Below are 72,089 nucleotides of genomic sequence, written 5' to 3' on the forward strand. Positions count from 1 at the left end.
AAGAGAGAGACTGGGGGGGTGAGAGAGAGAGGCTGGGGAAGTGAAAGAGAGGCTGTAAGAGAGCGAGAGGCTGGGAGGAGAGAGAGGCTGGGGGGAAGAGAAAGGCTTGGGGAGAGAGAGAGGTTGGGGGAAAGAGAGACTCGGGGGAAGAGACACGGATGGGGGTGGGCGAGACATGGGTAAAGAGGGATTGGAGGGTAGAGAGGGAACTCAGGGAAGACAGATCACGTTCTTCCAACCCCCAATAAGGAACATCGTGGAGTAGAAGTCACGGCACTGTCACTATTCACTTCATCCCTGTTAAATAAACCTGTTAACAATCCATACGCAATGCCTGTCCCATCTATGGTCGGGGCGGGGTGGGGGGGGGGGATGGGTGGCGGGGGAAGACGCACTTGCACTGGGGTAAGGCACTTCGGCTGGGGGAGGCATGCATTTGGACTGGGGTAAGGCACTTTGGCTGGGGGGGGTGGAGGGGGAATGTACTTGGACTGGTGTAAGGCACTTTGGCTGGGGGGGTGGGGGGGGATGTACTTGGATTGGTGTAAGGCAGTTTGACTGGGGATACATGCATTTGAGGTGTTTGGGGTGTCTGGGAGGGGTAGCACCTCTGACAGTGGACTTGTCGTGCTCTTTGGAGTAGTGCCTCTGCCTTGGTCCCCACCGGGCAGCCAACTCTCATCTGTGGCTCCAAGTAGCTGTAGCTTGCGTAGCGGCCACACCCCGGTAAACTGTTTCGACAGGCAGGCTAAACCAGATAAGGGTAGCCGATGGTATTATCCCACAGTGACTTTCGCGACCTGCTCACCCCAGCATGTGAAGTCTGTTGCGGTGGATTGGGCGGAGGAGATCAAGTCTGATCCAACGGCCATGAAGGTGGAACAGCAATGCACTTTGGAGTGCATAGGGCATGGCAGAGCACGAAAGATGTCATGGCCATCCACTGCAGCCAACGAAGTCTTCAGTTGTACCAAATTTTGGGCCACTGAAACCCGACTTCTGCGGAGGAGAGAGTGGGATCGCCCCTGTGCTTTAAAAGCATCTATGCATAGGTTTGTACTAACCATCATCCAACACACCAAGTCCTGCGGCGATGGGTGAGGGGCGAAGCGACAGGTGGAGGTGATCACTGGGAGTCGTAGCCTCAAAGCTGCACGTAGGCGGCCTGTGGGCAAGTGGTCGCTCGACTCTGTATCCAGGACAGCAGAGGAACCCGGCCCTCTTTAGGACAGCACTGCTCACCCTTTATAAGGGAGGGGCCTAGAAAGGTGGCCCAAATATTGCCTGCCCTTCTATCAACTGGCCAGTATACCGTGGCTGGCAGTTCAACCCATTCTGCGGTCGAAAATACAGCAACAGTCGAAAACTTCATTACACAAGAAAACTTCTTCTCGGACAATGGAACATTCGCACACTCTTAGAGAGAGCTGACACTACAAGACCGGAAAGAAGGACTGCCCTTATTGCAAGAGAGCTGCAGCATTATAACATCGATATAGCGGCTCTGAGTGAGACAAAACTTGCAGAGGAGGGCTGCGTGAGTGAACTAGGTAGCGGCTACACCTTCTATTGGAAAGGCAAGGCAGAGAATGAGAACAGGATCCACAGAGTTGGCATAGCAGTGAAGACTTCTCTTATGCAACAGTTTCCGAATCTGCCTGAAGGGATTAACGAAAGACTTATGAAACTGCGTTTCCCCCTGAATGTCAAGCGCCATATCATCATTATAAATGCTTATGCACCCACCCTTCCAAGCCCCAATAAGATGAAAGAGAGGTTCTATGAAGATCTAGACAGACTGGTCAGGTCCACACCTGCTGGAGACAAGTACATCATCCTGGGTGATTTCAACGCACGAGTTGGAAAAGACAGCAAGCACTGGAAGGAAGTCATTGGACAGCACGGCACAGGAAAATTAAACGGTAATGGTCTCCTCCTCTTGAGTATGTGCGCGAAGAATGACTTGACTATCACAAATACTCTATTCAGGCAGGCTGACAAGTACAAAACAACTTGGATGCACCCCAGGTCGAAGCAATGGCACATGAAAAGAGTGACTAAAGTAAATGTTGGTCCCTTAGAAGATGAGAAGAGGGATTTAATAATGGGAAATGTGGAAATGGCTGAGACCTTAAACAATTATTTTGCTTCGGTCTTCACAGTGGAAGACACAAAAACCATGCCAAAAATTGCTGGTCACCGGAATGTGGGAAGGGAGGACCTTGAGACAATCACTATCACTAGGGGGGTAGTGCTGGACAGGCTAATGGGACTCAAGGTAGACAAATCCCCTGGTCCTGATGAAATGCATCCCATGGTACTAAAAGAGATGGCGGAAGTTATAGCAGATGCATTCTTTGTAATCTACCAAAATTCTCTGGACTCTGGGAAGGTACCAGCGGATTGGAAAGCAGCTAATGTAACGCCTCTATTTAAAAAAGGGGGCAGACAAAAGGCAGGTAACTATCGGCCGGTTAGTTTAACATCTGTAGTGGGGAAAATGCTTGAAACTATCATTAAGGAAGAAATAGCGGGACATCTAGATAGGAATAGTGCAATCAAGCAGACGCAGCATGGATTCATGAAGGGGAAATCATGTTTAACTAATTTACTGGAATTCTTTAAGGATATAACGAGCATGGTGGATAGAGGTGTACCGATGGATGTGGTATATTTAGATTTCCAAAAGGCATTCGATAAGGTGCCATACAAAATGTTACTGCAGAAGATAGAGGTACGCGGAGTCAGAGGAAATGTATTAGCATGGATAGAGAATTGACTGGCGAACAGAAAGCAGAGAGTCGGGATAAATGGGTCCTTTTCAGGTTGGAAATCGGTGCTTAGTGGTGTGCCACAGGGATCGGTGCTGGGACCACAGCTGTTTACAATATACATAGATGACCTGGAAGAGGGGACAGAGTGTAGTGTAACAAAATTTGCAGATGGCACTAAGATTAGTGGGAAAGTGGGTTGTGTAGAGGACACAGAGAGGCTGCAAAGAGATTTGGATAGGTTAAGCGAATGGGCTAAGGTTTGGCAGATGGAATACAATGTCGGAAAGTGTGAGGTCATCCATCTTGGGGGGAAAAACTGTAAAAGGGAATATTATTTGAATGGGGAGAAATTACAACATGCTAAGGTGCAGAGGGACCTGGGGCTCCTTTTGCATGAATCCCAAAAAGTTAGTTTGCAGGTGCAGCAGGTAATCAGGAAGGCAAATGGAATGTTGGCCTTCATTGCGAGAGGGATGGAGTACAAAAGCAGGGAGGTCCTGCTGCAACTGTATAGGTATTGGTAAGGCCGCACCTGGAGTACTGCTTGCAGTTTTGGTCACCTTACTTAAGGAAGGATATACTGGCTTTGGAGGGGGTACAGAGACGATTCACTAGGCTGATTCCGGAGATGAGGGGGTTACCTTATGATGATAGATTGAGTAGACTGGGTCTTTACTCGTTGGAGTTCAGAAGGATGAGGGGTGATCTTATAGAAACATTTAAAATCATGAAAGGGAGAGACAAGATAGAGGCAGAGAGGTCGTTTCCACTGGTCGGGGAGACTAGAACTAGGGGGAACAGCCTCAAAATACAGGCCACCAATTTAAAACCGAGTTGAGAAGGAATTTCTTCTCCCAGAGGGTTGTGAATCTGTGGAATTCTCTGCCCAAGGAAGCAGTTGAGGCTAGCTCATTGAATGTATTCAAGTCACAGATAGATAGATTTTTAACCAATAAGGGAATTGAGGGTTACGGGGAGTGGGCAGGTAAGTGGAGCTGAGTCCACGGCCAGATCAGCCATGATCTTGTTGAATGGTGGAGCAGGCTCGAGGGGCTAGATGGCCTACTCCTGTTCCTAATTCTTATGTTCTTATGTTCTTATAGACCATGTCATTGTAAGAAGGCGAGACATTAAGGATGTAATGATCACAAGAGCCATGTGGGGAGCAGAATACTGGAGAGATCACCATCTAGTTAGATCCACTCTCCAGCTGCACATTGCTCCACTTCAGCGCAAGCGTCCAAAACCGAGCACAAGTGCCTTTAACACAGCTAGGCTGAAACATCAGTGCTACTGTGAGCAGTTCCAGGATGACCTCGATAACAGGCTGATGTCTCACGGACCGCTCACTGGCAACACCACACAGAAGTGGACAAAGCTCAAACAGATGGTGACAGACTCAGCAAAGACAACTCTTGGACTTAAAAAGAAGGTACATCAAGACTGGTTCGATGAAAACAACATTGAGATCTGCAAGATGCTGGATGAAAAGAAAAAAGCATACCTAGAATGGCAAAATGACCTTTCCTCAATTTTCAAGAGGGACTGCTACAGACACATGCAGAGCAAAGCACAGAGAGACCTTCGCCAGATGCAAGATAAATGGTGGCAGACGAAAGCAGAGGAAGTGGAACATTATGCTGAAACTCACAATACAAAGATGTTCTTTAGCGCCATCAAGTTAGTCTATCAAAACCCAGCACCACTCCACTCCTTTCAGCAGATGGCAGCACTTTGATCAAAGACATGACTGGCATAAATGAGAGGTGGAGAGAACATTTCAGCAATCTTCTTAATAGACCTTCAATAGTGAATGAAGAAGCACTTGATTCCATACTCCAGTAACCTATCAAAGTAGATCTTGATCTTCCTCCCAGCATGGACGAAGTAAAGAAAGCCATCAACCAGATGAGTACAGGAAAGGCTCCAGGAAAGGATGGAATCCCTGCCGAAATCTACAAGGCAGTCGGCCCAGCAACTCTCGAGGCCTTTCTTGACATAATAACCAGCATCTGGGAAGAGGAAGACATGCCACAGGACTTTCGTGATGCTATGATAGTTTCCCTCTACAAGAACAAGGGCAACAAAGCAGACTGTGGCAGTTACAGAGGAATATCACTTCTGTCCATTGCTGGGAAGATCATCGCCCGCATAGTGCTGAACCGACTCATAGCTAGTGTCTCAGAAGCAAATCTTCCAGAAACACAATGTGGCTTTCGACCTGGTCAGATGGCACAACCACGGCCCTATTTGCCATCTCAAATGAAGTAAAACAAGGTTGTGTACTCGCTCCAGTTCTGTTCAACCTATTCTTTACTGCGTCTTGAACTATGCCATAAAAGACTTGGAGTTTGGTGTCTACCTGAAATATCGATTAGATGGTTCACTGTTCGACCTCCGCCGCCTTGCTGCAAAGACCAAAGTACGGAAACGACTCATCCTAGAGGCACTCTTTGCAGACGACTGCGCCCTCATGGCACACAAGGAGAGTGACCTACAATTCATACTCAGCAAATTTGCTGAGGCACCAGAACTGTTTGGCCTAACCATCAGCCTTAGTAAAACTGAGGTTCTCTATCAGCCTGCCCCTGGCACCACAGCAACCCATAGTCTCCATCGGCAGTATACAACTAAAGACAATGGACAGCTTCAAGTACCTTGGCAGCACCATATCAAGTGATGGGTCCTTGGACAAGGAGATGGATGCAAGGATCTGCAAAGCCAGCCAGGCACTTGGTCGCTTGCGCACTAAGGTGTTGAGTCACCACCACATCCGACTGTCAACTAAATTGTCGGTGTACAGAGCAGTCGTTCTCTCATCTCTCCTTTATGGATGTGAGACCTGGACACCCTACAGGCGACACACCAAAAAGCTGGAAGCTTTCCACATGCGCAGTCTCAGATCTATAATCCACATACGCTGGCAGACCGGGTGTCAAACCTTGAGGTTCTGGAGAGAGCACAATCAACTAGCATTGAGGTGATGATCATGCGAGCCCAGTTCCGGTGGGCTGGACATGTCATCTGCATGGATGAGTCAAGGATCCCTCATCAGCTTCTTCACGGCGAGCTCTGTGAAGGCCAAAGACACCAGGGGCGCCCCCGTAAGCGCTATAAAGATTTCATTAAGGCCAACCTCCAGTACTGTGGCATCCGACCAAAGGACCTCGAGAATACAGCAGCTAATAAAATCCAGTGGCGAACCCTCACAAGGACTGCCTGCCAGACCTTCGAAGGAAGCCGATGTCAACGCCTGCGGGACACTAGAGATAGACGACATCAGGTGGCAGTACTGTCAGTATCAGGCGCACTAAACTTCTCTTGTCCAATGTGCAAGAGACTATGTGCATCCAGAATTGGCCTATACAGCCACTTGAAGACACATGCCATTGATGATTAGCACATCAACGTCTTTGTTGGATACGACAGACTACCAAGAGAGACATGCATATGGACTGGGGAAAGGCACTTTGGCTGAGGGAGGGATGTACTTGGAATGGGGTACAGGACTTTGGCTGGCCCTTACGGTCTACTGGAGAGCTCTGTCCTCTGTTAATTCAGGAAGTCAAAGTGGATCGAGTTACAATTTGCAAAGTCAGTGAGATCTTGGGCTGGGCGGTTCCAGTTACACATTCCTGTGAAATTTAAGGGTGTGGCTTATCCTCCAAGGGGACCAATCATAGACAAAGGTAGCCATTTTTGCAGTACAAAACTAACAGATGTTAGAAGCCAGGTGTGTAATCCTTCAAAAATGCACATCTAGCTTCTATTATATAACATCTGTTAGTTTCATTTGCTGCAATTTTCCATTTTATTTTTATAAATAGAGATGGCTTCATCGAAGATGGTATGATCTTAGGGAGTGAAATTCGGGGGTGCTAAGTTTTAGATTTTTGGACAGTTAGTGCCTGGCAGCAATACAAAATTGGGCATTTTCTGCTCAGAAATGAAAGGAGGCGATATCTGAGGCGCTAATGGCCTTAGTGGAGTGCTGCTGTAATGCTATTACTAGAGCTGCTCCCAATTGCAGGTGACTTTCATTCAGCAATAATCAATCTCCTGCTCATTTCAGTTCTTAAAGGGGATGTCGTTTCAGGCAGCACCTGGTCATTTTCATTATTGCTGTTCACTAAGAGCCGGAAGGAAGCTCTGAGATGGCTGCTCCAAATCCTCTTAGAAGGGCCACTCGGTTCAATGACCTGGCATTGGAGACATTAGTGGGGGCAGTGGAGAGAAGGAGAGATACACTGTTCCCTCAATCTGGGAGAAGGCCATTGCCGCAGGTTTTTAGGGCCATGTGGGCAGAGGTAGCTGCAGAGGTGTCGGCCAGCACAACACAGTGCCGGAGGAAATTCAATGACCTCAGTCGGGTGGTCAAGGTGAGCACATGTTTCCACAACTCTTATGCACCAGTCTCCGAGCCTTTGTCTCTGCACACTCTGCAAACCAGCACTTAACCCAGCAGGCAACCACCAAGCATCTGTACCTACTCACAGTCACAGCCTCATTTCACGCCTTGCCTACATTCACAGATATTTATCCATGGCAGGCATATCTTCCACACACATAACTGGATTCTTACTCACACAGGTTCCTTTCTTTTACACGGCAAGATGGCACACAACAGAAGGGAGCAGCAGCGGACTGGAGGGGGGAAGCTGAACTGGTCTGGAGGAGCGAGTGCTGGGGCTCATTGGCCCGCAGGTGGTGGGCACCGTGGCTGGCGGAGACGTTGAGCCTGCTGGGGGCAACAATGGTATATTTATCCCTTCTCATCCCACTTCCCCGTTAAAGCAGAAGGTCTTATCACTTTCCAGCTCCTCAATCTGTCTGCCTTCTTTGCTCCATTCCTGCCCCCTGCCCTCACCTTAACGCGACTCTTGTGCCATTTATGCTTTCGGATAATCAGCCAGCAGATGAGCAACCTGTTCCTGATCCCCCCCCGCCCCCACCGAACTGAGTCACAAGTGAGAAGAGGGGGATGAGGAAGAGGAGGAGGAGGAGGAGCCTAGCACTGCGTCACTGCTTCTCTCACCCGCAGGCACCAGCTCAGATATTGGCACTACGCGGTCCTTAGAGGTTAGCTTAGGGCAAGGATCTGCACTGGGTGATGCACCAGGGCCTAGCGGGCTGCAGCACAGTCAAGGGGAAAGGGACCCTCAGGAGTCATCTCCCCAGAGGGTGAATTCGCACGCGAGTTCTGCTGCACAGGACTCTGATGACGAGCTCGATGAGGAGGCTTTCACACAAAGGATGATGACCATGCACTCCGACATGAGATAGGTGCAATGGCAAGCGTGCCCGAGAGCCTGTCACAAGTGGTAAGGAGCTTGGAGGAATCCGCCTCCGGCATTGCACAGAGCTCTGCACACACCATGGAGCTCATCATTGCCAGTGTGCAGATGATGGTGGACTCCCAGAGAGACCATGCGGGCCCAGATCTCATGACACGTGGCATGGGCAATGTGGCAGGTCACATTATGGCACAGGCAGAAGCGACGCAACATCTTGCCGCTGTCATGCAAACAATGGTTGGTGGCATCGAGTCTCAAACTGCTCCCATGCAGTTTCAGCTGCATGCCACACCAGCTCTGACTGCTGCCCTCACCGCTGGGTCCACCACAGTCGATCCTCTGTGCTCCAGCAGATTGGTAAGGATGTTGAGGTGCTGCCATGGGGGGAGTGGCACTGGGTCAGTGAAGCAGGAACCTGCTGTCCTCTCTCAGGATGACAGCATTCCTGATCCCACCACTGCCACTTTGCCATTGCACTTGTCACTGCCTGTCACCCAGCCAGCTCAGGCTGCCACCGCCCAGCCTGAGGTGGTGCAGTCTACAGCCGAGCCTGCCAGGAGCAGGACTGGTCCAGAGCATCCTGCAAGGCCATCTGCACTGTCTGGCCCTGACGCACAGCAGTCTTCAACCAGCCACGCTGCAGCCGCAAGAGACACACTGTGGAGGAGTATTAGAATAGGTCAACGAAAGAGGGGCATTTTATTGTTGTTTTATAAATGTTGATTGGAATGTTTCATGTTTGCTATTGTCTCTCATTTCAGTCTTGGGGCTTTGGTATGGAAGGGCAAATTGATATGGTGATGGGAACATCCACAGGAACCGGGAAGTAGGATGGAAATGAGTGGAAACGAACTTTGATGAGGCGGGTGCGAACTTCCCTTGCAGGATCGCGATGGAGTCATTGCTTCCTCCGTCGCAGATGTTGCTGCTCCTGCTCCTCCTCCTGGTCCTCTTCCTGGTCCTCCTCCTCCTGAGAATGCGGCTATGCCTGGTGGCAATGTCTGTGCCCTCATGGTGGCCAGGTTGTGCAGCATGCAGCAGACGATGACTAATAGGGACACCTGCTCAGGCGAGTACTGGAAGGCTCCTCCCGAGTGGTCAAAGCAGCTGAACCATTGCTTGTGCACGCCGATGGTCTGCTCAATGAGGTTCCTGGTGGTGGCATGGCTCTCATTGTATGAGAGAATGGTAGGAGAGTTGGGGTTGCAGAGGGGAGCTATGAGCCAGGTGGAGAGCGGATAGCCCTAGTCTTCGAGCAGCCACCCGCAGGCTTGATGTGGTGGCTGGAAGAGAGCTGGCACACCGATCTGGTGCATGATGAAGGCTTCGTGGCTGCTTCCAGGATAACAGGCATTGACGGTGAGGATGTGGCATGTATGGTTGCATACCAACTGCACATTTAGCGAGTGGTAGATTTTGCGGATACCGAAGATCACAGGATTGTGATGCGGTGCCCGCAAAGTGAAGTGGGTGCAGTCAATGGCGCCCTGTACCAGGGGGAAGCATGCTATCCTCATGAATCCATATGCAAACTTGTGCTGCTTCTCTCTGGTCTTGGGGATGGAAATGTAGTCCCTCCTCCTTCTTTAGAGAGCATATGTGACCTGGCGGATGGAGCAATGGATGGCAAACTGGAAGATGTTGGGGATGACTCATTTTACACACTGGAAGCATCCATTGATGCAGAAATTGAGAGCAATGGTGACCTTGGCTGCCACTGAGAGAGCCGTCTTCACCCTGGTCTGAGGCTCATGGTCCAGTTGCAGGAGATAGCAGAGCTCTATGACCATGTCCTTGCTGAAGCGCAATCTTCGAACACACTGCTCCTCACTGAAATTGATCTAGGAGAACTACTACCAGAATACCCTGGAAGGGTAAGGTCTGCTATTGCCAGCCCTATTGCTTCTTTTCCCTCTGGTCTCATCTTGCTGTCTGTGCACCTGTTTTACTCCCCCTCTCTCTCTTTCCCTTTCTACTTGTCTTTCTCCCTCTCTCTCTTTGCCTTTCTCCTTGTTTTTCTCCCTCTTCCTCTTGTAATCGGCTCCAGCCCTACAACACCCTGAGATATCTGCGCTCCTCTAATTATGCCCTCTTGAGCATCCCTGATTATAATTGCTCAACCATTGGTGGCCGTGCCTTCTGTTGCCAAGGCCCCAAGCTCTAGAATTCCTTGCCTAAACCGCTGTGTAATATATAGCTCCACTTAATGGACTACTGCTCCAACTAGTGGCCTACTATGGTAATATAGCCATTGCTGTAAATACAATAAAAAGGCGTCAGGTGACAGGTCATCTGACAAGTCGAAGCCATCTTGTGAAGTCCTGTATGTTTGTGATGTTGTGAAGAATATATCACATTGGCGATGAAGGATAGGATTTCTGGATTCCTTAGCTGAAATTTTTGTTGGTGGATGATTCCAGCCAAAAAACAGAGAGACGGGAGAAGTCCTTTGTTTGCAGAACAGCTAAAAATCCAAGTTAAATTACAAGAACACTTAGCTGAACAAAGGTTACAGATGGCTGCGCCTATGGGAATAATAGGGTGTTTGGGGGAATTCCATCACCACCGTGAGACTTTCGGAGCATATGTGGAGTGGCTGGAAATGGTTTTCGCCGCAAATAGTATCTTGATGATGACAAAAACATAACCGTGTGGTGTTGAAAAGAAAATGGGCTATTTTCCTGAATGAAGCAGGCCCCGAGGTGTATGAAACCCTGAAAAATGTGCTTGTTCCCATCAAGCCAAAGGACACATCACTTATGGAGATTCTAAGGTAGTTAGAACAGCACTACAGTCCTGAGTCCTTGGAATTTGCTGAAAGTTATTGGTCCTGAAATTCTGGTAGAGCTCTTCCTGCGTGCAAACGAAAGAAAAAAAGAAAGAAGATGTGCACTTACCTGTTGCTGCTGAGCCCGTTGGAACTTCCGAGCCCGAGGCCTCTCATGACTGCGCGTCGCAGCGCATGCATGTGGGGACGTGCGCAGGCCGGGATCTGGTGACAGCAGCCAATCAGGTGTAGTATAGATTCTCATTCATAGTAATAGGAGTTCCGTAAGTCCGGAACTCCTATTACTATGAATGAGAAACCCCCCTCAAACATCCAAAACACAATTACAAAATAGAAAATTAACTACATATTTAAAATTCATTTAAACTAAAGTTGTTATAAAAAAATATATTTTCATGACTTTTTAAAAAGTTTTTTTAATTAAGCCTTAAAATAAAATTACCACTGTGGGGAGGGTTTTTAACAATAATATGTGTTTTTATAACTTTATTTTAAATGTTTTTGTATATTTTTAAATACTTGTGCCTGTAAAAGTAGGCTATATGCCTGCTTTTTCAGGCGCAAGATTTTAAAGGACATTTGCTGGGCAAAATATTCGTAAATATCGGAAATCTTGCCCTGCAAGTGTCCTTGCTCCCGATATACGTTGGATCTGTCAAGCCAGAAACTTGACAGATCGGAAAAGCCAGCTTTCATCACATGCGCATTGCGCGCTGAAAACCGACTTTTCCGATGCCTTCCTGGATCCATAGAAACTTCATACGGACCCGTGACATCGGAATTTCAGGGCCATTGTTTTGGAACACAAGATCAATTTATTAATGAAAGTATCAATGAATATATTGTAGCATTAAAAAAGCTACCTATTTATTGTCATTTTGGAAACTTTCAAGACCAAGCAATACGTGACCGCTTTGTTTCTGGGATGAAAAATGAAGCAATCAGGAGGACGCTGTTGACAACCCCCAACTTGACTTTTGATTTAGCTTGTCAGACAGCTATGTCAATGGATATGGTCGAACAGTATTCCCGAGAATTTCATACTATTTCGAGTCATCAGTCAACTGAGGTAAATCACCTGCAGGTTAAAAGTAAAAGGCAGTTGGACCACAAGGTCTCAGCAACTGGCCACGGTAACAATATATTGAAGTCATGCTATCAGTGCCTGGGACAACACATTGCTCAAAGTTGGCCATATGTGAAGGCAGTGTGTTTCTTCTGCAGGAAAACTGGGCATCTTGTGAAACCATGCCGACTGAAGAGTAAACCAACTTTCAAGGCTATAAGTAGATATCTCCAGAGACTACATAGCATGGAAGAAAAGCAACATGACAATGAGGTTTTTGAGATACACATCATCAGGAGCACAAAGATTCGAAAAGTATCATCATCCTCTTCTCTTATCTCTTAGGCAGTCCCTCGGAGTCACGGATGACATGCTTCCACACTAAAAATTAGTTCCCAGGTGACTGAAGAGTCCAATGCGGGACCTACACACTCTGTCACAGGTGGGACAGATGGTGCTTGGAGGAACGGGAGATTGGGGTGCCTGGGTTGCCGCACTCTCCTTCTGCTGCCTGCGCTTGTTTTATGCATGCTTGGCTTCAGCTTGCTCTCAGCGAAGAGATTCAAGGTATTCAATGCTTTTCCGGATGCTTTTCCTCCACTTTGGGCGGTCTTAGGCCAGGATTTCCCAGGTGTCGATGGGGATGTTGCACCTTTTCAAGGAGGCTTTTGAGGGTGTCCTGAAGCATTTCCTCTACCAGGGGCTCGTTTGCTGTGTTGGAGCTCCAAGTAAAGTGCTTGTTTTGGGAGTCTCATGTCAGGCATGCGGACGATGTGGTCCGTCCAGCAGAGCTGATCGAGCGTGGTCAGTGCTTCGATGCTGGGGATATTGGCCTGAGCAAGAACACTGATGTTGGTGCACCTATCCTGTCAATGGATTTGCAGGATTTTACGGAGGCAACTTTGGTGGCACTTCTCCAGTGTTTTGCACTTCCTGCTGTACATGGTACATACCTCGGAGCCATATAGGAGGGCGGGTATCACTACTGCTTGATAAACCATAAGCTTGGTGCCGGGTTTGAGGTCCTTGTCTTCAAACACTCTCTTCCTCAGGTTACCGAATGCTGCACTGGCGCACTGAAGGCGATGTTGGACCTCATCGTCGATGTCTGCCCTTGTTGACAGTAGGCTCCCGAGGTATGGCAAATGGTCCACGTTGTCCAAGGCCTCATTATGAATTTTGATTACTGGGCGTCAGTGCTGTGTGACGGGGATGTTTAATGTAAAGCCAATGCTCTCGTATGCCTCGGTGAAGATGTTGACAATGGCTTGGAATTCGGCCTCCGCGTATGCGCAGACGCAAGTGTCATCTGCCTACTGTAGTTCAGTGATGGAGGATGGGACGACCTAGAATCTGGCATGGAGGCGGTGGAGATTGAACAGATTCCCATTTGTCCTGTAATTTATCTCCACTCCAGCAGGGAGCTTGCTGAGGGTGAGATGGAGCATTGCAGCAAGAAAGATCGAGAAGAGCATTGGTCAATGAAACAGCCTTGCTTGACCCCAGTCCGAACGTGAAATGGGTCTATAGTGGATCACTTGGTCAGGATCACGACTTGCATGTCATCGTAGAGCAGGTGGAAGATGGTGACAAACTTTTAAGGGCAGCCGAATCTGAGGAGGACGTTCCATAATCCCTCACAGTCACCTCACAAAAGCCTTCATCACTATCACCATCCATATAAATGTTGCAGGAACCAGGATACCCATGGAAATTGATACTGGCACATCCGTGAATGTGGTATCGTAATCGCTATATCTCAACAAATTTCATGATTTCCCATTGGAGAACTCCAAGCTAGAGCTGCGAGGCTACTCAGCAGCACAAATTCCTGTGGTAGGTCATATCACCGTACCGGTAAAATACAAGGATCAATTTCAGAGCTTGCCTCTCTTAGTGGTGGCAGGAGACAAACCTGCCTTACTAGGTAGAAATTGGTTGGGATCACTGAAGCTGGATTGGACTGAGATTTTTCGTGTTGAAATGAGATTTGCATTGAAGGATGATGTCATCAAGAAGTATCCAAATGTGTTCTGTGAAACAGGCAATCCGATCCAAGGCTTCAAGGCGAGTGTCAGGGTACAGAAGGTCGCTAGATCAGTTTACTGCAAGCCACGTCCCATACCATATGAACTCAAGGAGAACGTTGAGCAAGAATTCAAAAGACTAGAGACTGAGAACATTATTTCTAAGATAGATTTATGTAATTGGGCTACACCCATTGTGTTGTACCTAAGTCAGATGGTATGGTAAGATTGTGTGGTGATTATAAAGTAACCGTAAACTAGGTTCTAGAGGGTAATGTCCCCAATACATTGCCAAATGTAGAACATTTGTTCACGCTAACAGGTGATCAGATCTTCTCAAAGTTAGATCTTACAAATGCCTACTTACAACTGGAGCTAGATGAGGAGTCCAAGTCATGCTTGACTATAAATACTCATCTAGGCCTCTATCAATTTAATAGGCTACCATTTGGAGTGTCTTTCACCCCTGCCATATTCCAAGGGATGTTGAATCAGATTTGGCAAGGCATTGAATGTGTAATATGTTATTTAGATGACATACTAATTTCAGCACCAAACAGGCAAATCCATAATAACATATTGAATGAAGTGCTCAAATGGCTAGAGAAGCACAGAGTATGAATGACTGCTCGCAAGTGTGAGTTATTTCACAACTCAGTGGAATACTTAGGGTACAGAGTAGACAAAGCTGGTTTACATCCAACCGAGAGAAAGCTGGATGCAATTAGAAATGCACCCACTCCCAAGAAGATGAACTTCGATCATTTTTGACTCATTTGAACTATTGTACGGAAGTCCCTACCAAATTTGGCTGCAGTGTTATATCCACTGAATGAACTGTTGAAAAAACAGGTCCATTGGAAGTGGTCAGAAGAATGCGATACAGTATTCAAGGAGTGTAAAAGCCAGTTGGTAGAGAGCATCATGTTAGTTCATGATGACATATCTAAGGAGATCAAGCTAGCATGTGATGCCTCTCCGTATGGAGTTGGGATGATCTCTCATGTATTATATAGTGGGGAGGAAAGACCAATCGCTTTTGCTTCACGCACTCTCAGTGCCAGTGAGCATAATTATGCGCAAATCAAAAGAGAAGCTTTGGCATTCATTTTGGTAGTCAAGACGTTCCACAAATACTTGTATGGTCATAAGTTTACCATCGTTACGGATCATAAGCCCCTGACAGCAATCGTCCATCCAAAGTCCCCAGTTCCAACATTAGCTGCAGCCCGAATGCAGAGAGGGGCTTTGATTTTGTCAGCATATACATATAATATTGAATACAGATGATCAGCTGATCACAGTAATGCCGATGTAATGTCTAGATTGCCTTCCCCATCACAAGTTACACCCGATAGGGAAGAAGTGTTCTATTTTTCATACACTGATGAACTGCCAGGCACAGCTGAAGAGATTGGTAAAGCAACCAAACATGACCCAGTTATGTCAAAGGTGTACAATTACATAACAAATGGCTGGCCAAACCAGGTATCAGAGAAAGATATTGATCCATACTTCGTTCATAGGAATGAATTGTCTGTAGATAAAGATTGTATCACGTGGGGTGCAAGAGTGGTTATACCAAATAAATTCAGGTCAAAATTATTAGGAGACTTCCATGACCAGCACCTGGAAATGTGCTTGGCAAAGTGTTTTGCACGCAGTTACTTATTGTGGTCAGGTCTCGATAAAGGTCAAGAGTACATCATTAGTCAGTGTACATCATGTAAATCGGTAAGTAAGAAACCATCATCAGTATCGTTAAAGCCATGGAAATGGCCTCCCAAGGTGTGGCAAAGGTTACATATCGATTTTGCTGTGCTAGAAGGACAGCAATTCTTCATTGTGATTCATAGCCATTCAAAATGGGTAGAGGTGTTTCCAAATGGGGAAAATAACAACAATTAAAACATTAGACATTTTGCGAAGATTATTTTTTTCATATGACCTTGCAGAAGAAATTGTGTCTGATAATGGACCACAATTTTGTTCAGAGAACTTGCACAGTTCACATGCAAAAATGGTGTGAAACATATCAAGGTTCCACCATACCACCCTGCTTCAAATGGTGCAGCCGAGCGCAAAGTACAAGTTGTAAAACATGACCTCATCTAATAGATGTTGGATTCAAATTCAAAGAAATAACAGTTGTCATTGGAACACAAATTGATTAATTTTCTGATTACTTATCATAATACTTCTCATACTACTACTGGTAGAACACCAGCAGAGTTGTTTCTCAAACAACAGCCACGAACAAGATTCTCGTTGTTAAAACCAAACTTGGCACAGTCAGAAGAGAAACAATTAAGACAGAAAAAGAATCATGTTAGAGGTAGAGTAAGAGAGGAATATGTGATCCTCGCACATATTTTGTCCAGATGTTTGATCATGGACAGGTTAGGTTTGTTCACACTGATCATACTTTACCTACAGATGTGGAAGGAGTTGCAAGTTGGAATGACTCATAAGAACATAAGAAATAGGAGTAGGAGTAGGCCATACTCCGTCATTTAATATGATCAAGTCTGCGCCGTCATTTAATATGATCATGGCTGATCCGATCATGGACTCAGGTCCACTTCCCTGCCCGCTCCCCATAACCCCTTATTCCCTTATCGGTTAAGAAACTATCTATCTCTGTCTTAAATTTATTCAATGACCCACCTTCCACAGCTCTCTGAGGCAGTGAATTCCACAGATTTATAACCCTCTGAGAGAAGAAATTCCTCCTCATTTCAGTTTTAAATGGGCGGCCCCTTATTCTAAGATTATTCCTCCTAGTTCTAGTCTCCCCCATCAGTGGAGACATCCTTTCTGCATCCACCTTGTCAAGCCCCCTCATTATCTTTTTGCAGGGCTACTTATCTACCTCCCAGCTCCGGCTGCTTTTCATGGGCGTTTTTTTCGATCTTACCTATGGGTCACTACTAACTTTTGTTATGTATAACCATGCAAGTTACGTATGATGATTGTTTGTTATAATTACTTCTACATTAAGGAGGGAGAAGTGTAATATATAGTTCCACCTCGTGTACTACTGCTCCGCCTAGTAGACTACTGTGGTAATGCAGCCATTGCTGTAAATACAATAAAAAGACATCAGGTGACAGGCCACCTGACATGTTCCTGTGTTGAAGCCATCTTGTGAAGTCCTGTGTGTTTGTGATGTCATAAAGAATATACCACACTCTCCACCTCTCTAACTCTCTTTCCTCCTTCAAGGCGCTCCTTAAAACTTACCTCTTTGACCAAGCTTTTGATCACTTGCGCTAATTTGTACTTATGCGGCTTGGTGTCAAATTTTTAATCTCATAATACTCCTGTGAGATGCCTTGGGACATTTCACTACATTAAAGGCGCTATCTCAATACAAGTTGTTGTTATAAGAACATAAAAACATAAGAACATAAGAATTAGGAGCAGGAGCAAGCCATTAGGCCCCTCAAGCCTGCTCCGCCATATAATAAGATCATGGCTGATCTGATAATGGGCTTTGCTCCACTTCCCTGCCTGCTCCCCACAACCCTTCACTCCCTTGTCGATCAGAAATCTGTCTATCTCCATCTTAAATATGTTCAATGACCCAGCCTCCACAGCTCTCTCAGGGAAGAGAATTTCACAGATTTACGATTCTTTGAGAGAAGCAATTTCTCCTCTTCTCAGTTCTAAATAGGCGATCCCTTATTCTGAAACTATGATCCCTAGTTCTAGATTCCCTCACGAGGGGAAACATCCTTTCTGCATCAACTTTGTCAAGCCCTCTCAGAATCTTAAACATTTCAATAAGATCATCTCTCATTCTTCGAAATTCCAATGAGTATAGGCCCAACCTACTCAATCTATCTTCGTAAGTCAACCCCCTCATCTCAGGAATCAACCGAGTGAACCTTCTCTGAACTGCCTCCAATGCAAGTATATCCCTCCTTAAATAAGGAGACCAAAACTATATGCAGTATTCTGTGTCCTCACAAATACCCTGTACAGTTGTAGCAGGACTTCCCTGCTTTTATACTTCATCCCCCTTGCAATAAAGACCAACATTCTGTTTGCCTTCTTGATTACTTGCTACACCTGCATACTAACCTTTTGTGTTTCATGCACAAGGACCCCCAGGTCCCTCTGTACTGCAGCATTTTGTAGTTTCTCTCCATTTAAATAATAATTTGCTTTTTTATTTTTCCTGCCAAAATGGATAACTTTCCCACATTATATTGCATTGGCCAAATGTTTGCCCACTCACTTAGCCTGTTTATATCCCTTTGCAGATTTTTTGTGTCCTCCTCACAACTTGCTTTCCCACCCATCTTTATATCATCAGCAAACTTGGTTACATTACACTCGGTCACTTCATCCAAGTCATTAGTATAGATTGTAAATAGTTGAGGCCCCAGCACTGATCCCTGTGGCACCCCACTAGTTACAGTTTGCCAACCGGAAAACGACTCATTTATCCCGACTCTTTGTTTTCTGTTAGTTAGCCAATCCGTTATCCATGCTAATATATTACCACCAACCCATTGAGCTCTTGTTGTTGTTGCCTTTCTCCCTGTCTCTCTCTTTGCCTTTTTCCTTGTATTACTGCATTTCTTTCTCTCTGCCTTTGTCTCTGCCTTTGTCTCTGCCTAAGTAACCTCCGATGGTGAAGTCGCAGCAGGAGGTCGAATGCCAACACAGCCCCTATGAAACAAAATAAATGTTGCACAGTCAAAGCTGCTCTGAAACAAACAAAGCAATGCTTAAGAGGCAGAATAGTTCTTGAGGTGAAAACCACTACAATCCTTGCAACAGGCAATCTGTGTACCTTTCAGCAAGCTGGAAATAATAATGTCCGACAGAAAAGTTTTAGACAAGATGGCGCCTTTAAATAGCGTTTCTCCAACTGTCTCCTGTCTGCAACTCGACAGTTGAAGTTGTCGTAGTCAGTGCTAGGCTGAGGGGGAGAGGCCGAATTTATGAGGGGGATGGGGAGGGGGGGTGGTGCGGTCACGAGGCGGTGTGCATGGTGATGATGTCATTATCACCGGGCGCACCTGAGTGGGCCACTACTGACAGATGTGGGGCAGTAACTGATAGCGCCTCCAAAAAAACCTGAGCTCAATTTTGCTGGGAGCGATTGCCTTTACGAAAACTGATTTGTGCCCCATTAGCGACCCCCCCCACCGCCCCCGCCCCCCTCCCCGCCCACAGAGGCACTAACGGGAGGCGCAGACAAGGCCAATTTAGGCCCCTTCATTTTTATTTCTACAAGTTTTGGTCAGATGTACAAGTGGAAATAAAAGATCCTATTATCTGGGCATGCATAAAGGGGTCAGTTTATAAGACTTTTGTTATTGAAAATTGTTTTGTCTAAGAATAGAATCTGAACCACATGTGGGAATATGAAATGTTATTTCTGGTGTTATTAAATCGACATCGTACCACAGACAGAGCTGAGACGTAACAGCTGATTCGACGATCCGGGCGTTGCCAGATTGCAGAATTCCCGAGAGATGCGACCCGTGAGCGTTGCTTCCTGTCGCGAACCGGGGAAAAAATATTCAACCCTGACTAGCAAGATTAACTTGAGAGCGATGAAGTTGCCATATGTCTGGGGCAAGTGACTTAGCAGAGCATGACGTCGCAGAACATAATTCTTGTGAATGTCCACACTTTCTGCGTGATTTACTGCCTGAGCACCAGCAAGAAAGGTCCCAGAGATGGTGAAAATGCTGCTTCTGAGCAGGCCTCAGTAATAAATCACCTGCTCCAACAAATCACTTGCCTTGCTTATAATCTTAGTTGGGAAGCATATATATCAATCATGGCTCAGTGTCTATTTATGCCACAAGGGTGCATTCACTCTTCAACAAAGTTGAAAATAAACATCTTGAAATAGGAAGATCTCTACAGTTCACGGAGTACAGGCATGGGGCAATATAGGATTAATTCAACATCTAAAATTATTGACCATTTTTCAATCTGTCAGTATTCTTGGAGCAAACCAAGATTGAATGTTTGTTTTTTGGTGCAGGGATGTAACTGGAGTTAAAAAAAAGAACTAACCAACAAGTTGGCACAGGTCTATTCAACAACAACTTGCATTTATACAGCGGCACCCTTAACATAAAACATCTTAAGGTGCCTCACAGCAGCATAATCAGACAACAATTTGACACCAATCTGAAGAACAGGTGATCAAACACTTAGTCAAAGTGGTAGGTTTTAAGCAGCGTCTTAAAGGAGGAGAGAAAGGTGGAGAGGTCTGGGGAGGGAATTCCAGAGCTTAGCACCTAGACGGCTGAAGGTACAGCTGGAAATGATGGGACGAAGGATGTGGCAGATGCTCAAGAGGCCAGAGTTAGAAGGAAGTAGAGTTCTTGGACGGTTGGAGGGATGGAGAGGTTACAGAGATCGGGACATGAAAGTCAATTAAATGATGAACTGTCCACATGTGTATTGTAATGATACTAACATCATAGAATTTATAATACAGATACAATTGTTGTGATTTATTACTTTAAAGGTATATATTAATATAACAGTTGCTAGATGGACACCCACAATTTCAAGTTCCCTCGTCAGCTGAAGCAGCTCACTTCATTTCAGCTTGAACACAATTTGGACTCATTTGAGAATCAGTGTGGAGTTGCCTGATGCCAGAAAAACACTTAGGTTTCAGAGAAATCAAACCTGGTGGCGAAGCTATGGATGAGCGTTTTAGGGTCTATGAGGATGAGGTAATGGTACAGGCATGTTTTGTTGTGAAGATGTAAGGGATAGAATTTAGGATTTGATGAGAGATAGAAGTTAGGATTTGAATCATTTTCTATTGTTGAATATTAACTATTATCATTAACGAAAGAGATTGTTGAGAAAGCAATTTGGTTCTGTCTTCACTAACCTCCCGAAAATACTAGGAGACTGAGGGTCTAGAGGGAAGGAGCAACTGAAGGAAATCCTTATTAGTCAGGAAATGGTGTTAGCGAAGCTGATGGGACTGAAGGCTGATAAATCCCCAGGGCCTGATAGTCTGCATCCCAGAGTACTAAAGGAAGTGGCCCTAGAAATAGTAGATGCATTGGTGGTCATTTTCCAAAATCCCATGGACTCTGGATCAGTACCAATGGATTGGAGGGTAGCTAATATAACACCACTTTTTAAAAAAGGAGGGAGAGAGAAAACAGAGAATTATAGACCAGTTAGCCTGACATCGGTGGTGGGGAAAATGCTGGAATCAATTATTAAAGATGTAATAGCAGCGTATTTGGAAAGCAGTGACAGGATTGTTCCAAGTCAGCATGGATTTATGAAAGGGAAATCATGCTTGACAAATCTTCTAGAATTTTTTGAGGATGTAACTAGTAGAGTAGATAAGGGAGAACAAAGAACAAGTGGATGTGGTGTAATTGGACTTTCAAAGGGCTTTTGACAAGGTCCGACACAAGAGATTAGTGTGCAAAATTAAAGCACGTGGTATTGGGGATAATGTATTGACGTGGATAGAGAACTGGCTGGTAGACAGGAAGCAAAGGGTGGGAATAAACGGGTCCTTTTCAGAATGGCAGGCAGTGACTAGTGGGGTACCGCAAGGTTCAGTGCTGGGACCCCAGCTATTTACAATATACATTAATAATTTAGACGAAGGAATTGAAGGTAATATCTCCAAGTTTGCAGATGGCACTAAGCTGGGTGGCAGTGTGAGCTGTGAGGAGGATGCTAAAAGGCTGCAGAGTGACTTGGACAGGTTAGGTGAATGGGCAAATGCATGGCAGTTGCAGTATAATGTGGATAAATGTGAGGTTATCCACTTTGGTGGCAAAATCAGGAAGGCAGATTATTATCTGAATGGTGACAGATTAGTAAAAGGGGAAGTGCAAAGAGACCTGGGTGTCATGGTATATCAGTCACTGAAGGTAGGCATGGAGGTACAGCAGGCAGTAAAGAAAGCAAATGGCATGCTGGTCTTCATAGCGAGAGGATTTGCGTATCGGAGCAGTGAAGTCTTGCTGCAGTTGTACAGGGCCTTGGTGAGACCACACCTTGAGTATTGTGTGTAGTTTTGGTCTCCTAATCTGAGGAAGGACATGCTTGCTATTGAGGGAGTGCAGCGAAGGTTCACCAGACTAATTCCCAAGATGGCAGGACTGACATATGAAGAAAGACTGGATCGGCTAGGCTTATACTCACTGGAATTTAGAAGAATGAGCAGGGATCTCATAGAAACATATAAAATTAGGACGGGACTGGACAGGTTGGATACAGGAAGAATGTTCCCGATCACGGGGAAGTCCAGAACCAGGGGTCACAGTCTAAATATAAGGGGTAAGCCATATAGGACCGAGATGAGGAGAAACTTTACACCCAGAGAGTGGTGAACCTGTGGAATTCTCTACCACAGAAGTTGTGGAGTCCAGTTCGTTGGATATATTCAAGAGGGAGTTCGATGTGGCCCTTACAGCTAAGCGCATCAGGGGGTATGGAGAGTAAGTGGCAGTGGGGTACTGAAGTTGCATGATCAGCCATGATCATATTGAATGGCGGTGCAGGCAGGCTCGAAGAGCCAAATGGCCTGCTCCTGCACCTATTTTCTATATTTCTATGTTTCTATCTCAAAAAATTCTCAGAAACTAGAATGATATGGGAGTATCCATTTTATTTTTTTATTTAAACATTGTTGCAGTGGTCCACCTGAAGGTATAATGGGCAAAGGCACAATTCCTTGTCTGACCTGAGTTAGATCAACTCAGCTGAGGTGACAGTAAGGGTGCTGCAAATGGTCTTAGTGCTAGAGAAGGAAAAATCAGCCAGCTTTCCTACTCCTAATTGCTATCATGCAGCCCCTCCTAAGTTACGCTCTTGATGGTTCAACTGGCCAAGGCAGCAAGGCTAAGCCAGACATACCAAGGAGGTAATTTTATTCATTCACGGGATGTGGGCGTCGCTGACAAGGCCTGCATTTATTGCCCATCCCTAGTTGCCCTTGAGAAGATGGTGGTGAGCCGCCTTATACAACAGAGTGGCTTGTTAGGGCATTTCAGAGGTTACATGTAGGCCAGACCGGGTAAGGATAGCAAATTTCCTTCCTTAAAGGACATTAGTGAACCAGTTTGGTTTTTACGACAATCCGGTAGTTTCATGGTCACCGTTACTGCTTCTAGCTTCTTATTACAGATTTATTTAATTAACTGAATTTAAATTTCCCAGCTTGAACTCAAATCTCCAGATCATCAGTCCAGGTTTCTGGATTACGAGTCCAGTAACATAACCACTATGCTACCATGCCCAAAAGGTCTGAGTTTTGAACCCGGATCTATGCTGATTTAGCAGATTTCAACCAGGCAACAGTAGGGCTGTTATAAGTAGGCTCAGCATCTCATGTTAGTAGGTGGAACTCCCTCCCTAACACCCCTTTACCGCACGGACTGCAGCAGTTCAAGAAGGCAGCTCACCACCTCTTTCTCAAGAGCAATTAGCGATGGGCAATAAATGCTGGCCTTCCAGCGATGGCCACATCCCAGAATGATTTATGTTAAAGTGAAAAATAGGCCATGGTTGCTGCTCCTGTGGAGTGAACCTTTGGGTTAGTGACAGCGAATCCCAACTGGGAGTCTGAAGGTGAAGGGTTCAAGCCCCGTTCCAGGCATTGCCGGTGAGTGGCGACTAGAATATTATGGTCTCCAAATACTGGGTTGACATCCAATGGGATGTTTGTATCCGGACGGAGTGCCCACTTCCTGCGTCTGAGTCACAAGGGTTGGGTTTGTGCTCCTCTCCAGACAACCAGATTGGAGCAAGGCTTCAATGAGTGACATCCATCAGCGATACTTGTATCTGATGGGTGTGGGGTATTTGTAAAGGGGAGGTGGGACTCTTCAGCCTTGGTTGCAAGCCACCTAAACAATTCCCCGAAGATAAAAGCCATGAGGAAGGCAACGGGAAACCATCTCAGCTACTCTCCCCTCATAAGTCGCTTAAGAATCTCATGTGTGAGACGTGAATTAGGACCTGCCCTGGGGCAGAACACAATGGACAGACAGATAGAGTATTCCTGTTGAATTATATGCAATTGGAACACACCGCTTCCAGGTTTCTTGAGGGACCTCTCTGTTTAAGTGCCTCACAATGAAGTCAGAGCAAAGTGAGCACCTTTACCTCTAGATTCCCCGAGGTTCTATCCTTGGCCCCCTCCTATTTCTCATCTAAATGCTGCCCATTGACGATATCATCCGAAAACACAATGTCAGGGTCCACATTTATACTGACGACACCCAACTCTACCTCACCACCACTTTTCTCAACCCCTCCACTGTCTTTGATTTGTCACACAGCTGGATGAGCAGACATTTCTTCCAACTAAATATTGGGAAGAGCAAAGTAACTGGGAGAGAAATTTGGTCGCATCTTGGTATTAGATTTTGCTTGATAACACTCCTGTGAAGCAGCTTGGGCCATTTTACTATGTTAAAGGCGCTATAGAAATGTAAGTTGTTGTTGAGGTGGAAATCCAGGAGTGCCCCCTCCCACCAATTGCCATCCTTACGCTGAGCCCACATTCAGTGAGCGTCCAGACACAGTTATACTGAATTGGGTAGATCTGGAAATGCCTGGAAAGCTTAATGATAGTGGAGAACTGACACAACACTGTGACCACAGCTCCTTCCTTATCGCTGCACCTAGCAACATAAAGAGCTGGAGTTGAGTCCATGGTCAGATCAGCCATGATCTTACTGAATGATGGAACAGGCTCGAGGGGCCAAATGGCCTATTCCTGCTCCTATTTCTTATGGTCTTATGTTCCCTCAAATCTTTTATGAAACCAGAAAGTTTTATGACAGTTTAGTAAAAGAACATTGGGGGTGAAGTTGGGTGGCGCCCAGTTTGGGCCTTTAACTTTTAAAAGGTTGAAAAATTAGCTCAAGACGTGAATGTGTTCAAATTAGGAAGTGGAGCATTAAATCAAGTGGAGCGCAATCGGCAGCAGACGGGGCAGTGAGTGGAGCAGCATGCACACTGAGCTGCACAGCACTGCTGCATTGAAAAGCTCCTTCTCTCCCTTACAGGGAAGGGCCATCACTGCAGGCTCTGTAAAGGAACGTCAACTTACCTGTACCATGACGGCAGCTGTGATCAAGCAGAGTGCCAGGCAGATCGATCGCAGGCAGGAAGCCGCGGAAAAACCTGTCAGAGAGAAGGGAATTTTTTTTTCTACTTCCCTAAACCACCTCGCCTTTAAGCATCGCCCCTGAAGCGACCGTCCGCCCGGTGCACGCCTCCTGCAGCTGTCCTTGTTTTTGTCCAGCGCTACTGCAGGGGGCAGAATGCAATTTCGGGTCCGGGTTGCTACGTGCACGTGATGATGTCACGATCTCCAGGCGATGGAGATCAGGGTGCAACACTGTACCCCCGCCGTATACGGCAGGAGACCCTGATCTCACCGCGCCCGATTACAAACCCATTTGCGCCCCATTATCGTCCCTGGAGGCGCTAACGAGAGGCGCAAAGGAACCCAATTTTTCCCCTTTTAACTTATCCGAGAGCCTAGAACTTTCACAAGCTCATTCAGGGAGTTCCAACTGTTGCTTAGGCCTCACCAGAACCCTGTTGCAAATCGCAAGGATTAGGGTTATTACTTGGCTGATCTCTGACTGTCGAGGTGCTGCAGAGATGCCCACCACACAGAGCTGCGAGTACCTCGGGGCAGCATCCAGTTGCTCTGTGGGCAGAGCGAGGGGACCTCAACCCGTGATGGGCTGAAAGTTCAAGCATAAAAAATCCTTCATCCCCAGTTGGAACTTAGGCTGGTCTGTTGCAGGTAATTCATCCCACTTGGGTGGATTATCTTTGCTAGTTGTCATCTTTAAACCCTTTGTAGGCCCACAGAGTATACCTATCCTAAATCTTCTTTTCTCTAATGTAAATAAACTAAACTCTGTGAGTCTCTTCATAATTTACAACCCATAAATTATTAGGTTTGGTTTAGTGGTAGCATCCTTGCCTCTCAGAAGGTTGTAGGTTCAATCTCTCTCCTCCCCCCTGCCTCAGCTACACATACACACACACACACATCTTGGATTTGAGCACAGCTGTCACTCCAGTGCAGTACTGAAGGAGTGCTGCACTGTCTTTCTGATGAGATATGAATTCAAGGTCCTGTCTACTCTCTCAGGTGGATGTAAAAGAGCATCGGAGTTCCCCTGCTGTCCCAGCTAACTTTTATCCCTCAACCAACATCATTAAAACAGTTTAACTGGTCATTGTTGTTTGTGGGGCCTTCCTGTACACAGATTGGCTGCTGGCATGCCCCGACATCACAACAGTGACTACACTTCAAAAGTAATTCATCGGCAGTGAATCCTTTCGAACATCCTGACACCATGAACAGTGCAATATAAATGCAAGTTCTTTCCACATTTTAGAATCATTCTTGTAATTCTTCTCTTTTCCTTCTCCAATAGATGGAGAAATGCACACTACACAGCATTCCTAATGTGTTCTGCTGAAGGATACACACCCTAAGACCTACTTTGTATTTCCAGCATTTTCTGCTTTTAATTCAGATTTAGTGTGGTATTTTTCTTTTTATTCCAAAAGTACATCACTGATCAATACAAGGTTGGAATAAATGTTAAATCCTCACAATCAAATGCCCTCAAGATGTATTCTATTTCTTCATGGAACATTTTGGTTAACAGCTGGAGACTTAAGGACAATAATCACACCCAGTAACACAATACAACTGTCCTTTCTGTTTTACTTTTAATGGCACCCCTGCATCATGCAACATTTCATCATTGTTGTTTCAATATGCATTGCGTTATATTTGGGAAAGCAGTATATTTTAGAACTCAAGTCAGATTTGTGTATTGTGTCCAAATGATGCTGCACAATATTGAGCATCAGTTGTGGCTCAGTGGGTAGCACTCTCCAGGTGGGAGGGGCTAGGAGTGAGCAGGTGCTGCTGATTACTGCAGAATACTGACAGTCATTTTCCAACATTCCATAGACTCTGGATCAGTTCCTATGGAGTGGAGGGTAGCCAATGTAACCCCATTTTTTAAAAAAGGAGGGAGAGAGAAAACTGGGAATTATAGACCGGTCAGCCTGACCTCAGTAGTGGGTAAAATGATGGAATCAATTATTAAGGATGTCATAGCAGCGTATTTGGAAAGAGGTAATATGATAGGTCCAAGTCAGCATGGATTTGTGAAAGGGAAATCATGCTTGACAAATCTTCAGGAATTTTTTGAGGATGTTTCCAGTAGAGTGGACAAGGGCGAACCAGTTGATGTGGTATATTTGGACTTTCAGAAGGCTTTCGACAAGGTCTCACACAAGAGATTAATGTGCAAAGTTAAAGCACATGGGATTGGGGGTAGTGTGCTGACATGGATTGAGAACTGGTTTGTCAGACAGGAAGCAAAGAGTAGGAATAAATGGGTACTTTTCAGAATGGCAGGCAGTGACTAGTGGGGTACTGCAAGGTTCTGTGCTGGGGCCCCAGCTGTTTACATTGTACCTTAATGATTTGGACGAGGGGATTAAATGTAGTATCTCCAAATTTGCGGATGACACTAAGTTGGGTGGCAGTGTGAGCTGCTATGAGGCTGCAGAGTGACTTGGATAGGTTAGGTGAGTGGGCAAATGCATGGCAGATGAAGTACAATGTGGATAAATGTGAGGTTATCCACTTTGGTGGTAAAAACAGAGAGACACACTATTATCTGAATGGTGACAGATCAGGAAAAGGGGAGGTGCAACGAGACCTGGGTATCATGGTACATCAGTCATTGAAGGTTGGCATGCAGGTACAGCAGGCGGTTAAGAAAGCAAATGGCATGTTGGCCTTCATAGCGAGGGGATTTGAGTACAGGGGCAGGGAGGTATTGCTACAGTTGTACAGGGCCTTGGTGAGGCCACACCTGGAGTGTTGTGTACAGTTTTGGTCTCCTAACTTGAAGAAGGACATTCTTGCTATTGAGGGAGTGCAGCGAAGGTTCACCAGACTGATTCCCGGGATAGCAGGACTGACATATCAAGAAAGACTGGATCAACTGGGCTTGTATTCACTGGAGTTCAGAAGAATGAGAGGGGATCTCATAGAAACGTTTAAAATTCTGACGGGTTTAGACAGGTTAGAAGCAGGAAGAATGTTCCCAATGTTGGGGAAGTCCAGAACCAGGGGTCACAGTCTAAGGATAAGGGGTAAGCCATTTAGGACTGAGATGAGGAGAAACTTCTTCACCCAGAGAGTGGTGAACCTGTTGAATTCTCTGCCACAGAAAGTTGTTGAGGCCAATTCACTAAATATATTCAAAAAGGAGTTAGATGTAGTCCTTACTACTAGGGGGATCAAGGGGTATGGCGAGAAAACAGGAATGGGCTACTGAAGTTGCATGTTCAGCCATGAACTCATTGAATGGTGGTGCAGGCTCAAAGGGCCGAATGGCCTACTCCTGCACCTATTTTCTATGCTTCTATGTTTCTAAATTGGAGTGAGTATGTAAAAAGTTGGTAGTGGGTTTTGGGTTGTTTTTTTTCCATATTTTAAGTCCTTTTTGGCCCATAAACATCAGTCAGATGACTGATGAGGAGCCTGGAGTGCCGGGATCCTCAGAGGACAATGCTCCCAAGTGTAATGTAGCCAAGTTTGCTGATGATACAAAGGTGGGTGGGAAAGCAAATTGTGAGGAGGACACAAAAAAATCTGCAAAGGAATACAGACAGGCTAAGTGAGTGGGCAAACATTTGGCAGATGGAGTATAATGTGGGAAAATGTGAGGTTGTCCACTTTGGCAGAAATAATAGAAAAGCAAATTATAATTTAAATGGAGAAAAATTGCAAAGTGCTACAGTACAGAGAGACCTGGAAGTCCTTGTGCATGAAACACACAAAGTTAGTATGCAGGTACAGCAAGTAATCAGGAAGGCAAATGGAATGTTGGCCTTTATTGCAAGGGGATAGAGTATAAAAGAAGTCCTGCTACAACTGTACAGGGTATTGGTGTGGCACACCTGGAGTACTGTGTACAATTTTGGTCTCCATATTTAAGGAAGGATATAATTGCATTGGAGGCTGTTCAGAGAATGTTCATTCGGTTGATTCTGGAGCTGAGGGGGTTGACTTATGAGGATAGGTTGAGTAGGTTGGGCCTATACACATTGGAATTCAGAAGAATGAGAAGCGATCTTATTGAAACTTATAAGATAATGAGGGGGCTCGACAAGGGGGATGCAGAGAGGATATTTACACACATAGGGGAAACTAAAACTAGGGAACATAATCTTAAAATAAGTGACCGCCCATTTAAAACTGAGATGAGGAGAAATTTCTTCTCTCAGAGGGTTGTAAATCTGTGGAATTCTCTGCCCCAGAAAGCTGTGGAGGCTGGATCATTGAATATGTTTAAGGGGGAGATAGACAGATTTTTGAGCGATAAGGGAGTAAAGGGTTATGGGGAGCAGGCAGAGAAGTGGAGCTGAGTCCATGACCAGTTATTGAATGGTGGAGCAGGCTCGAGGGGTCAAATGGCCTACTCCTGCTCCTATTTATTATGTTTTTATGTTCTCCCAGTGTGAATTTAATCAGAGGAGAGAATGTTTTGAGAAGGGAGAATAAAAGGCCCAAAGATTTGGGCCAGGAGCCCAGGAGGTGGTGGTTTACTGCCTGGATAAGGAGAAGCGAGCTTGGAATATCATCCAGGCAGTATATGAGGACTGCGGTGCACCAAAGCCGAATGCTGGATTCAACATGATGGTCAGTGGCTGAGAGGAAGTGGAAAGGCTTTTACTGAGCCTGAAGGTTGGTGGGAAGTACTTGGATATATCTTTGCTGTACTCTGAAGAGATGGTCGTTTCATTTTTAAACCTGCCGGTTTATATTGATGACGATGTGCTAATAAAAAGTTGGAGTCGTGGGACATTAAACTGTGCTCAGTAATAAAGAGGAGATACTATCCTGGAACGCGGGTAGCCGATGGAACCCGTTATGTAAAAGTACGGTTCCCAGAGGGAGTGAAGTCATTACCCTACAGCGTGGAATTCGAGACAATGGAAAGAGTGCAGTACTTCCGGGTTCTGCATGATAACCAGGTGAAGGTTTGCTATTACTGGGCTCAATTTTTTCCAGTGATTTACATCATTTTTTTGGCGCGCTGCTTTTTTTCGTGTAAGTTAAAAAATTAAAGTTTCCCCAAGGAATGTGCGCCAGCGTAACTCAGTTAGTTACGATTTTTTTAGATTAGTTTTTTTTGCTTCACAGGGGCATAACCTGATGTCTGCGCCAGTTTTTGTCTATTATGCAAGTTTGCCCCAAAAAGATTTCTCCTAGGTCGCCGTATGTGACCACTCCTGAAAAACCTTCTGGTGAGCTAAGAAAAAGCAGTGCGCATTGAAAAATCGGCGCAGAAAGACGCCATTGTTTTTCAGCCAGCGAAGTTTTGGACGGAGTCAAGAAGACTTAAATATGCATAATAAAGATTCATTTTTTTACCTTAGAATGCAGTAAACGGAAGTTTGATTCTGTAAGTCTTCATACTTTTTCAACTGACATATAGAAACATAGAAACATAGAAAATAGATGCAGGAGTAGGCCATTCGGCCCTTCGAGCCTGCACCACCATTCAATATGATCATGACTGATCATTCAATTTGAGTACCTCACACCAGCCTTCTCTCCATACCCCTTGATCCCTTTAGCCATAAGGGCCACATCTAACTCCCTTTTGAATATGTCCAACGAACTGCACTCAACAACTTTCTGTGGCAGAGAATTCCACAGGTTCACAACTCTCTGGATGAAAAAGTTTCTCCTCATCTCGGTCCTATATGGCTTACCCCTTATCCTTAGACTGTGTCCCCTGGTTCTAGACTTCCCCAACATTGGGAACATTCTTCCTGCATCCAACCTGTCCAATCCCGTCAGAATTTTATATGTTCTTCTAAATTCCAGTGAGTATAAGCCTAGCCGATCCAGTCTTTCCTTATTTGTCAGTTCTGCCATCCCAGGAATTAGTCTGGTGAACCTTTGCTGCACTCCCTCAATAGCAAGTACGTCCTTCTCAGATTAGGAGACCAAAACTGCGCACAATACTCAAGATGTGGTCTCACCAAGGCCCTGTACAACTGCAGCAAGACCTCCCTTCTCCTATACTCAAATCCCCTCGCTGTGACACACCACCATCGGACATCTGCAAATAGGGCTGGAGGGTCAGAGCATCGGCCGGCAGAATGGGTCCCGTGCCCGGACACAGTGGCTCGGGGCTCAGCTGCAAAAGAAGCCTGGGGGTGTGTGTGGAATGTGATGGGAAGTCATCAGTACCCTGCACTACCCATCAAATCAAGCCCGGGTGGGTGAGGGGGCTGTGGAAGGTGATCGGAAGGCATCACAAGACTGCACTACGCATCAAATGTAGCCCGGGGGGATTGTAGGGGGTAGGGGGGGTTCCCGATCAGGGCACCTGCTCAGACTTGGGTGTGGACCATACAGACCTTTGGGGAGAGAGAACAAAGAACAAAGAACCTGGTCCTGTCAGCCTGCCGTTTTGAGCTTCATGCAAAGGTAAAATTTAAGAATGGGGGCAATACTGACAATGCCATATCTTGTGCAAGCCTTTTGCATGATGGTGCTGCGGAGGAGACAATTGATTCAACGTCATTGCATGAGGAACCTCAGAGCCCGTAGGGTGATGGGCAGGAGGCCTTACCCACATCGGGTATATAGAGACAGGCATTCGTACCTGCACCTGAGTGATGCAGACTGTGTCAGAAGGCTTCATTTTCGCAATAAGTTGTAACTGAGATCTGTGAGTTGGTAAAAGTAGACCTGTAACCTAGAAGCTGCACTTTCATTCTATGTGTTATGTATTTAACCCCTTGTAACCTGCATCACATCTGTCCACCAGAGGGCCTACCTGTTGGAGTCCCAAGGGATCCCACATCCCTTGGGAGCACAGTACATAAGCAGGCCAGCCACAAGGTACCTGCACTCTGGAACTACAATAAAGGAGCTAAGGTCACACTTGCTCATTACACACAGTACTCAGTCTGACCATTTATTATGAGTATAACAATTGGTGACGAGGTAACGAACAACCGCGCGAAAATGCAACGAACAGTTGGCATCCTGGAGAAGTTCTCAGAGAGGGACGATTGGGAGGCCTTCAAGGAGAGACTCGACCAATATTTTGTAGCCAATGAGCTGGAAGGGGACAAGAATGCGACCAAAAGAAAGGTGATCCTCCTAACTGCCTGTGGGGCAACAACCTATGGCCTCATGAAGAATCTCCTGGTCCTGGCTAAACCAACAGAGAAATCCTATGAAGAACTATGTACGCTGGTCCGGGAGCACCTAAATCCTAAGGAAAGTGTTTTGATGGCGAGATATCGGTTCGACACGTGTCACCAATCGGAGGGCCAGGAAGTGGCGAGCTACGTCGCCAAACTAAGGCGCCTTGCAGGACATTGTGAGTTTGAGGGAATCCTAGAACAAATGCTCAGGGACTTTTTTGTCCTGGGCATCGGACATGAGAGAATCCTTTGCAAACTGTTGACTGTAAAAACTCTGAATCTGAGTAAAGCTGTAACGATAGCCCAGGCATTTATGTCCACCAGCGACAACACCAAGCAGATTTTGCAAAACAAAGACGTTTCGGCCAGTACTGTGCATAAAGTAACGTCGGTTTTGAGCAGAAATGTACAGGGCAGAACGTACATGCCGGCTGCTGTGGCCCAACCTCAATTGACTCAGAGTCTGCCATCATCTGTTAATGTGAGGCAGTTAACACCTTGTTGGCGCTGCGGGTGTGATCATCGGCCCCATCAATGCCGCTTTAAGCACTATGTGTGCAATGGCTGCAGAACAATGGGACACCTCCAACGAATGTGCAGGTGAGCTGCAAACCCTGCAAACCCTGCAAACCACCACGTTGCAGAGGAAGATCGGTCCACAGTGGATCAGACGGAATTGGAGACTCATATGGAGGAGGCAGATGTGTACAGGGTACATACATTCACGATGAAATGCTCACCAATAATGTTGAAAGTTAAACTGAACAGTATTCCAGTGTCTATGGAGCTGGACACGGGGTAAGTCAGTCCATAATGAGTAAAACGGCCTTCGACAGGCTGTGGGGAAAGAAGGCACACAAGCCCAAGCTCAGCCCCATTCACAGCACATTAAGGACTTATACAAAGGAACTAATCCCTGTAATTGGCAGTTCTGAAGTCAAAGTCTCCTATGATGGAGCAGTACACGAACTCCTGCTGTGGATAGTGCCAGCGGATGGCCCCAGGTTGTTTTGGCAGAAGCTGGCTGGGGAAAATCCGCTGGAACTGGGATGCGTCCGAGCGCTCTCGTCAATCGACAACACTGCATGTACCCAGATTCTAAGCAAATTCCCTTTGTTATTTGAGCCAGGCATTGGAAGCTTCTCGGGGGTGAAAGTGCAGATCCATTTGGTTCCCGGTACGTGACCCATCCACCACAAGGCTCGGCGGTACCGTACATGATACATGAAAAAGTAGAAATCGAGCTGGACAGGCTGCAACATGAAGGCATCATCGCGTCGCTGGAATTCAACGACTGGGCCAGTCCAATTGTTCCGATACTCAAGGAGGACGGTACGGTTAGAATTTGCAGGGACTATAAAGTAACGATTAAATGTTTTTCGCTGCAGGACCAGTACCCGCTGTCCAAGACAGACGACCTATTCGCGACCCTGGCTGGAGGGAAGACGTTCACCAAGCTGGGCCTGACCTCAGCCTACATGACGCAGGAGCTGGAGGAGTCTTCGAAAGGCATCACCTGCATCAACACGCACAAAGGTCTGTTTATTTACAACTGGTGCCCCTTCAGGATTTGGTCGGCTGCAGTGATCTTCCAGCGGAACATGCAAAGCCTGCTAAAGTCGGTTCCTTGCACAATGGTCTTCCAGACGACATATTGGTTGCAGGTCGGGACACCAGGGAGCACTTGAAGAATCTGGAGAAGGTTCTTGGATCGCATAGGGCTCAGGTTGAAACGCTCAAAGTGTGTTTTCCTGGCACAGGACATCAAAATCTTAGGAAGGAGAATTGCAGCAGACGGCATCAGACCCACCGACGCCAAGACGGAGGTCATCAAGAACATGCTGCAACCACGGAACGTGACAGAGTTGCGGTCATTCCTGGGACTTATTAACTACTTCGGTAATTTCCTACCTGAGTTAAGCACCCTGCTAGAACCCCTGCATGTGCTACTGCGCAAGGGAGATGACTGGGTATGGGGGAATTCACAAGAGACTGCCTTTAAGAAAGCCAGAAATTTACTGTGTTCAAACAAACTGCTTGTTCTGTATAATCCATGTAAATGATTAGTGTTAGCTTGCGATGCGTCGTCATACGGGATCAGGTGTGGCTAACGAATCGGGAATTTTGCAACCAGTTGCGTATGCATCCAGGAGTTTATCCAAGGCCGAAAAGGCCTACAGCATGGTTGAAAAAGAGGCTCTGGCGTGCGTTTACGAGGTAAAAAAAATGCACGAGTAATTGTTTGGCCTCAAGTTCGAGCTTGAAACTGCTCATGTCGCTATTCTCGGAGAACAAGGAATTAATACCAATGCCTCTGCCCGCATCGAAAGATGGGTGCTCACGCTGTCGGCATACATCTATATAATCCATCACAAACCGGGCACAGAGAACTGCACAGATATTCTCAGTCGGCTACCATTGCCCACCACCAGGCTGGAAATGGCACAGCCAGCGGACTTGCTCATGGTCAAGGAGGCATTTGAGAACAAGAAATCCCCCGTTACAGCCCGCAGGATCAGGACCTGGACCAGCCAGGATCTTTTACTGCCCCTGGTAAAAAACTGTGTCCTCCATGGGAGCTAGTCCAGTGTCCCAGTGGAGAAGCAGGAAGCGCTTAAGCCATTCCACAGACGCAAAGATGAGCTGTCCCTGCAGGTGGACTGTCTTTTGTGGGGCAATTGCGTAGTCTTGCCCAAGAAAGGCAGAGACACATTCAGTTGCGAACTGCACAGCACCCACCCAGGCATCGTGATGATGAAAGCCATAGCCAGATCCCACGTGTGGTGGCCGGGCATCGACTCAGATTTAGAGTCATGTCTGCGCCAGTGCAACACTTGCTCTCATTTGAGCAATGCACCCAGAGAGGCACTGCTAAGTTTGTGGTCCTGACCATCCAAACCGTGGTCGAAGATCCATGTAGACTATGCGGGCCCATTCCTAGGCAAAATGTTTTTGGTTGTCATGGATGCTTCCTCAAAGTGGATTGAATGTGCAATAATGTCTGGAAACACGTCCACGGCCACCATTGAAAGTCTATGAGCTATGTTTGCCACGTACGGCCTGCCTGATGTCCTAGTCAGCGACAATGGGCCGTGCTTCACCAGTGCCGAATTCAAAGAATTCATGACCTGCAACGAGATCAAACATGTCACATCTGCGCCGTTCAAGCCCACATCCAATGACCAGGCAGAACGAGCAGTTCAGACCATCAAGCAAAGCTAGAAACGCGTGTCGGAAGGCTCCCTGCAGACCCAGTTGTCCCGAATACCGCTCAGCTACCGCACCAGACCCCACTCACTCACAGGGATTCCCCCAGCCGAGCTGCTCATGAAAAGGGCGCTTAAAACAAGGCTCTCTCAGGTCCACCCTGACCTACATGATTACATGGAGGACAAGCGGCATCAACAAAGTGTGTACCATGACCATGCAAACTTGTCATGTGATATTGAGATCAATGATCCTGTGTTTGTGCTCAGTTCTGGACATGGTACCAAATGGTTCACTGGCATCGTCACAGCCAAAGAGGGGAGTAGGGTATTTCAGGTCAAACTGACCAATGGACAAATGTACGGAAAACACGTGGACCAAATTAAACTGCAGTTCACCAACAGCTACGTACAACCTGAAGAGGACACCACCAACTTTGACCTTCCAACACACACACAAGTGGCAACTGACATCACAGTTGACCACAAAAGAGAACTCATCATTCCCAGCAGCCCAGCAAGGCCGGCTGCCCAACAGCCTAATGAAGAACTGACCAACCCAATCACACCAGCATTTGTACTGAGACGATCGACAAGGGAGCGCAAAGCCCCAGATCGTCTTACCTTGTAAATAAGTGTATTGTTGACTTCAAGGGGGAGTGATGTTATGTATTTTACCCTTGTAACCTGCATCACACCTGTCCACCAGAGCGCTTACCTGTTGGAGTCCCAAGGGATCCCAGCATCCCTTGGGAGCACAGTACATAAGCAGGCCACCCACGAGGTACCTGCACTCTGGAACTACAATAAAGGAGCTAAGGTCACACTTGCTAATTACACACAGTACTCGGTCTGACCATTTATTATGAGTATAACACTATGCATCCGGATCATTCCAAGCTACAACTGCGGATGTGGGTGCCATTTCTCAACATGCAACACATGTCTGCATTTGGTAGGTGACTGCTGCACTATATGCCCAGAGGAATGACGACATAAAGTTCCCCATGACCGCCCAGGCAATGCGTGAAAGGGCAGTGGGCTTCCCCAGGATTACTGGTTTCCCAAGGTACAGGGCTGCATTGATTGTACCCACATTACCTTTGGAGAATTTCGAGATGTACAAGAACAGAAAAGGTTTCCACTCCATTAATATGCAGCTCATGTGTGACAACATGCATTGCATCATGTCAGTTGATGCACGATAGCTTGGGAGCACCCATGATGCGTTCATCCTACGCAAGAGCATTATATCTTCCATGTTTCAGCAGCAATCAGAAGAGCAGAGCTGGCTACTGGGAGACAAAGGGTACGGCCTCGCCACCTGGCTCATAACGCCCCTTTGCATAACTCGGACGGAAGCTGACCGGGAATACAACATGTTGCACATTGCGACATGCAGCATAATAGAGAGGACCACTGGCATCTTAAAACATCCTTTCTGATGCCTGGACCATTCTGGAGGCTACTTGCTATACTCCCCTGAGATTGTCGGTCAGTTCACTGTTGTGTGCTGCATGCTGCATAACTTAGCCATCAAGAGGCAACAGCAGCTGGTAGTAGAAGACCCACCTGAGGTGAGATTGGCTGATGATAATGATGAGGAAGATGCAGATGATGACGAGGAGGAGGAGGACGAGGAAGCCATGCAACGACCTGAACACGGAGCATGACGGCGGAGGAGGGTGGGCTGTCGTGCCTCTTTAATGATTGCTTGAGCCTTGCACCAGCATCTCATTCGTGAACACTTTGCTGCCTGAAGGCTCAGCGGCAACTATTCCACATGGACCATGTTTACTGTTTGGACCTGTTACCTAATGTTGTGTTGTGTTAATGGAACAAATAATGGAAATTATTCTTGTTTACTTCAAAAGTTGTGTTAATAATTGAACAAATAATGGAAATGATTCTTCTTGAGTTCCAAAAGTTGTGTTCATAATGGAACAAATAATGTAAATAATTCAGTTATAATTTAAAATATATTTTATTCAAAAGTTAAACAAATATTTGTTTGTATTGAACTTAACTTTAAACATATTCTTGTATCAAACTTTAATGTTTTCACTTAAGACCACTTACAAACTTTAAGGTCACTTAAAAACTTTAAGATCACTTGCAAACTTTTAAATTTGTAAATTTACATAACTTAAAAAAAACTTTTAAGTTGAGAACGGTTACAACAGTAACAACAATAATAATAACAACAACAACAGCAGCAAAGAAAAGCTGCACCCTCCTCTCCTCCACCTCATTCCACCACCGCCCGCCGAGCTTGCTCTTGGTGACTCCACAGGCCTGCCCGCAGGTGGTGGTGCAGCATTTCTCGGGTTAGTATCAAGCTTATTCTTTCGAACATCTTGGTTAATGGGAACTTCTTGATGGTGGGGGGGGGGGGGGCTGGGGGGGCGGGGGGGGGTGGCAAGCCGTAATGTGGAAGGCCCGACTTGGGCCTTTTCAGCGGCTGTTCTGGGGATTGGAGTGGGAGTTGATTCTGTCAATATGTTCCCTTATTACAGCAGCTAACTCCAAAAATCCCCTCCCTCATGTGCCCTGACAGTGTCTCAACTATCTCCAACATTCCCTCCCTCATGTTCGCCGACATTGTCTCATCTACCTGTGACATGCCCTCCTCATTTTGAGCAATAGTGTGTCAACTACCGGCAACATTCCCTATCTCATGTGCATTGAAAGTGTTTGAACTACCTGCGACATTCCCTCCCTGATGTGCACTGACAGAGTATCAGCTGACTGAGATATTTCCGCCCTCATGTGCCCGGATAGTGTTCCAATTTCTCGTGAGAGTGTTGTTACTTCTCCCGACAGTCCCGATACCTCATCACCCGCCCCACTGATGGTGTCCAGGAGTGATCGTGTAAGGTCACTGCTCTCCGCACTCATTGCCATCATCTGAATTACATCTGTTAGATTCTGCACCTCAGGAGAGCGCGATCAAGCTCTCCTTCACCTCCTCACACTGGCTATGGCTTGCAGCATCCTAGTAGGACCCATAGCCTCAGACGGTGGAGTCCTGGGTGTGCCTTGCTGCATTTTAGTGGGACTTGCAGCCTTGGAAGGTAGGGCTCTGGTGCCTTGATGCACCCCACTGGGACCCGCAGCCTTGGACGGTGGGGCCTTGGGTGTGGCTCGCTGCATCCCACTGGAACCTGCAGCCTCGGATGGTGGAGCCCTAGGTGTGCCTTACTGCACCCCACTGGGACCCGCTGCCTCGGACGGTGGGAAACCATGGAATGTCTCACCAACACTCATACCACTACTCAGGGAAGAGGCTAGCACCTCAATGGGCGGCAACCGCACCTCCTCCAAAGTGAGTACAACAGATGGGCCTTCATCCACCCCTCTCCCTCCCCCTCACCCCCATGCTCTTGGTCTGGAAGGTGGGATTGGAAGATGTTCTCCTCTTCAGGCTCGGCCTTGTCTGAATCTTCTTCTGCATCATCAGGGTTGGCCTTAAGTTCTGCAAAATATAACGGAACAGACAAATGGTTAGCAGCAGAGGAGAGGGCAGGGTGGGTAGCATGAGTCGGCTCACACAGCGCAGGCTGATTTGAAGGACCACAGTGAATGACAGCACATTGCATCAACCGAAGCATAACTGATGGAGGTATCCCCATGAACCGAAGCAAGGCTAGCCCGTGCAGTACTTAATATTTAGCAAAGCCAGACTGTGGACTTACCCTCTCCCTCGAGTGTGGGCCCAGCTTGTGCAGTGGTGGTTGCTTTTCTCCAGGCAGGACCCATCAAAGCAGTGGATTTGAGTATAGGAGCGGGGAGGTCCTACTGCAGTTGTACAGGGCCTTCTTGAGGCCACACCTGGAATATTGTGTTCAGTTTTGGTCTCCTTATCTGAGGAAGGAAGTTCTTGCTATTGAGGGAGTGCAGTGAAGGTTCACCAGATTTATTCCCGGGATGGCAGGACTGACATATGAGGAGAGACTGGATCAACTGGGTTTGTATCCACTGGAGTTTAGAAGAATGAGAGGGGATCTCATAGAAACATATAACATTCTGACAAATTGGACAGTTTAGAGGCAGGAGGAATGTTTCCATTGCTGGGGAGTTCCAGAAGCAGGGGTCACAATCTAAGGATAAGGGGTAAGCCATTTAGGATCGAGATGAGAAGAAACTTCTTCACTCAGCGAGTGGTTAACTGTGGAATTCCCTACCGCAGAAAGTTGTTGAGGCCAGTTTGTTAGATATGTTCAAAAGGGAGTTAAATACGGCCCTTACGGCCAAAGGGATCAAGGGGTATGGAGAGAAAGCAGGAAAGGGGTACTGAGGTTGAATGATCAGCCATGATCTTATTGAATGGTGGTGCAGGCTCGAAGGGCCGAATGAGCTACTCCTACACCTAATTTCTATGTTTCTATGACCCTTTCTTCCAAGGCTGTCAGTGGGTGCAGATTTGCTGGGCCTCCTCCTGTTCAAGTTCTTTCTCTTTTGTTGTGTGCCACTTTCTTCTGCAAAGATGAAAATATAACTTTTTAGAGAGGGTTTCTTTCTGCTGGGTGGAACATATACAGATGGTCACATTTACAATTGCAATTCCATTGAAAAATGAACATATTACTTACACTAACTACTTGACCAAGGTTCTGCCACTTCTTTTTGCACTGGGCTCCAGACCTCGGGATGGTCACCATTGCACAGTAATCTTCTGCAAGTTGGTTCCAGCGTTTCTTCATTTCTTTGGGTGGAACTTTTATGTGACCTCTGCTGGTGTCCAGCTCCTGCCATCTGCCCTCAATGACAGTAACTAGTGCCTCCACTTCATCTTTTAAGAAATTCTTGGTCTTTGCACCGTGTTGCATCTTGTATGTCTGCTCTGATTTTTCCAATGAGAATTAAATTCTCACACACAACTGGCTCTTTAAAAATGGGCGATTGCAGACCGGGAGCTGTACTGGGCATGCACGCCCATAGCAATCACGTAAAAATATTCCTTTTTTTTTCCGCATGCGCAGAAGGGGCGGCATCGTTTTTTTCAGCGTAAACAGTAGGTTCCATCCCCCGAGGCGACAGGACAGGCCAATTTAAAAAAAATAGAGCGGGGAGACTTGGCACATTTATTTTTGGACTCGTTCTGGCCAAAAAAACGGGTGTAACTCTGGCAATACGCCAAAAAACAGCTTTGGGCAAAATTGAGCCCACTGTCTTGGACATGACCATTTAGTAAGAAGCTGTCCAGACCTGTACTGTGGCAGGTCTGGACACATCACTTGGAACTGCAAGGCAGAGAACTGTGCGATTTGGCGCAAAGGCCCCACCTGCTGTGAGTGTGAGGCAGAATGAAGCTCCTTGAGCGACGAGGAGATGGGAGAAGGAGCAGGAGGTGTGAGTGGAGTGGCCAGAAGAGCGGAGCAGGCGGTGGACACAGCCGTCGAACGGAATGAGGAAAGAGCACAAGAAGAAGCAGAAAATTGCGGAGCAGAAAACAGGATGGAGATGGTGGAAAACACATCAAGTGTGGTGGAAAAGGACAAATTCAGCGGAGGACATCATGGGTCAGGGACAGAGTCGAACCATAATATAGCTCGCCTTCAGGTGTCCATGGGGGAAGCAGAGGCGGGTCTGGGGTGTGGGGTAAGTGTAAGTGCTCCAAAGAGAGATGGGGAGTTGTACATCTTGGGGAGCAGGAGGGGGCAAGACCAGGAGAGGATGCAAGAGGCAGGAGCCTTAAAGGGGCAGCAGGACAGAAGCGGGGAGACAAAGACGCCATGGTCCTAGAGAGAGAAGAAATGGGGAGCAAGGCTCAGCAGTGGAGGTGAGACCGAAGGGAGTGGCACTGTTGGAGAAGCCATGTTAGCAGGAGGACTCTCTAAGGGAGATTCTGTATCTGATGGGGAACAGGGACAGGAGATTACAGAAGAGCTCGAGAGTGAGGAGTCAGAGGAGGATGGAGACATGGAATTGGGGGGGTGGGGGAGGGGGCATCATGTGGAAAGGGAAAGGTTAGTGAGGGGCAGAAGGAGGGAGAACGGACAGTTCCACAGCCTAAATTTAATGTAAGGAAGAGGCTTGAAACTGCAGGGAACGTTCAAACAGGAGGTGAAAAATAGCTGGAGGCTGCAGGAGAAAGCAGCAGCAGCCCAAAAGGTTGGGAAGGAGCATAAGAGGAGAGAAGGGCCAGAGATTAAATGGTGATGGGGGGGGGATTATCAGGCACACTTCTTTTATTAGGAGCAATGATTACATTGGTCTCGATTAATGTGAACGGACTGAGGGGGGAAAATAAATTGCAGCAGTTGTTGTAGTGTTTTAAAGCACTGACCTGTTGTGTCTGCAAGAAACCTTTTGGGATGAGGATATCCTAGAAAGAGTTCGGAAAGTTTGGAAAGAAGAAGTGTTTGCAAATTGCATTAATAATGACTGTAGAGGGGTGGCTGTTAGTGAGTTTATCCATAAAAGAGAACGTTGCATTGGTGGACAAGGACACTGAGGGAAGATTTTTACAGCTAAAGGTACAAATGGATGAACTGAATTGTGATCTCTTTAATATCTATGCGCCGAATGACCATTGCAAGCATCGTAAGTTTCTTCAGTGGTCATTCACAGAAGTGTTAGAGGCAGAAAAGCCTTGTATAGTGGGGCATTTTAATGTATTTTTGTCTCAGATGGACATTTCAGCACAGATGACCTTTAAAGATGATAACTCCAGAGAGATGATTGTAAAAACGATAGCAAATTTAAATTTGAGAGACTAATGGAGGGATCGGAACCCCATATAAAGGGAATTCTCCAGAAGAGGTTGTGTGAGTGATGTTTTAAAACAGAGCCGAATAGATTTTGTGTTAATGCGCGAGGGGTTAAGTTCTGAGGTGATGGAGATTTATTATAAAAAAGTATTTTTTAGTGACCAACCGGCTTTGGTTCTTAAAATTAGGAACAGCAGAGTTAAGATCGGTCCAGGGGTATGGATTTTAAACAATCAGTAACTGAAATAAATTGATTTAAAGAAGGGATTTTAAATATAATAAATAATGCTCAGAAGAAACCTTTATTCTTGAAAGAAAGTTTTGTGGGACAATTTCAAATATGAAGTAAACGTTTTTTTGTTACGTTATGAGAAAGAAAGAGCAATAGTTAACCAGTGTCAAGAAGAGAATATAAACAGAAGGTTTACAGATATCTGTAAAGCAGTTTGACGGAGGGGATAAGGGGGCAGAGACCAAGTGGAAGGTTTTAAAGGAAGAGTGGGAATTATTGCAAGCTGAAAAATGCTAGGAGTCCATTCTCCGCACAAAGGTTAAAGATGCATTGGAGGTGGAAAGAGGCACTCGATATTTTCTAGAGCAAAAGAAGTTGCGACAAAGGTTATCATTAATTGGAGAGTTGAAGGTTGGGGAAAGGATCATTAATGAAAGTGGGAAGATCATGGAGGCGGCTAGTAGCTTTTATCAAGAATTATATACAAAAGAAGACATTTCCAAATTGGCGATGGAGAAGGTTAGTGCTTTTAATGAAAAGGGTTTAAAGGAGGATAAGAGAAGCATGTGTGACAAAGAAGTCGGATTAGCGGAAATAAAAATAGCAAAAAGTGGAATGATAGGGGGAAAGCTCAGGGTCCGATGGACTAAGTGCAGAATTTTTATAAAGAATTTTTAGAGATTTTAAGTCCATTTGTCTTAGAGGTTTTTAAGGAGATTAAAACTGAGGGAAGCCTGGCCCCATCTATGAGGAGAGGTATCATAAGCTTAGCTTATAAAAATAAAGGGGTTAGAAGTGATCTGAAGAATTGGAGGCCCCTCACATTATTAAATGTGGATTCTAAGATCTTGGTGAGGGTTATGGCAAATCGTATGAAGGAGGTGATGCCGCAGATAGTTTCGCCCTCTCCGTCCTATGGAGTCATAGGCCGGGACATCGCTGACTCTGTGGTCTCAATCCGAGCTGCGATAGAACTCATGGAATAGAGTGGGAGGGAAGCTTATGTGCAAAAGATGGATCAAGAGAAAGACTTTGATAGAGTCTCTCATGAGTTATTGATGATTTTAGAAGCATTTGGTTTTGGGAAAAAATTTTACTGAGTCGATAAGGATTTTTTATTCAAACACATTTAGTTAATTTAAATGTAATAGTTTTTTATCCAAGTATTTTACAATACAGAGATCAGTGAGACAGGGTTGTCCCCTGTCCCCATTGTTGTACACATTGGTAGCAGAATCATTAGGTTACATGATGCGAAAGGAACAAGGCGTAGTCGGCATTGCCAGTTCCGGGCCGGTGTCGGTGATACACCAAAATGCAGATGATACGACCTTAACGTTGAGAGTTGGGGGGAGTCAGTGAGGAAAGCTATGGGAGTAGTGGAGGAGTATTGTAGAGCTTCAGGAGCCAGAGTAAATTATAGTTAGTCCCAATGCCTGGTTGTGGTAAGAAGTAGGGGGGAGTGGTTGGAGAAAAGCCCTTTTAGGATGGTGGAGGTTTTAGAAGTGCTGGGGGTGCGTATGGGGTGCAAGAAGGATAGGGATGAAGTGGATCCACTAAATTGGGATCCGAAGGTTATGAAAATTAAAAAGATTTTGGGAAGATGGGAAAGAAAAGGTTGAAAGTGCAAAGAAGAGCAACAGCGGTGTCAGCTCTCCTTTTATCTAAACTATGATATTTATTGATGGTGGAGGATATTCCTGAGTGGGCAGAAAAGTCTATCCGAGAGGCTTGTGTAAAGTTTTTATGGGAAGGGATACCAGCCTTGGTTGCTTACAATACCATCATTGGTCAGCAAAATCAGGGAGGACTCAATTTCCCAGATATTGATTTGAAGAAAAAATCCTTTAGAATTAAATGGGTGAAGAGATTTCTTCAGAAGTCAAATACAAGTTTTTGGAAGAGTTGTTTCAAGCATTTTTTTTTTAATTAAGTGGGATAGGAGGACAGGGAATATTTGATATGGAATACAACAATGTTTTTGAAATCGATTAAACCTCTTCCTAGGTTGTATAAGGGGGTTGTAGACACTTGCGACCAATTTTTAAGAAGTGTGCAGTTTATGCCCAAAGGTGCTGAGGAATTTTTAGGACACCCCTTATTTTTGAACAGGTGGATCAACATTGAAGGAGAGGTATTATTTAATCAAACTGGTATTATATATGTGAAAGATGTATTATATGAGATCATTTTAGGTTGGTTGTCAGAAGCAGTAATGAGGGATATGGTTTGGGAAGAGGATCAGGAGGTAGAGGAAAAAGCAATTAAGATCATGTATGGGAAGATTGTGAGGGCAATGCCACAGGATGGAAGAAATACATATGCAAACCTCCAAAGAAGGTATATTGCATCCCGCTTTTCGAAGCTTCTGGAGAAAGGTGAGGAGTTGGTCCAAGTTGACAACAGTAATACTTGAGATTACTATGGGGTATTTAGAGAATGGAGATTTAAGACACCTACTGGTCAGGAGTTTTGGCAGAATATATACCCACAGCTGGACTTCAACAGGATTTGGAAGGAAGTGTGGGCGAATTTTAAATGTCCAGAGTGGATTGAACTAGATTTCAAATTGGCTCATAACTGGATTTTTACCATGATAGTCTTATGTAAGATTGGGCGAGTAGAGATGACAACTTGCCCAGTGTGTGGGATGTGGGATGAGACTCTGTCCCATTTGCTGGTGTTATGCCGGCAGTTAAAGAATTTTAAGTACTATGTTCGACAGTTGTGTGAGGTTTCTTGCTGGGTGAGGACTGAAGAGCAAGAATGGGAATCTCGTGGGACTCAATTTTGAGATGGGGATTGCAGGAGAGTCTGCCTGAGTCGAGTGGAGTGCAATTAATTTGATGTTCAGTTTGGCTGGATTTGTGATTATGCAAAGAAGGAATGCTCTGTTTTTTAAGGGGAGGAGAATAAACCGAAGAGTATTTTAAATATAAACTAAAAATCTCTATGGATGTTTTATTCAGAAAATAATTTAAAGATAGTATTTTTGATCAATTTGTAAAGTACAATAGATTATTGTATGTTACAGGAGACAAGGTGAACTTCAGGTTTTGATGTTAATGTGTGTTGGAGGAACGGCTGTGCAGAGGGGCGAAATGGATTTGTATGATACAATGGAATGATCACGATGTTGTAAATGTTTTTAATGTTCAATAAATATTAATATATTTTTTTTAAAGTGGATAGCACACTCACCTCTAAGACAAAAGGTTGTGGGTTCAAGTCCCACTCCAGGGACTTGCACACATAAATCTAGGCTGATGCTCCAGTGCAGTGCTGAGGGAGAGCTGCATTGTCGGAGTTGCCGTCTTTTGGATGAGATGTTAAACCGAGGCTCCTTCTGTCCTCTCAGATGGATCTAAAAGATCCCATACCACTATTTCGAAGAAGGGCAGGGGAGTTATCCCTGCTGTCCTGGCAAATATTTATCCCTCAATCAACATAACAGAAACAGATTATCTGGTCATTATTACATTACTGTTTGTGAGAGTTTTTTGTGCGCAAGTTGGCTGCTGCGTTTCCCACATTACAACAGTGACTACACTCCAAAAGTACTTCATTGGCTGTAAAGTGCTTCGAGACGTCCGGTGGATGTGAAAGGCACTATATAAATGCAAGTCTTTCTTTCTTCTTTCTATCAGTAACAAACACTTCAATATGTCGTGTGAAATTCCTTTGCTACTTTAACAAAGTCATTAACCAGTGTGTGCATTATTAATTAGAGTGCAATTTGAACCCATATGTTTTGTTCAGTAAATGTATTCTACTCTCCACGTTAGATTGAATACAGCAGTAAGTGGGTTGTGGGACAAAATAAATGTACCAATTAACTGTTTTGAATCTCAGATCCTAATCTGAGCAGAACATCCCTTGGCAAATACATCTATCAGGATTCAAATGTGTTAGCAAGACCCCAGTCACGAGCCTGTGGTCTGGAAGCGCATTTACTGGAAACTTTAGATTCTATCTGTTTGCTGTCAACTGACCATTCTTTATGTAACTCACATCTTCAGATGAAAAAAAAATTGTTTTGTAAGAGTAGAAATTCTGCCTTGCAAGATAGGAATGTTTGATAACATGTGGCATGTATAGGCCATAGTTCAGTATGTGGTCTGGAAAATTACAAAAATGTTGTCTCCGCATTTTGTTTTGCTCTGCAGTGCGCTTACTTTTCTGCGCTCATGTTTGCACCAGCAGGTCATTATGAGGGCAGTTCCCATATGAAGTCCAAAACAAAAATGAAACGGTGACGGGTGAGGGGCAGGGAAGGGCAGGAAGCCAGCCCTACGTACACAGTCTTGAATATGTACGCAATCCCCCTTAACCTTGTAAATACATATTGCATTGTGAATCCTGTTATTTTCATGAGCATTTTCAACTCTGTGGATGTCTTTGATTTGAGAGATCCACAAAATTGAATCCTGAAGAAAAATTACTGAGTGATGAATGCTAGACTTTGAAGTAGGGCTTGAAAGCTATCAGGCTGAAACATCCGTCATCTCTTTGGTGACTCGGCTTGATTTGTCTGATCTAGCTGGTTCGGTGGGTGTCCGCTTTTTCTCACAGATGTATGCGTGTTCCACCCTGAGCTCTGCAGCCGGTTGCCGAGGACAATCTCCTAGAAGAGTGATTTTCCTTTCTCCCTGTGCGGGGGTCCATTATCCTAAGGACCCACTGTCCTAACTGTGTTAGCTACCCAAAGGAAACTTAAAAAAAATGATTATCTGCAGCAGAATCACGTGCTAGCAAGTTGGAAATGCAGAAAAAATAGAGGCTGCAGAATTCTCGGGACACTGCGCTGATGCTTTTAATATGCTTGACTCCACTTCTAGACCAAAACCTCCAAGGTATCGAAATAAGACCAGCAATGAAATGACTGCTCTTTTTAAACCTCGACATTTAAACTGCACGGTTTAAAGTCGACGTTGCTCACATAAATGAAACTCAAAACAGTCCAAAGTAAAGTGCTAACACACACATGGAGAAATGATAATGAGTGTAAAATCAAACCTCTGGTGGTATAGTGAACCCAACGTTGCAGTCGGGGATTTGCCTTTGCTACTGTGGGGCAGGTGAGCACTCACTGCCGGATACAAAGCATCAAGAGGATACGCCAAGTGCAATTTTGTTCATTGGGCAGTTTACCTCAGCAATTCCCTTGCTCCTGTTGACCAGTGTAAGAACACCATCAGCTGAGACATGGGAACAGTCTTGTATTCTCTAGTATGATATTGGCAGCCCTGCAGAGCTTTTTTTTCAAGTCTACCTGCGCTTCCAGCAACCATCAGGGTCAATCGAGGAAGGCAGGGTGAGGCTGCTTTTAACCTGCAGCAATAAGCTCCCCGCCCCATTAATCCCGCGATCAACGTGCTGCCACTTTCACAGGCATCGAACGCTGGGTGTCTGCCTGGCTCACTTTTAATATGCAAATCGGGGTCCTATCACGTACATAGGACGCCGATTGCTGTTTTAGGCCAGAATTGGTCAGTCCATACATCTGACCAGTTTCACTGGTGATAAAGCCAAAGAGGCCCTGGAAAAGTCAGTTTTAAATGATATTTTCAGGGGCCAGGAGAGCAGGTGTACACCTCCGGATCCCACAAAAATACCGTGGGCCACTGTCGGCAAGGGTACAAACTCCTTGGCCTGCTGGACCTACGATATTCCTCTGGGCCAGAACCGGCGAGCTTCCTCGGGATGCCCGTTTGGCATCTGCAGCTTTCTAGTTGGAGTCAAATGAGGCCCAGGCCTCAAAATGAACAAGTTAACAAAACCGTAAAAAATGCAAACAAAGCTCTGGGGTTCATTTGTAAAGGAATAGAATTGAAAGGCAGAGAAGTTATGTTAAACTACCAGAATCTTGGTTAAACCAGGTTTAGAGTACTGTGTACAGTTCTTGTCCTCACATTACTAAAAGGCTATATAGGCATTAGGGAAGAAGGAAACAGATTCACAAGGATGAAGCCAGACCTGAGAGGGTATAACTACCTGGAAAGATTACATAGGATGAGGCTCTTTTCTCTAGAAAAGAGAAGGATAAGGGGGGACCTGATCGAGGTCTGTAAGATGATGAAGGGGTTTGATAGGGTAGATGTAGAAAATATGTTTCCACTTGTGGACGTCCAAAATTAGAAGTCATAAATACAAGATAGTCACTAATAAATCCAATAAGGAATTCAGGAGAAACTTCTTTAACCAGAGAGAGTCCATTTTTAAGGAAGCAGTAGCAGGACACTGGGAAAAGCATAATACAGTTGAGCAGAGTCAACATGATTTTATGAAAGGGAAATCATGTTTGACAAATTTTCTGGAGTTCTTTGAGGATGTAACGAGTAGGGTAGATGAGGAGGAACTAGTGGATGTGATGTATTCGGATTTCCAGAAGGCATTCGATAAGGTGCCACATATGAGGTTACTGCACAAGATAAGAGCTCACGGGGTTTAGGGGTAATATATTAGCGTGGATAGAAGATTGGCTAATTAACAGAAAACAGAGAGGCAGAATAACTGGGTCAGTTTCCGGTTGGCAAACGTAACTAGTGGGGTGCTACAGGGCTCGGTGCTGGGGCCTCAACTATTTACAATCTATATTAACGACTTGGATGAAGGGACCGAGTGTAATGTAGCCAAGTTTGCTGACGATACAAAGATGGGTGGGAAAGCAAATTGTGAGGAGGACACATAAGTATCTGCAAAGGGATATAGACAGGCTAAGTGAGTGGGCCAAAATTTGGCAGATTGAGTATAATGTAGGACGTGTGAGGTTATCCACTTTGGCAGGAAAAATAAAAAAAGCAAATTATTATTTAAATGGAGAGAGACTACAAAATACTGCAGTACAGAGGGACCTGGGGGTCCTTGTGCATGAAACACAAAAAGTTAGTGAGCAGGAGTAAGAGGAGGCTTGTGTGGAGTATAAACATCAGCAGAGACCAGTTGGGCCAAATGCCCTGTTTTTGTGCTGTAAATTCTAAGTAATTCTATATAAAAGTGCGGCAATCTCTTTTCTGCTGGAACAGATGGGCAGCAGTGCTGGTGTGCACCGTAATTTAAAATCTAACCCGAATTTGTCACCGTTCCATTTAGCTTCATCATATTGGCCCTGAAATTTCAGCCTCCCCAGGTCCGTACGGAGTTCCTATGGACCCGGGAAGGCATCTGAAATGTCGGTTTCCAGCGCGCAATGCGTTTGCGCTGGAAACCGGCATTTCAGATCCGTCAAGTTTCTGGCTTTACAGATGGCCGCATCTCGGGAGCGAGGACACTTGTAAGTGAAAATTTCCGATAGTTATGCTTACAAATGTCCTCAAAAATCTTGCGCCTGAAAAAGCAGGTGCATAGCCTACTTTTATAGGCGCAAGTATTTTAAAAAACACAAAAACATATAAAAATAAAGTTATTAAAACATATTTTATCATTAAAAACCCTCCCCACAACAGTAAGTTTATTTTTTTTTATTTTTAAATCGGGAAATTATTTTTTTTTAAGACTTTAATAACTTTAATTTAAATTAATGCAGTGTAATTATTTTCTATTTTTTATTAGTGTTTTGGGTGTTTGGGGCTGTGTTTTGGGTGTTTCGTGCTGTATCACAATCATAGTAATAGGAATTTAGGACCCTGCGGAACTCCTATTACTATGATATCTTACCTGATTGGCTGCCCAGAGCTGTGTGAGTCCAGCTCGAGGCCTGCGCATGCGTCGACATGCATGCGCTGCGAATCGCAGTTGAAGGAGCCTACAGCATCGGAAGGTTCAACGTGGGCACCCACTTAAGGTAGGTGTGTATTTTTTCTCTAAAGTGCCGGCGGGAAGGCCAAACCGGAATTTCAGGACCAACTAATTGTTTCAACATCTAACACAAATGAGCCGATAAGTGAATGTTTACAATACTGATGTGCAAATAATGAACACATTGATAGGATATTTCTATGTGTGCTATTTTAATGGAGACATTACCTCACTTAAAAATAAACAAGTCAATGCCTCTATTAACAGAGAAACTTCAAACAAACATCTTCATATTGTAATCTGACAATCATTTGCAGGCTGTACTTAATGCAATCCATTTCTTTAACACAGATCCAAAAGCCTGACAATGATATAAATGCACTAGATTTTTGCCTTTATCGCCTGGGTGTTCAACACTGCTTGGGTGGTGTGTAGCGAGGAAAGTTGGCATGCCAGCAACAGAACCCTCCTGATTTTCCTTCCACCTCGGCAATTTTTAATACTTAAGGATAAATTTTAACCTTTAGCACCTATGTGTTTTTGTGGAGGAGTTCAGATAATTTACAAAATGCATCTTGTAAACAAAAAAAATTAATGTTCTTGTTCCCAGAATATCATCTTGGGCAGTCGCACAGAACGAGCATTATGGAATCGGCCACCCATTATACTGCCCGCCCAATGTCCATTCCATTGACTTCAATAGAAGTAAGCATCAAGGCTGGTGTACAACAGGCCATTACCGCCTGTTTACTGTTACCGCCTATAGTATATCTGCTTCATGGATTCTTTGCTTAAGAATTCACAGCTACACATTTGCTGCAAAGAACTAGTTGGTTTATTAGCAAGGGTTTAACCATCAAACTAAACCCTATTAGTTCATCCACCAGGTTCACAACTGCGCACCTCATCGTGGGGAACCTAAACTTAATTAACTGGGGTTTTATTGAGTCTCGGGAACATCACATAACTGGCTAAGCCACTCACAGTGCAAAAGCTCCACAAGTATTTTTGTAAAACAATAAATCAAGTGCCCCTTATTAAAGGGGCACTAAAACCGACAAATTAAACAAATTAACTTTTTATATTAATGGTTCAAATTAAAATTTGGTTGCCGGGGGTGATGATGCACTCCAGTCCCACCGGCACCCACCTCTCACGGAAGGCCGTGAGCATACTGGTGGACACACCCTGGCTCGAACGTAAATCATGGAAGAGAGGCAGGCAGTCGGGCTGAATGATCCCCTCGACCACCCATTGCCAGGACCGACTGATGGTCCCCTTGGCCAGGCCCAGCAGAAGTCCTACGAGGAGGCCTTCCACCCTGTCCGTTCCCACTCCGCACAGGATGCCCAAAAATCAGGAAGGTGGGATTGAGGTGCAACCAGAATTTGAGGAGCAGCCCCTTCAAATATTGGAACAGGGGCTGCAACCTCACACACTCCACATAAACATGGAACACGGACTCTTCCAGACCGCAGAAATTACAGACGGCCTGGGAGTCCGTGAACCGACTTAAAAACCAATTGCATGGGACTGCCCAGTGCAACACCCTCCAGGCCAAGTCCCCAATAAATAAAGAGAAGACTCCCGCGTAGAGAGCACTCCATTCGGGACCCCTGCCTTCTCCGGATGGCAAGATGGTGCGCCGTGGCGTGTCCGGACGGCAGACAAAGATGGCAAAGTGGAAAGTGTATAAGAGCAGCCCGTACAGGAATCCCCTCCGTGCAGAACTGAAAGGCACGGGGGGGATTTCCCGGAGGAGGCTCAAGTTGTGAGACGCCAGCTCCCGAGGGAGGTTTCGGGGCTTGGCACCGATGAGAAATTCCGTCCGGAAGGGGGTCAGTTCAGACGGGGCAAGAGCTCCATAAACCTGTGAACATGTTCACAGGTGCATACATTACACCACCCAAGACACATTTCTACCCCTTTGTCTCTCTTATTTTCTTCATATACTTTCTACCCCAACCATGGATCTAAAGGAGGTGCACATGTTTATATTTGTTCTTATGTTACTGCTGCTCACTTCATCTCCTTTGGAATCACCTGATTTTAAATGATCTTCATCAATGGTCAGTGTTACTCATAACTTTCCACATCTTCTAACTTGCTAACACGTTCACCCATTTTCCTACAGTCCCACTGTGTTGAAACCAAGATTCATTGAAGCACCACCTACTCCAACTCATTCTTTCCCTGGACCTTGAAAACTGTGGAACTACTAAGGCATCTAAGATCCAAGTTCAGCATCACCTGATCATAGGAACAGGAGTAGGCCATTCAACTCCTCAAGCCTGTATCGCCATTCAATTAGATCATGGCTGATCTGTATCTTAACTCTGTTTACCTGCTTTTGTCCCATGTCCCTCAATTCCCTTGCCTAACAAAGATCTTTGAATTCAGTTTTAAACTTTTCAGTGAGCCTAGTCTCAACAGCTTTTTGGGGGTGATGGTTACAGATTTTCATTGCCGTTTGTGTGAAGAAGTGCTTCCTGACATCACCCCTCAATGGCCTAGCTAGTGTCAGCTGTGGCTCAGTGGATAGCACCCTCACCTCCGAGTCAGAAAGATGTGGGTTCATGTCCCACTCAAGAGAATTGAGCACAAAAATCTAGGCTGACACTTTAGTGCAGTGCTGAGGGAGCACGGCACTGTTGGAGGTGCTGTCTTTCAGATGAGATGTTGAACTGAGGCCCTGTCTGCACTCTCAAGTAAAAGATCTCATGACACTATTTTTAAGAAAAATAGAGGAGTTATCCCTGCTGTCCTAGCCAATAGTTATCCCTCAATCAACAAAACAAAAAAACAGACTATCTGGTCATTATCACATTGCTGTTTGCGGGAGCTTGCTGTGCACAAATTGGTTTCCAAGTTTCCTACATTTCAATTGTGACTACACTTCAAAAGTACTTCATTGGCTGTAAAGTGCTTTGAGACGTCTGGTGGTCATGAAAGATGCGATATAAACCCTAGTTTTTCTTTCTTTCATTTAAGGTTATGCCCCTTTGTTCTGGACTTCCGCACTCGAAGAAATAGTTTCTCTCCATCTATCCTATTAAATCCTTTAATCATCTTAAGCACCTCAATTCGATCACCCCTTAATCTTCTATACTGAAGGGAATACAGGCCAAGTCAATGCAACCTGTATTGGTAATGTAAACCTTTTTAATCACTACTCCTATGTTTTTCTTTTGCTCTTGCCAACCTTGGTAGTAATGTTTACTATGGATCTTAAGCCTTCACCTGTTTTCAAAAAGAAAGCAACAATATTAAAGATGTGATTGAGCTTGTCAGAAGTAGGTACTTATTGTTATATAATGACGATGACATGCTTAGAACTCTGATGGGAACGACACTACCAATAAACCATGACATCATTCCAACTTCAAATAGCCTTTTCTGTGGCTTCACTGTTGGAACACTAAACCACAACATAGGTACCCACAGGAACACAGAAAGCTTGTTTTGATTCCCAGATGTAAATCAACACTACACTACCTTTTATAGTTCATGTGCTAAATAGGGTTTTTTTTGCAAGCTGTACATTTTGTGTAGAGAGAGAAATAAAATCAATACTAGAGACTTTTAATTAGTAACGGCTGGGTCCAGGATTTTAAAGTGTCTTCATGGGAAGCGGGCGGGGAAGTGGAGCTGAGTCCGTGATCAGATCAGCCATGATCTTATTGAATAGCGGAGCAGGCTCGAGGGGCTGTATGGCCTACTCCTGTTCCTATTTCTTATGTTCATATGTACCTTCCAAATGGATAATATCAACTCAAAGGGATTTTTACAAACCTCCTTTGTTTCTGGAGGAAAATAATTTCAGCTAGGGAAATCTTAAGCTTAGCCCAGAATCACTTTAGGTGATTCAACTCTCCTCGACCTGTCAGATCTAATATATTAGCAAAGTGATTCCTGCATCACACACCCTCTCTCCCAAATGAATGGAACATTCTCATGAGAAATCATAGACACATAAAGTTTGCAGCTCCATAATAAGCATTCCTTGGGCAAGATCAGTACAGTTGGACATCAGCTAAGGTTCTGCAGACAGAAAGAACTAAAAAGTAAAGATTTGCCTTTATATAGAGCCTTTCACAAACTCAGGACATTCCAAAGCAATTTACAGCCAATTAAGTACTTTCTCAAATGCAGTCACGGTTGTAATGTAGGAAAGCATTATAGCTGTTCCCACAAGCGATTCCAGGTTTGGCCCTAATTACTTATCCATAGGGAGCCTGATGCCCACACAATGTTCTGTCTCCATGGGCTTGCACACATAAAAGTGTCATTCAGAACCTTACTGCAACTATTAGAAGAGCTGCAGCAGCCATTTGAAGGAAGCACAGGCCGATGAATTAAAGCCAGATTTATAGATGCAACAGTGGAAGTGCTGCTGCATAATGTAGCTATAAGGAGAATGGTCTTATTTATCTCTCCAGAACACCTTCGCAGAGGACAAGAATGTACAATGCTTGGCTGGAGGAGGTGGCCATGGCTAATGCTGTGAACACTATCCAGAGGACATGGGAACGGATACAGAAGAAGATGGAACACTTCAAAGAAATTGGCAAGTTAAATCTTCCCAACTGTACCACTTACCACCACTTACCAGTATCACTTACCACTTACCAGGTAGCATATCACAAAGTGTTGACTGTCAACTTGTTTCACATTTAATGCCAAGTCTTCACATAATCCTACAGCTTTTTCATCACGCAACATGCATTTCCATATACCAGAAAGGCATCCATTCATGTTGCAACTTATAGTTGAAAGCCTTGGCACACTCCCATCTTTAAAGGGCTTCATACTTAAAATTGTTGCAACGCAATCTAGTTGCATTATGGATGGTCACTGACTGACCGCAAGCTGGGCCAAAGGTGGAGCACGTCAGTCACTATTTATGTGTTGTTTGCACATAATCGGGGCTGAAATTGAGCCCCGCCCCAAACGGGGCTGCGCGCTGACCGGATTTGAAAGTTTTTCTCCGTCCAGTCCATGGGGTGGAGATACCGGAGAAATTCAGGGTTCCGAAATGTTTTTAACCTCAGTGCGGTGTTCCGGTCGGGTGCAGGGCAAAAGTGCCCTTGCATTGGATCCGCCGCCCCGACCAGTCATCGGCGCCGCATCGCCCTTCAGTTAAAGGGGAGAGCTGCTGCGAGCTCTGCATACTTTTAAGTTCGGTCGACCTGTCACTTTAATTCCCCACTCTGACCTCTCCATCCTCGGCCTCCTGCACTGTTCCAATGAAGCTCAATGCAAGCTCGAGGAACAGCACCTCATCTTTCGGTTAGGCACTTTACAGCCTTCCGGACTTAACATCGAGTTCAACAATTTCAGACCATAACCTCTGCCCACATTTTGTTCCCTTTCCTTACTATATTTTTACAAAAACTTCCCCCACCCCACCCCCCCACCATTTTTTATTTTTATTTTGTTTCTCTCTGTTTCCCATGGCAGCTGACAATTATTCTGCCATTCACACCTGATCTAGGCTTACCTTTTGTTTCCGAACTTGTGCCATTACCATCTCAATTCAACCCATCATCCCCTTTGTCTCTCAAATCTCTTCTGCCTTCCACCCTATCACAGACCTTCCCTTTTGTTCTTTCTGTTATGTATTTAACCCCTTGTAACCTGCATCACACCTGACCACCAGAGGGCCTACCTGTTGGAGTCCCAAGAATCGAAAAGTTTCCACTCTACAATCTAATCCTGACCTACCAACAGGTAAAACATTACCTAAAAGACTGTAGAAACCTATTTCTAACCAAAGAAAATGGGTACTTACCCCACAGATCCAAAATGCACCTTACCGCATCAGCGGATTCAACCCAACTGAAGATTGCGCAGCTAGAAGTCTTCTCCGACGTTCGGGGTACGGCAAGCAGACCCTACCACATCCAGCGAGCCTTGAAACCGTGATCTACCGTTAACTGTCAAAAGGATTGGTAAGCATAGTCCCTGCCTGCCCTGGAGTCCAACCTAGCTAGAATTAGGTATTGGGAGGTGGGAGGTATAATTTTACTGTGACCCCCTTTAAATGTGTAATGTATGGTTCTTTATTAGAGTGATTATAAGTTTATAAGTTTGACCTTGTAACTTTCCTTGTATTGTCCCTTATCAGAACGATTGTAAGTTTGGCCTTGTACTGTCTTACTAGAGGAATTGGCTTGTATTTCCTTGACTGTAATAAAAACAAAGTTCTTTTGTATCAAACCAGCATCCTTTGCACTTTTGTCACACCCCCCCCAAATAAATCCAGAGTCTAGAATCCAAGGGAGTGGGAGCGATTCGAACTGCTCAATTTGGTCAGAAGGGAACCTGACCCCCTCATAGAGACCACCCCCCACCCCTTACAGTCAGAAGCTCAGATTCGGATGCCTCGCTGGCTTCCAATAAGAGCCATGGGCTGGATTTTCTGGGTTTTGCGATTTCGCCCATTTCTGGGCACAAATCGCAGCGAAAATGTTCTTTTAACGCCGGGTTAGCGTTAGCGCCAGAGCACTCAACTTTCACCAAATGAAAGTTGCCAACAAGCATTAGCACTAACTCCAGTGTTGCACAACAGATTTTGTGTGCTGGAGCTGCAACTTGCACCACGAAAAAGATTGGCTCTTCTGCGCATGCGCAAATTAATTATTTTCTTCCCGCTCTTCTGGTCTGCTGTCTGATCAAGGAGCGACCGCGCGCATGTGCAGTAGACCCGGGCTGAATCAACCATTTTACTTTTGGAATTTGATGATGGAGGTTGAGGAGTTGAGGCAGCGTGCGAGGAGATTCACAAGGCTAACAAGGCTCTAGTGGGGGCAGTGGAGGGGAGGAGGCCTGAATTGTACAGGGGGGTGGATCTAGACCCCGCCCATCAGTATTCATCAAAATTCTGGAGGGAATTTGCAGAGGCGGTTTCTGCCTCCGATACCGTGCAAAGGACTGCAACACAGTGCTGAAAGAAATTCAACGATCTGTCGAGGGTCGTTGAGTACAATTTTTATTGATGCACTCCTTCTTTACTTCAATTATAAATCTTACACTATTTGTTAGTTTGTCACCCTATTTGCTATGAATGATCTTTACACATTATTAAGATTGCTTTCTGAGATCTCAAAAGATGTTTCTGCACTTCGAAGTCCTCCCGATGAATCAAGTGCAATTTCCAAGGCCATTAAACAGAGGACTCTATTACATTTCGAAAGTATGGTATAAGTGCTTTGGTGGTTATCTGTGTGTGCCACAAGAGCAGATGGACCTTCTTGTAATCATTCCCATTTTCATCTTTGCGGGCAAAGAAGTCTCATAACCGCCAGGAACAGTGACGGACAGGCGGTGGTCCATCTCAGACCCTGCCACTCACCGACCTGGGGGAGCGAGTGGCAGGCCTCATCGGTGCCTCAGGTCGGGCAACTGCCCATGGGGGTGCTGACCCTCTCTTGGATACTGAGGGTAAGTCCTGCACACTTTCTGGGCTGGGTTTGGGCAATGTGATGCAGTGTCTGTGGACTGGGGTTGGGGCAATGTCCTGCAGTGTCTTTGGGCTAGGATTGGGGCAATGGGATGCAGTGTCTGTGGTCTAGGGTTGGGGCAATGTGATGCAATGTCTTTGGGCTAGGGTTGGGGCATTGTGATGCAGTGTCTCTGGACCACATATAATGCAGTCGCGGTGGTCCTTCAAATGAGCATGTGCTATGTGACCTTCCTCATGTCACCCTGCCCCCTCCCTTGCTGCTAACCACTCGTCTGTTGCTTTCTACTTCCAGGTGACCAGTCACAGTCGCCGCATCCCTCACATGAACCCTCCACCTCAGACTGTCATGTGTGGCTGGAGGAGGAATTTGAGGGAGAGGAGCCTACTCCAGGTGGGGGGGTAGATGCAGTCTACACTTCTTTTGCAAACACCTTGCCCAAGGATGATCTTATATACCTGGGCTTTGAGATCTCTGAGGCTCCTGGGAATAGTGGCGGCAGGAACAGCAGTTCTGGGGTTCAGCCCCATGCGCCATCTCTCCGGAGGGTGAGTCGGCAAAGTCGGTCTGCTAACAGACAGGCTGACACAGAACTGGACATAGTGGCACTGTCCAGGGAGAGCATCTAGCTCACCCGTCAGCTCCTTGATGTCCTGGATAGGATTCCCACGACCATCGACAAACTCACTGCGACCATTACGGAGGTAGGGTCGCAGATTGTTGGTGCGAGCCGCGAAACCTACAAGGCCATCAATGCCCACACGAGGCTGATGGTCTCCACTAGTCACCCTGGAATTCCCAGTGTGACACCCAGACCCACCTGTGACTGGCGACGGCAATCAAGAGGCTCGCCAGTCAGAAGCCGGGCCATCCACACCATGAGCTAATCCAGGGCGTCCCCAGTCAGTGTCTCCAATATCTCTCCCCCCAATTCTGCAGGACTCTGGCCACCTTGATGCACGGACTCTTGGTGCCACTTTAGGTAGGGGCATCAGGCGAGGGAGGGGGATAAGGGTAAGGGTAAGGGGGGAAGAGCTGGTGGTAAAAGACAGTTGGGTCAGGGTTTTTTGTTTTGTTGCTGTTGTTATTTTATTAAAGTTTTCAAAGTTTCCCAATTCTGTTCAGAAAGTTATAAAAGTTCACAATGTTTAATAAATGTTATTAAAGTTTCACAATTATATTTACAAAGTTCAAAAAGTTTACAAAGTTTAAATTCTTTTGTTCACCATAACCATTCCTGTGTAGTGTCTCATTTGCAGAATAAGAGGGGGAATAGTCAACATGGTGGGATAGAGTGGCCAGGCAACGGTCAAACGTGACGTTCACTCTTCAAGCAAAGTGTTCAATTATGAGCTGCCGACATAAGGCTTTTGCACCAGCAAAATCTCCACGATGCCTCTCCTGTGGTTGTGGTGGCGATGGTGGTGGCATAGGTTCCTTGGCAGGCTCCTCTTCCTTGTCTTTTTCTTTTTCCTCCTCCTCCTCCTCCTCCTCCCCCCTTTCTCCTGAGGTGCTCCTGCAATCCCCATTGACAAACCCTGTCCCCTCATGATGGCTGAGTTGTGTAGCATGCAGCACACCACAATTAACTCAGAGACCTGCTGAGGGAGTATTACAGGCAGCCTCCAGAGTGGCCCAGGAATCGGAAGCGCTGCTTGAGCACTCCAATTATCTGTTCGACAATGTTGTGTTTGGTTGCATGGCTCTCATTATAGCGATGCTCGGCTTCTGCCTGAGGGTTTCAGAGGGGGGTCATGAGCCAGGTGGCGAGGCTGTAATCTTTGTCCTCGAGCATCCAGCTCTGGCCTTTGTGGTTGACACTCGAACAGGCCTGAGACACTGCTCTCACGCAAGATGAAAGCATCATGGATGCTCCCTGGATATTGGGCATTGACTGCCATGATTCGCTGAGTATGGTGGCAGACGATTTGTATGTTCATGGAATGGAATCCCTTTCAGTTTCGGTAAACCTCTGGATTGAGTAAAGTTGCTCACAGGGTGATGTGCATACAGCCGATGGTACCCTGAACTTTGGGGAAGTCAGCAAATCATCCAAAACCTACAGCCCTCTCATTCTGTGCCTCCTTGGTCATTGGGAAGTTGATGAAGTTCATCCTGTGTGCGTACAGTGCAGTAGTCACCTGGCGAATGCAGAAATGTGTAGCGTACTGGAGCATATGTCCCCCGCTGATGCCTCAAAAGGAGCAGGAGGCATAGAAGGCAAGTGCCGCAGTCACCTTCACCTCGACGGGTAGTGCAGTCCTGTTGCTGCTGGTAGGCCGTAGGTCTGCCTGTAGAAGCTGGCATATTTCTGTCAGCACTTCTTTTCAGAAGCATAGCCTTCTAATGCACTCTACCTCAGAGTGCTGCAGGTATGAGCGCTGTTCCCTGTAAACTTGTGAAGGGTAAGGCCTCCTCCCCATACGTCTGCAGCCTCTTTGATTATGTTCAAAATGATCATCAATAAGCCTTCTTACAGCTTGACGCTGTATAAATATAGCACCCAGGAATAATGGCTGACATAGTATAACACCCATCTTTTAAAATGTCCTTAAATGTCATTTAAAACGAACTATAAACTCACATAAAACATCTCTGTGAAAAACACAGCCTTCTTCTCCCAATCCTTTTATACACTCAATTTCTGCTCCGTTTTAAAGATGGCGCCTTTAGTGCTGGGTGAACCCTGGGTCTGACCTGGGTGCGACTGCTTTTTGCTGGTGGGTTCCCGGGCGGATGCTAAATCAGGCGATATGCTCGAAGGTCCCACCCGAGGTGCTAGCACAGCGTTGCATGCTGGTTGATGTCATCCAAGTGGTGAAAACATCGAGCAGGCACTAAGTTTCAACACCGCCACCAAACCATTGCCGAAAGTTCCGCCCTGACACAAAATGTTGTGCACCTCGTTTTGCTGCAAAAAAAAGTTGTTTTTGCGCCCTGCCCAGGCGCTAAACGGGTCGCAAATGAGCCGAAACGCCAGCCCCATGTGTCCATGGGAAACCTCAAAAAGCAGATCACAGGCAATCTGAAATAATGGTTGGTCTGCCTGCTGAAGGAGCCTTGTAGTACACCGCTGACCGTGTCTCTGAATCTGTAATGGTAAGCTTCCTGTTGTCCTCCAGAGGGGTCAAGCCTTACCACCAGGAAGAAGTGGAGGAGGAGGAAGAGCAGCAGAAAGTGCAAGAGCAGCATTGGCCCACGCTCCCGCCAGCTGCCAGAACTGTCAGACAATACCTAATAGACAGGCACTTCACCTGAATCATCCCTGCTGTAATGAATGCACCTGTGATTATGCTCACAGATCTCTAGGGCTGTTGAGTTAAGAGTGGCTTAGCCAATCATGTGATGTTCATAAGACTCAATAAAACCTCAGCCAGTTGGGTTCAAGGGATCCACGATGAGGCAGGTAAGCTGTGAGCCTAGTGGATGAACTGGTAATGTGTAATGTGATTGTTAAACCTTTGCTAATAAATCAACTAGTTCTTAATAGCAATGTATTGCTATGAATTCTTAAGCAAAGAACCCATGAAGCAAATACATTACATCTCCCCTCTTCAATACACCAACAGTCCTACCATTCATATAACCACGGTCGTCACACCCTCTGAGTCAGAAGTTTGTGGGTTCAAGTCCCACTCCAGGGGCTTGAGCACAAACATCTAGGCTGACACTCCAATGCAGTCTCTCTCTCTCTCTTAGACAGTCCCTCGGAGTCGAGGATGACTTGCTTCCACACTAACATGAGCTCTAAGGTGACTGATGAGTCCAGTGTGGGATCTACAGACTCTATCACAGGTGGGGCAGGTGGTGGTTGAAGGGATGGGTGGGTGGGGTGCTTGGTTTGTCGTGCGGTCCTTGTGTTTTTTGTGCGTGCTCCCGATAAAAAGACTCAAAGTGTTCAACGCCTTCCTGAATGCCTCTTCTCCACTTTGAGTGGTCATCAGCCAGGAATTCCCAAGTGTCAGTGGGGATCTTACATTTTTTCAGGGATGCTTTGAGGATGTCCTTGAAGCATTTTCTATGCCCTCCTGGGGCTCACTTGCAATGGCAGAGCACAGAGTAGAGTGCCTGTTTCGGGAGTCTTGTATCAGGCATGCGGACTACATGGCCCGCCCATCGCAGCTGATCCAGCGTGATCAGTGCTTCGATGCTGGGGATGTTAGCCTGAGACAGAACACTGACATTGGTGTGTGTATCCTGCCAATGGATTTGCAGAATTTTGCGGAGGCAACGTTGGTGGTAATTCTCCAGTGCTTTGAGGTGCCTACTGTACATTGTCCATGTTGCTGAAGCATAAATTAGGGCAGGAATCACTACTGCTCTGTAGACCATCAGCTTGGTGCTGGGTTTGAGATCTTGGTATTCAAACCCTCTTTTCCTTGGGCGACCTGTCACACTGAAGGTGGTGTACCGAGGCAGCACTGCACTGTCGGAGGTGCCACCTGTCAAATGAGACGTTAAACCCATCTGGCTTCTCAAGTGGACATAAAAGATTCCATGACACTATTTCAAAGAATAGGAGAGTCCTGGACAATATTTCTCCCTCAACCAACACCAAAAAACAGATTAACTGGTAATCATCACATTTTTCTGTTTGCTGGACCTTGCTGTGCATAATTGTGTTTTCTACAGTACACTTCAAAAATACTTTGACTACACTTCAAAAATACTGTTAGCTGTAAAGTGCTTTGAGAGGTTCTGAGATCATGAAAGGCAGTAAAAAATGCAAGCTCTGTCTTTCCTCTTTTAATAGTGACTTGACTTGAGCTTGCTACAGGGTTCTGTAACTTATACTTAGATGCCTTGTCATTCACAGAGCTCCTGTGAAAGTTCAAACAGTAATAGCATTTTGATATATTTCATCTTTTCTAATCTTTGCCTGTTAAGCAATTCTTCTTAATGCTTCAATCCGAATTTAGATGCCAATGATTTTTCATACATCAGCTCTTTGTTTCAACAAAACAATAAAGCTGTGTACTACAAATTCGCTTACATTGCCGAGCCCCCATCCCTCATGGGTGCCTGGGAAGAGTCAGTGCTGTAAACGAGGGTGGTGGTCACTGGCAGTGCTGTCCCTGTGATGGAGGTTGTATGAAGGTTTGTTACCACTGGATGGCCCAATTTTAATATTTGTTTTGGGATGTGGGCGCCACTGACAAGGCCAGCATTTATTGCCCATCCCTTTTTGCCCTTGAGAAGGTGGTGGTGAGTCGCCTTCTTGAACCGCTGCAGTCTGTGTGGTGAAGGTACTCTCACAGTGCTGTTAGGTAGGGCGTTCCAGGCTTTTGACCCAATGATGATGAAGGAAAGGTGACATATTTCCAAGTCGGGATGGTGTGTAACTTGAAAATGAACTTGCAGGTGATGGTGTTTGTAAAGTCCTGTCCCCTCAGTACAGATTCACATGAGGCATATAGTGAAGTCAAGGTCACTCTGGACCTGCACCTTTATTTCACAGCTCTGGAATGCTGCACTTGCTTGAGACCTGGCCTTATATACCTGTCTCTTGCAAGTGCACCCCTGGTGGTAAGGTATGCTGGTGGTTACAAGTCATATTTTATTACAGTCATGTATAGCATGTTAGGATACAGTTATATATAATAATGTAAGATACATGACATCACCCTCCCCCAAGATCTTATTGCCTTTATAGGTTCAGTCTCTCAGGTGGTCTATGCTCTCGCGTGGAGCGTCTGAGTTGTGGTTCAGTTGTTTGCCTTGGTGTCTGTTTTTCTTTGGGTGTGGTTGCTGGTATCTCGCCTGGGCTGTCTGTTTCGATTGGTGTGATTGTTGTTGACTCGCCTGGGCTGTCTGTTGGGATTGCCCTTTCCTCAGGTTGTTCCCTCTGTCTGTCCACCAAGTGTGGTGCGAGTTCCACATTGTAGTCTGCCTCTGGTTCCGCAGTGTTGTTGGTCAATCTGCTTTTGATTTGGTCTACATGCCTCCAGCAGGTTTTGCCATTGTCCATTTGTACTACCAGGAGCCTGTTTCCTTCCTTGCCCGTTACTGTCCCTGCAAGCCATTTGGGAACCCTGCCATAGTTTAGTACAAACACTTTGTCCCCTATCTCATTCCATCTCCCCCTCGAATTTCTGTCATGGTACTCAGTCAGCTTACGGCGCTTTGCCTCAATGATTTCGTGCATGTCTGGGAGGATTAATGAGAGCCTTGTTTTTAAAATCCTTTTCATCAACAGTTGCGCGGGGGGGATCCCAGTCAGTGAGTGCGGATGAGATCTGTATGCCAGCAGCAGTCGCGACAGGCAACCCTGCAGAGTGGGACCTTGGATTTTAAGCATGCCTTGTTTAATGATTTGCACTGCTCTCTCCGCCTGGCCATTGGAGGCCGGCTTGAACGGTGCCGTCTTGACGTGATTTATGCCGTAGTCAATTATAAAGTCTTGGAATTCTGCGCTGGTGAAGCACGGACCATTGTCACTGACCAATATGTCAGGGATTCCGTGCGTTGCAAACATGGTTGCGAGGCTCTCCACAGTGGTGGAGGTTGTGCTCGAGTTTTAAATGGTGCATTCGATCCACTTTGAAAATGCATCTACAACTATGAGGAACATTTTGCCCATGAATGGGCCCGCAAAGACTACGTGCACCCGCGACCACAGTTTGGTAGGCCAGGGCCAGGGGCTCAATGGAGCCTCCCTGGGGGCATTGCTGAGTTGGGCACAAATGGTGCACCTTCGGACGCAGAGCTCCAAGTCCGCGTCAATACCAGGCCACCAGACGTGGGATCTGGCTATGGCCTTCATGAGAATGATCCCCGGGTGCTCGTGGTGGAACTCCCAGACAAATGCCTCTCTGCCTCGCAGAGGCATGACTACTCGGCTGCCCCACATCAGGCAGTCTGCTTGTAGTGGTAGCTCATGCATGCGCCTGTGAAAGGGTTTTAATTCCTCGGGACAGGCATCGCGAGCCTCTGCCCAGTCACCGGTTCGGACACATCTTTTTACTAAGGATAACGTGGGGTCGCTGGCCGTCCAGGCTCTGATTTGGCGAGCCGTCATGGGCGAACCTGTGGACTCAAAGGCATTGATTGCCATGACTATTTCACAATCCTGTTCATCAGACCCTTCCGTGGTCACCAGGGGTAGCCTGCTGAGCGCGTTGGCACAGTTGTCTGTGCCTGGTCTGTGCCTTATGGTATAGTCGTAGGACGCCAGCATGAGTGCCCACCGTTGAATTCGCGCCGAGGCGTTGGCGTTTATTGCCTTGCTCTCCGATAGGAGGGAGGTGAGGGGCTTGTGGTCGGTTTCTAATGCGAACTTGGCCCTGAAAAGGCATTGGTGCATCTTTTTGACACCGTACACGCACGCGAGCGCCTCCTTCTCTACCATTCCGTACCCGCGCTCCGCTCGCGAAAGTGACCTGGAAGCATAAGCTATGGGTTGTAATTTACCCGCACTGTTGACATGTTGCAAAACGCACCCGACCCCATGCGCTGACGCATCGCATGTGAGAACTAGCTTTTTACCTGGGTCAAAGAAAGTAAAAAATCTGTTGGAACACAGAAGGTTGTGTGCCTTATTGAAGGCACGTTCCTGGGCGTCCCCCCAAAACCAATCGCACCCCTTCCTGAGTAGCACATGGAGAGACTCCAGCAGCGTGCTTAAGTTCTGCATAAAGTTCCCAAAGTAATTGAGTAGCCCGAGAAAGGCGCGCAGTTCTGAGACATTCCAGGGCCTGGGTGCCAGGCGAATTGCTTCTGTTTTGGACTCTGTTGGGCGGATTCCATCAGCGGCAATCCTTCTGCCCAAAAATTTAACCTCAGGTGCAAGAAACAGGCACTTGGATTTCTTGACTCGTAGGCCTACCCGATCCAACCGCTTTAGTACTTCCTCCAAATTACGGAGATGGGAGTCGGTGTCCCTGCCCGTGATAAGTATGTCATCTTGAAATACAACCATCCCCGGGATGGACTTGAGCAGACTCTCCATGTTGCGTTGGAATATGGCAGCTGCCGACCTGATGCCGAATGGGCATCGATTGTACATGAAAAGGCCTCGACGTGTGTTGATGGTGGTGAGTAGCTTGGATTCCTCGGTCAATTCTTGCAACATATACACAGATGTGAGGTCTAATTTTGAGAAAAGTTTACCTCCAGCCAATGCGCCAGTGTAAGTGAGTTAGTTAGGTTTTTTTTAGTTCAGTTTTTTTTTCAAAAGGGGGCGTTCCCAGCCACTTACCCCTGTTTTAGGTGTTTGGCCAGCAAATAGTTGCTCCAAACTAACTTAGGCCAGCGTATGTTGCCACTTCTGTCCACACAGAAAAACCTTACTTAGAGTTAAGGAATCGGCGCAAGTAACTACATTTAAAGCACCACCAAGCGCCAAACAAAGCACAAAAAGTAATAAACAATTAATTAACAAATAAAATAGAAGGAACCCTGCACCTAAAGCACCAAGACCAAAGTAATAAGCAATCAATAAATAAAAAATAACAAAATAGAAGGAACCCTGCACCTAAAGCACCAAAATCAATCAGTAAAAACAAATAAAAAATAGAACTCCTACCTTAGGGAACACTGCAGGCCGCCAATGAGGGAGCCCATTCGGCCAGAGCTAGGGACGGCGTGCTTCGGGCCCCTCCCATACAGCCTGCGCGCAGACTCTATCACGCCTGTGCAGAGGTCCCGGCACTGTTTTCAGCACCGGGACCTGGCTCCGCCCCCAATCCATTGGGTCACACTGCACCACGACCGATGAGGGGCTGGGGAGCGGCCAGAATACGGACGTCTTTTTTCGGCGCACTTGGAGGCGGACAAAAGCGGCGCAGTTCGTGTGAGGGCACCAGAAAAACAGGTTAGGGAAACTCTAGCTCTTTAGGTCCACTTGAGAGGGCAGACGAGGCCTCGGATTAATGTTTCATCTGAAAGACAGCACCTCCGACAGTGCAGCACTCCCTCAGTACTGCTACCAACTGAGCCACGGCCGACACCATATTGTGAACCAATTGTTCCTCCAATCCAACCCCCTCCAAGTATTTCAAGCACTGTCTGTTTCCAGCATCCGCAATATTTTGCTTTTGTTTAAGAAAACACTTACTGGTAGGCATGAATACGACTGACCTTACATGTGCATTATAAATTGGCTAGGCAAATACACTGTAGGTGTGGTTTGTAATTCACAGGAGTTATTGCTTGCCATAAGTATGGTCTCATTTCAATAATATGATATTAAAATGAAGCTCTTACACATTCTATGGGAGATTAATTAATGGTGGTGGACAATCAAATACAGGATTTAGCTAAATAAGAGCAGAGTGCTAGTCAATTTAGAAATTCTTAATATCTCCCTTCAACTCCACCACTGCCTATTTGGCATAAACAGGATCCTTCCTGCCTGCAGAAAAGCCCACCCTATATAAACCCAATCAGTGTGGATTTTGTGATACATTATTATCCTTCTACACTGGGACTTAAGTTTCAATCTAGGAAAGGCTCGATGCAGCAAAAGTCTCTTCTCTCTAATTAAAAGCCCCCCGTTGATCTGGGTTTGAGCAACCTCATTGCAGTTTCTAATGGAGACAAATTCACATCATAAAACTTGGCATAATTATCACTAATTGTCAATCTCACACAGAGAGGACACAAGGAGAGCTGATGCCGTTAACAGAAATATCACACTAGGGAAACAGATATTTTGCTTTGGACCTCAACCACACTGTTGAGGTAGTGAAGAGGGAGATTTACATCTGTCAAATGTTATGCATGTGTTTGGAGTATTCAATGATGATCTTAATGTGAGAAGCCTTCTTCATTAAGCACCTTTAATGAAGCCAAATATCTCTTTCTGTTGCACAATTTTGTCTTTATTTTTTTATCAACACTGCTATGGCTGTTGCTCTTTTGAAAATTCCTCCCTTGTTCCTCTGAATCTTCCACTACTGTACACCTTCCCTGCCTCCACACTGTCCTATTCTAACATATTGGCTTTCAAAACCCAAGCTTACAATCACTTAACCACTACTTTTTGATATCCTTTGTATATCCTGTTACTCCGTCCAATCGTAGAGGTGGCTGACAGGATTGGCTTTGACCCGTTGCCTGGGATACTGAAGTTTATGAAAATAAACTAAGTGAACAATGACTTTCCAGTCCAAGTCAATATACATGCAATAAAGGCAATGAATCATCACACTGATGTTTAGGTGTAGCTTCTCACAGATGATAATGCTCGGGGCTAATTGTTCATATTGCACGGATTCTGTGCCCCAGATTTTCCGATTGAAATGGTGCTGATACTACATTTGAAATGACTGGTTTACTGTTGGCGTTACAATCGTAAAAATCAAGAATTTGTGTAGACCTATGTTCTTGCCATTTGCTTTTGTAAAGATCAAACGTGCACAGTCAAAGATTGTGCGCAGCACATGCACAAAAGTTACGTACTCTGGCCCATTTATTCGCACAACTATTAAACGTCAGTGTGTCTGCCTCCTAGATTGTCCACATAACATTTCCACTTGCCATGGATGGGTTAAACACAGGTTCACTACATTGTTTTGTCTTTCATGATAGCTCACATAAAATAATGGCTCAGCTGTCACATCAGCATTCTTTTTCTGCACCAGTGCTCAGAATAAGTATTTTGCAAAGCAATACTATTACTCAAATGTCAGATGAAGATGTATGGTAGGCCCTGGTGCCTGTATGTAATTTTTGTGAACTTGTTTTGAGAAAGCCACTAGGGTACTTTTATTGTAATGAATAATTTCAATACTGTACCTTGCTTGCTTGAGAGAAAAACCATTTCACTCGAGATTTTCACATCCTGATGTCAAAACGTGTCAACATATATCCCCATAATGGTTGACTGAGTTTAATAAGTGAGTGGCTGGGAAATATGGACGAGGAATTCGATCCCCAATCTGTGCCAGCTTACCTGGTCACAGCTCGGGTAGCAGATGAGGTGATATAATTCCCAGGGTTAGGGAATGGTAAAAAAAGACCACAGTTCCCACTCTGATTGTTAATTAGCAAACTTGCTGGAAGTGAACCTCTGTGGACATCAAGGCGAGAACAAGATTAGGCTCTGCTGTGATGTCTGCCTCTATCAAACAGCCTGCTGAGTCTGACCACCAGGGCTCACATGTGAATAAGGATCACTTGGCTGAGGTACTGGAGGAGAGCCAGCACCTGTGGAACTGCAGCTCAGCAAGGAGTCAAAATCTTCAGGAGAATTTCTCAACATTCTTTCCAAAGAAATGGCATAACAATTACAGGCATCAAACAGGTGCAATGGCTTTCAATATGGAGATTTGTGTGAGTTCATTCTGAGCTGGAAGTCTGACACCCACCATATTGACATTCGCGTCATAAGAGGCATCCGGGGCCCGCGCCTGAAACAGGCGTTAGGTCCTTTGTGTGATGTATGCAGTACTCAAATCACTGACTCCACACAGTCTGGTGTTGTAGTAACTGCTGTGACCTTGGTCCTTTATTGTGTAACTCCAGAGTGCCCGTCAGGTGTGGTGGACAGCCTTTTATACTCTGTCTCGCAGGTACTTTCGGGTATCCCACCACAGTGCCCCTTGTGGAGCACCATTGTAACTATACATTTAATGTACATGGACAATACATAACACTTTGCATATTCAAATAGGGGGCCTGAAGCCTGTTTGAAGGCCCCATTGTAAAACTGGGATGGCCTGAATGTAGCAGACGCTGGGCCAGCTACGTTCCAGGAAAGCTGGTCCACATAGAGCCTAATCCGCCATCCTTACAAGAATGGCTGCAGGCTGCCACCAAAAAGATCAAAGGTAAAAAAAAAAATTACTTACCCGAATGTGGAGCCGGGAGGTTCCGGAGTGCTCTTCCCGACTGCACATTAAAACCACAGGCTGCTGCCAATCACCGCTCACATCCTCTCAACTGTCTCCCTCCCTCTCCCAATCTCTGCCTCTCTCGATCATTTCACCCGCTCTTCCAGTCGCCCCTGTCCCTCCTGAGCACTCCACCGCCCCCGCACCCCCACCTCTCCGCTCCCGGTTGGCTCCCCCTCCATCCAGATTGCATCCCCCCTCATCCAAGACCTACCTGAGGGCCTGAAATTCTAATCGCCCTGCCAGCGAGCTGCCTGGGGATGCCCAGCAGGCGTCTGCAGCTTGCTGGCCCTGGACAACGTGAACCACTTTCCATACCTCGGGAGCCTACTATCAGCAAGGGCAGACAGCGCCGACAATGTCCAACACCGCCTCCAGTGCGTCAGTGCAGCCTTCGGCCGCCTGAGGAAGAGAGTGTTTGAAGATCAGGCCCTCAAATCTGGCACCAAGCTTATGGTTTACAAGACCGTAGTGATACACGCCCTCCTGTATGGCTCAGAGCCATGAACCATGTACAGTAGACACCTCAAATCGCTGGAGAAATACCACCAACGATGTGTCTATAAGATCCTGCAAATCCCCTGGGAGGATAGACGCACCAATGTCAGTGTTCTCGATCAGGCCAACATCCCCAGCATCGAAGCACTGACCACACTCGACCAGCTCTGTTGGGTGGGCCACATTGTTCGCATGCCTGACAAAAGACTCCCAAAGCAAGCGCTCTACTCGGAATTCCTGCACGGCAAGCGAACCCCAGGTGGGCAGAGGAAATGTTTCAAGGAAACCCTCAAAGCCTCTTTGATTAAGTGCAACATCCCCATTGACACCTGGGAGTCCCTGGCCAAAGACCGCTCTAAGTGAAGGAAGAGCATCTGGGAGGGCGTTGAGCACCTTGAGACTCATCACCCAGAGCATGCAGAAAACAAGCACCCGCAGTGGAAGGAGCGTGCGGCAAACTAGACTCCCCACCCACCCTTTCCTCCAAAAACTGTCTGACCCACCTGTGACAGAGAGTGTAATCCCTGTATTGGACTGTACAGTCACCTGAGAACTCACTTTTGGAGTGGAAGCAAGTCTTCCTCGATTTCGAGGGATTGCCTATGATGAGGATGATGGCCGAATGTAAATGAGGCCTGAGGCAACATATCGAGTGGGCCTTTGGTCCATTTCACCCAGTGCATGCCAAACCAATTTCTAAGCTGTTGCATTTTCCACTGTTGGCTATGAGCAATAATAAGCCTATTTTCGGGTTTATTAACATTCTTCTGCGTGAAATCGGCAGGGTTTTCTACCGGCAGCAATCTTTTGCCATTTTGACATTAATATTAACTCTGGCAACCTGGCTCATTCCAATTTATCTCTAAGAATGCTGATCTCACACTTTTAAAATGACTTGATTCACCAGCAGGTTTCCATATGAACTTGTGGATTTGATACTCGAACGGTGAGAGCCTCTTGTCAGGTTGACGTGCCTGGTGGGAAGGTGAGCTGTGTGTTCTCGAGCCCAGGACATTGGATAACGTCAAGAAGATGTTCAACAACTTATACAAAAGCACAAGTCAAATGAATACTAATGGATAAAGAATGGCTCAAAGGGCAAAGGAGGAATGGGAAGATGTTTGTCATGTACATGTCCTACTGCATTACAATGTGGTCCAAATATGGATGCACAAATGGGCTACAAATAGTTGAGAGCCTCTGATATGTGGAAAACTCAACCTGGCAGTCTTCTTTTTCTTTCGTATGGTAGTAGCAAAGCAAATCAGATGTCAATATCTAAGTCAGATATCTAGGCCAAAGCTTCCAGTGTAATAGTGTGGCTATCTTGTAGGCTCTCTGCGAATTTCCTCTGAGGGCAGTGCTCAATGATGTACTCCAGGGTCTGATCAGGAGCTCCACAATTGCATGATGGCGAGGCTTTAATCGTTCATCTGTGGAGAAGGTGGCAGTATCTACCACGACTGGTTCTGAGGCGGTGGATGGTTGTCCACCGTTTGCGACCTGGCTGTTATTATAAATCATAGGGGAGTTCTACATTTAGGGTTAGCGTTAGGGTTAGGGCCTGGCCAATGTGTAATGTAATGTAATGAATGAATGAATTAGTATAACCTATAATTGAAGAATGCAGGGGTATAAATTTGTTGGCACCTGGTTTCAGGTGAGAAGGCGCAATGTGACCACAGTGTGTGCCCAAACTGAGAGGCCCAAGGCTGGCACAAAATTGGGCCTCGAGCCTCATTAATATTCATTGGTCAAGCTGTCGCTGCCTGCCATGGCTTCACCGGCAGCTCGCCTATTTTGAATCAATGAATATCGGGCCGCTTGTCTTGCTGTCAGCGGCCTGAAGTCAGGTCCCGAGAGAGGGCTTTGTGGAGCGGGAATAGTGGGGAGGATGGTGGGGGTGGGGAGCGATCGGGATTCAGTCGAGTCGGAGTACTCCTGCACCTCCTGGCACCACAGCAACGACTTATCTTCATATTTTGGTAGCAGTCATCCAACAACCGCTTAAGAATCCCGAGCGGAGCCTGCCCTTCTGCTGCTGCTCCGCTCTGCGATATCGGCCTAGTCGGCTGCTTCCCGCGGGCGACCGACTGAAAAAGTTATAAAAGATGCGCACTTACCTGTTCCTGCTGCGCCCACAAGAGATCCCGGTCCTGAGGCCTTCGCTCACTGCGCAACGCAGTGCGT

This window comes from Pristiophorus japonicus, chromosome 5 (genome assembly GCF_044704955.1).
Source record: "Pristiophorus japonicus isolate sPriJap1 chromosome 5, sPriJap1.hap1, whole genome shotgun sequence".
Classification (NCBI taxonomy): Eukaryota; Metazoa; Chordata; class Chondrichthyes; family Pristiophoridae; genus Pristiophorus; species Pristiophorus japonicus.